At 38.6% G+C, this 60,948-nt stretch overlaps 2 protein-coding genes across 3 annotated transcripts; both read left to right on the top strand.

The window, feature by feature from the left end:
* Window positions 1-3,631: 3,631 nt before the first annotated feature.
* On the top strand, window positions 3,632-6,544 carry LOC124537001. 2 transcript variants are annotated; one of them, XM_047113704.1, is made up of 2 exons: window positions 3,632-3,852; window positions 5,108-6,544. In XM_047113704.1, exons 1-2 carry the CDS (start codon window positions 3,717-3,719, stop codon window positions 5,770-5,772), a joined length of 801 nt encoding a protein of 266 aa, XP_046969660.1. In that variant the 5' UTR covers window positions 3,632-3,716; the 3' UTR covers window positions 5,773-6,544. The 2 variants fall into 2 exon arrangements, with proteins under 2 accessions (XP_046969660.1, XP_046969661.1); XM_047113705.1 differs by lacking the exon at window positions 3,632-3,852 and adding an exon at window positions 4,002-4,114.
* A 10,438-nt stretch (window positions 6,545-16,982) lies between these two features.
* LOC124537085 lies at window positions 16,983-22,036 on the top strand. Its single transcript, XM_047113800.1, has 3 exons — window positions 16,983-17,739; window positions 20,783-20,942; window positions 21,411-22,036. The coding sequence occupies exons 1-3, from the start codon at window positions 17,466-17,468 to the stop codon at window positions 21,877-21,879; spliced, it is 903 nt and encodes a 300-aa protein (XP_046969756.1). The 5' UTR covers window positions 16,983-17,465; the 3' UTR covers window positions 21,880-22,036.
* The last annotated feature ends 38,912 nt before the right edge of the window (window positions 22,037-60,948 follow it).

Genomic DNA, 60,948 nt, shown 5'->3' with positions numbered 1-60,948 from the left:
AGTGACAGTGCACCTAGCACATAAGGAATAAAATGGCATGTCGAGGGTACAAATAATGTCCATAAGGCATAAGCGTGTTTTCGAAGCAGTAGTCGACGTAGCGAAGTGGATCGGGCGCGGTGTTGTACACAATACGGCAGGGAATACAGTGCATTTAGTGATTTGTTTGCGCGCTCGAGGGCGGCCGCCATTACGCCGCACATTTGCCCCAAAACAAATATCATATACGCTCATTACCGGGAGAGGGCGGGGAGGGGGGTGCGATTAAACAAATTTGGCTCGCTTATTATTTGTCGATGTAATTCGTTATCTAGAGAAGTGTCGGCGCGCGCCGCCGCGGGCCGCGACCGGTGTGAGAGTGTTGAGCCCTCAGAACTCGTAGTCGACCACAGTCCACAGCGTTGATTCAGGCACCGATTATAGTACTTATTAGTTTTCTAAGTCGATGCTTTCTATATCGGTGCTACATGGGTATATCATATAATGTATAATAATGCTAATATTATACACGGGGTTTAAGAACTTAGCATTTTGTATCTGTTTCATTTTTTCATTGACTTTTGGTACTTTGGTCCAAGTTAAATTAAACTTGATAATAATTTGAATAATTCCTGCCACATTAGTTATATCTACATCAATCAAAGTTATCAATTCGAGGTTTATTTTATAAAACATTATTATTTATTTATTTGGCACAATGACTATTACAGTTTTAACTATTTTAGCTTTAGACTTAAACTAACCTGATAAAGTGTAGATTCAACTAATTCTGGACAAATACAAAAACGACACCATACCAAATACATATTCAAAGTAGCTCCCAAAAATACGACACGAAAGCGCTTCTCGAGCTGCGGGTGTGCGCTGTGATTTAGGATCCCACCAGCACGGGCGCAGCGCTCGTGCTCGAATCGTTAGCCGATCATACATTTACGATCATAATAACATCGTCGCGAAAGTGATTACTTTCGTAATACGCGTAACACCGCCGGCGTCGCGCCGCCCGCGGCTTCTTAATATCTGATGTTACTTTTATGTTATAGATAAATTTGGAAATTCTTACGTGTTTATGTATTTTTCAAATTAAATTCAAAAGGAATAATAATGTACAATAATGTTAAAATATAAAATAAAATGAAGAAGCTCGCAAGCGTTTAAAAGCTAATAAAACGCTAACAGCATCGCTTTAATGAAAAAGGAAAAAAACGAAATCTTAAAGTAGCTATAAAGTTTTATTTTAGAAGTTCCGACAAAGCAAGTGTCGCAAGAATGAAAAGCTATCAGTGTTTCGCGAGGCCAGGGCTGAGGGCTGAGGGGCTGAGGCCTGAGGGCTGAGAGCTTCTTGATTAAATGACTACAAAGAGCATCAATGGCAATTTGAACATTTCATTTTGATTAAAAAAAAATTAGGAGTTAATATAACATGAGAGGTTTAAAGTTAAATATATTTTAACGAACACCTCTGTAATACGAGTAGAAGCATATTACAGTATTTTGTTTCAGTATAGGAGAATATGTAGAATATTTAAATACTTATGTCAAATGAATTTCAAATATAATAATAATTTGACACATTCTCGTGTACATTATGAGGAGGCAGCCCTTCGCGAGAGGCGCAAATTGTTAGTATTTTCAAGAAATATAAAATGCGGCGCGCTCTCGGAAATGAAACTTCCTCAGGAAGAGCTGTGAATCTCTTTGACATTTTTCGCGCGGCCCTCTCGCTGCGCACTTCTCTCTTATAGTTGAGTGAAGCGCGTTCGGCTTTATTATCCACAAATACACAACCCCGTGGATGCTCTTTTATCGCGCGTCACACGGGTCCACACCGCCCTTTAATTCACTCCTTACTCGATTACAATGTTATACGTATTTTTATTGGGCAATGTTCAGTCGGCGTTTGATCATTTTTTTTTATAAATATTGGACAACATCAAATATAACTCTGATGAAATGGTAGTAGCTAAAGCACTGTGTGTTATGGAAAATCAGAAGTAACGAGTTTACCGCAAACACCCAGACTCAAGACAACATGGAAAACTAAAGAATTTGTTCTACATCGACTCGGGCGGGAATCGAACCAGGGACCTCGGCGTGGCGTACTGAAACTGAAATAGTTTGTGGTTCTGTCATCATTACATAGTGTAGGACAAAGTCGCTGTCACTGTGAGTCCCTTAGTATGTATGTTTAGATCTTTAAAATTACACAACTGATTTAGATACGGATTTCTTTGTAACAGCAGGGCCAAAGCCTACGGGACGTGACGTTGAGTCCATCCCGGTACTTCAATCCGGGTTGTTGAGTGTCCACACATGCCATGCACACGGCAGACTCATGATGCATCCCTCTCGATGTTCTACTTCGCCGTCGAGCACGAAATTAATTATAAACACAAATGTAGCGCGGGTTTGAACCCGAAATCTTCGGATGATATTAACGTGTTTAACTTCTTGACCATCTCAGCTGTGTTCATTGTAGGTATATGTCAAATCCTGCACCCGAATATTCACCCAGTTGCAGCCAACCGCTTGAGCCAACATTCTGCTCAAACTGATTCCAACTCAGGCTGCGAGTAAAGCTAAGCTAATGTTACGAGCGCGGAGTCGAGTCGACTGCAGTCACATGGAGCCATTACTACATATTAACACGAAAAACGCAAAATTGATTGTAATGCTTATAAGATTTATAGGACACACACGTCAAATTGGCGTGTCGCTGTGAGTCGGCTTTCAACATTTTATAACTGAGAAGCGAAGTGGTTTCATCCTAAAATAGTGCGTGGTTACATTTTTATATTTTTAACTGACATCGGTATACATATTTTTCGCCTTTTGTCCCCAAATACAACGTTCTTATTAAATGACAACGGAAGTACCTATTTAATCATATTAATTAATGTAAGTTCTAATTTTTACAGTTAAATGATAAATGAACTCGTAATTGATTGCTTTATCATACTGATAAATAGTGCTGTACGCGTACCTAGTGAGATATAACACTACCGTACACTATACACTAATATGTAGTATAAAACATATCGGCGGTGTAACGTAGTCGCTAACATGCGTTCTACTGATATGGAGTACTCGTAGGGTACTCTTGCTATTTGCGCGAGCGGGTACTGCGAGCGCCGAGCTGAGTATACCTACTCGTATTTTGTTATTGTTTCGAGCGCATTGTGGTCGCGTATTGCAACGTTGTTATATTCTAAAGACATTATTAATAGAATAATTTAGTAATGTAATCAAATAAACAGGACAACAGGAAGCGCCGCCGCGTGACGTTGTGCGCATCGGTTGCAATCAGATCGCAGACCTCAATCGGCCTTTTCGCTAAATGTGATCTAATCGATGAAATGCAATAATTAGAATAACGTCCGCCGTGCGAGCTCCGCTGAGGTCTATTACGTGTGTACTTGTACCGCGCGTCTTTTATTCTCCTCTTCGATTCAAAATAAATTATCCGCGTCCGGTATCGCAAAATGAAATAAAGGACCGCGAAGAAACGTCGTCGGCTGGTATGCGACTCGGCCGGCGGGCGCCGGGCGCCGGGCTGCGGGGTCGAGGCAGAGGCAGTGAGGCGGCGCGCGGCGCGGGTCGGCGGAGGGGCCGGCAGCGGCGGCCGCGTCCGCTCGGGCCCAGCGGCCCCGCTCAGTCCGCGCCCGGAGTCCGCCGCCGCCGCCTCGCCGCCTCGCCGCCTCGCCACGCGCCGCGCCATGGAGATGGAGCACTTCATAGAGACCGTGCGCAAGTACCCCTGCCTGTGGAACACGACCGCCATCGAGTATCGCGACCAGGAGCTGAAGGACGCCGCCTGGGCGGAGGTGATGAAGGAGACGGATCTGTCGTCAGGTGAGAGCGTCGTTCGGTGGCGTGCCTCGCGCAGTGCCGCGCCGGCCGCGTGCGGCGCCCCCTGCCCCCCCGCCGCGCCCCCGCGCCGCCGCCCCGCCGCCCCGCCGCGCCCCGCCCGCCGGCCCCGGCGGCGTCGGCGGCGCGCTCGTGGTGCGCGGTGCGACGCTGCCGGCCGCCGGCTGCATTCATTGTATTCGCGTTGTATCAACTAATTAGATTCGTTGCTTTTTATAGCCGGGCCGCTTTCTAAATAATATGCCGGGTAAATACTTACCTATAGTTTTCATTACGGTAAATAATACTTTCAAGGAATACTCACAAAGAATATAAATTAATGTGATTTGTATCGATAGCACTCGCTCGCACGCGTGTGCCGCGCATGTATAATGGCGTTAATTGATTACAAGCGTATACTTAATTATATTTACAATAAATTTCACATTTGCGAAATTCATTTTAATTTTAGACTTCGAGCTGTAGTTAGTGTAGCCTCGACATTAATTACATTATTATGTCAAAATATTGTTGTGTGTACTGAATTGTCTTGAAATTATAAAATAACAATTCAGTTTTACCGATATATGTACCTAATGTATTTATGTCTTGAATTTGTAATTAATTCTGCTCTGAATCGTCGCTTGATATCGATACGATATATAAACACGTCGTCTAACATATTTTTCCTTTACACAGAACATTTTGAAATTGCATTTCTAATAAGTAAGCTTAATTACTGTCAAGCGCCAAACCTGCTCCGTAGTTCATATGATTAGTTTTATGATAAACCTATTTCTCATGTAAAAGGAATGGCATCTTTAAAAACAGTAAATTTTCTAAAGCAATTACCGTATATAAAACTGAAAACCATGTCCAAATTGTGAAGTGTAATTAATATTTTTTCACTTCAAATAGTGACTCGGGTCAGATTAGCAACAAATAACAAACAAAATAAAAGCGTATTGTATATTGCATTGGCTTGTTAGGTCATTGCATGGTTCGGCGGGCGCGCGTCACCGCTGCATCTCCAGCGGGCAGACATTATGTATTCTGCCGTCTTAATATTTATTGCTATATTTAGAAACGAAAGTGAAATCCTTATCGTCGGACTACGATTGCTGTTTACGTGGATTTCGGTTTTAAATGTAAAAACAGCAACCACGCGCGCTTGACGGACAGAATGATAGATTCATGTGTGTCTCTGCTTATTATGAATATTTATATATTATTTTTAATCGAATCCTTATTTCTTTTTTAGTGAAAGAAGTAAAACTAAAATGGAAGAAGCTCCGCGACAGCTATCGCGACGCGCTGAAGCGACAGAGCGAGATGTTGGCCAAGGACCCCGGGAACCCCGCTAAGAAAGTGTACCCCTGGAAGTACATGGGACTCATGCAGTTCCTGCAGCCGCACATGAGCGTGCGCAAGAAGCCAGCGGAGTCGCCGCAGTACGCGCCGCCGCCGGCGCAGGACTCCTCCGCGCATGCGCACAACGGCGACGCGCATTCCACCGACGACTCCGATTCGGAACCAGAATCGTCGCCCAAGCGCAAAAGCGTCGAGCGCCTCACCGTCATCGACAGGAAGTTGGACTACCTCTGCAAGGCGCAGAGCAAGCGCCAGTTCACCGACGCGCACTACCAGGAGCGCAAGAGGGACCGCCTGCCGCCGGCCGTGCCCGACCCGCTCGACATCTTCTTCAACAGCATGTGCCAGTCGACGAAGCGCTTCCCCTACCCGGTCCAGATCAAGATCAAGAAGACGCTCTTCGACGCCGTGATCGAGGCGGAGGAGGCGCTCATCGCGGAGCAGCAGAGCTACGCCAGCCTGTGGGCGCGAGGGGCCGGCAGCTCGTCCAGCAGCGAGGCCGGCGAGGCGGGCGAGGCGGGCGAGGCCGACGACGAGGACCGGAAGCCCTCCTGAGCCGCCGCCCGCGCCGCGCTCTACCTCTACTACGCACACTATGCCAACTACGCACGCTACGCCTCCGACGCCTATCCCTCGTAGGGTGGCGAGCGGGAGACATTCCGCTTTCGTTTGGACATACTAGTGGGTGCGAGTCTGGTGCGCGACGGCCTCGGTGTTCCGTTTACCGCTAAGCAGTATTGTTGACGTTAAGTTAGGCCCGACTCGGTCGGCTGTACATACGCACTAGTATATAGCATAGGGAAGTAACGAGACCAGATAGTATACGCTTATAACGAAGACGTCCAGTGTGGATAGGTCCTTGACTAGTGGTTTTGTGAGATGTCTAATCACTTATAGTTTAAGTACTGTTAATAGTATGCGCCCCCAAATATTTGGCTGTTGAGGCTCCTTCACTTCCGAGTATAAAACGTATCCTTCCTGTTGACACAGGGTATGAGTTAGCACTGCGCGATGTTTGCACAAACGACAGAAATTCCGAGTTTCTGTCTCTTGACAAAAGCATCCTGTGCGCTTGATTTATAATAAAATGTTTTGATGTGCCGCTGTTCGCAGCGCGTCCGACAGAGGGCGCCGCAGACGCACTGTCGGCGAGTCTGTCCCAGCATCTTCTAGGACATCAATCGACTGATTTACTTTCCTGCGAGTGTAACGGTTAGGTTAAGTTTATATCGTAGCTAAGGGAATACTGGAATGTGTGTAATTTTTATTTTTATACAAACATGACATAGACTTCCAATAAAATATCACAATAAAAACTTCATATAAAATAGAACCTCGTATTATTTTACAAAACCCGATAACGAAAATAGTTTGTAACATGGTAATGTAAATCTTTTTATCTTATTTTATATACCATATCTTCGGAAATAAAGTAATAATTTAAAAACGTCGGCTCTTATTGCATTTAGGAAAAGTTTATTTTTATTATTAAAATGATTGATCACATTGTGTGAATTTGAAAATGTACAAATTACACCACTCGTGTAAAGCTCAAATTTGATTTATACGTTATTACACGTTACACTATATAAAACAAATAAAACTCATAAAATTAGTTTGGCGAGAGAGCGGGAAAGTGAAGTTAAAGTGAAAAAGTAAACTGTCGTATAAACTCAACTCATCTTCAATCGATGTGTCTAGATATCTCACTAGCGGCCCGCCCGTCCCAGCTTCGCACAGCTGCCATACGAATTTGTTTTTTTTATTTATATTTTTTTTCTCAAATGCATTACATTATTTATTTATACTTACAATCTGAGTTTGTTTATCGTTTTTATTTATCTGACGTAGTTAACGCTTAGGGAGAGAGATAATTTTATTTTTTATTTCAATGACTTATTTAATTTATAATACCTATTAAACGGAGTAATGTCAGTCTGGGTAACTTTGGCCTTCAGTAAAACATTGGCCCACACAAAGATACAACCAATCAAACAGGTCAACAGGGCAATGAATCTTTTTGTATTGTGAGTTACGAAGAGTGTCTGTTTCCTGGTAAGGTCATCAAGAGCCTGGGACAGAACCTAAAGATTTCCGTAATGCAAAAAGCTTCAGATGGGTGGAAATGGCCATCTAAACCTGATTTTCTGAATTGTAACAAAAAAGATGTTGTGAAGTATTTAGAAGTATATAGAAAAGGGGATACTACGAAATACATGATGACTTTTTATACATGGAATGGGGAAATTAACCTATAAGTTTCAGCATCTTTCACAACTACTTTCTTATGTTATTTCCTGTTGATTAAGGTATTTGTTTTCTCCTGTTACTAAGATATTGTATTTCTAATTTTAGATTTAGGTTGATTTAAGCACATTTTTTTTTTTTATTAAAAAACCTTGTTTCTCAAGGGTCAGTAAAAAAATACACTTATGTACATTTTTTAGTTAATTTTATGGCAACCCTAACCTTTCTGTTATGTTTTTATTGTCTATGGCGTAAGTTTGCTTCTTCCTAGCTCTAAATTACGAGGTTAAAGTTACCCATAATCCTGAAATTAAAACATACGTAGTGAAATCCAGATCCAGACATACATGGTACAAAGTTACCCAAGTATCCGCAAAACTTTGGCCCAGCCTAAAATCGCAAAATTTTCCTTGCCTGCATTTAACTAAAATCAAAATCGGTTGCAAATTTTACACAGCAATGGTTCAATCCCACTGATATTATATTACTTGGAGAGCAGTATACAAATTAAAACGATTTTTTTTCTACAAAAAGTGTCCTGACTGGGCTAAAGTTACCCCGAGTGACTGTACCTGATGGCTGATTTTAACAATTCAAAATGTATACTCTATGTGAACTTAAACATTCTTGCAAACATTATGATTTATTTGGGTAAGGATTTAAAAATAAGTAGGTATGAATATCATGGTCTAACTTTCGTCGGTATTTTTATAAACTTTTATAAAGTAAAAAGCAGTTTTTGTGACATGTGTAACTATATTATAACAGTTGGACATAAATAGTATCGAGAAGTTTTTGTAGATATTGATATTTTCTTTAATAAGGTAGAATATATTTTTGTTTTATGTATGGCATGCGACGGAAGACATTTTGGGCACTTTTTTACACCTTGGGTTACGTTACTTAAGTTTTAGTAATCCCCAATCTTTTCTAGCAATAAATATAGTCTAAGTTACTCATGGTAAATGTAGCATTCCAATGGTGAAAGCATTTTAAATCGGTACAGTAGATTTTGAGTTTATTTATTACATGCACACACACAAAAATACAATTTTTTCAACTTTATAATAAGTAATAGAAAAGATTACAACGTATGACGTAACCATAATAAAGATTGTTTAGAGGTGTCTATGAGCTCATAGAAAGAAGAATCGGACACGGAAATGTATTGGTACGACGACGGGCCAGTGTTCTTCATCTTCAACACTAATCCAAATATCCTTTCTTTTCTGTTCTATAATATATATTTATTCCTTTATAATACATAGTTTATCTTTAAATACATACTTTATTAATAAGACTCTCTTCGGGATGTTTTTAACAAAGTAGGAATACTCACTGTTGCGTCGCAATCTATTTACAACGATATCATGTATATACACAGTAACATTGATCACTTTGATAATGTGATATCATTGTATGTGCACTAAGAGTAAGGATAAGCCTATAACGCCAAGTTTCCGACTCCGCAAAGTCAATTAATCTTTCTTGAGCAAGGTATCCGTTTCTATAATAAAATTCCGCAGACATTTTTAACTTTGCCATTTCGTAAATTTAAATCGTTTATAATAAAATTAATATAAAAAATACCCTGGTAAAAAAGGCATATTATTCGATACCAGATTTTGTAGACGATAAAAAGCTTGGAATTAATAGCTGTTGACTTCCAGGCAGGATACATTGTATTTTTTAAATGTTGAAAAAGAGTAACTACTGAATTTCTTACCGGTTCTTCTCGATAGAATCTCCTTTCCGAACCGGTGGTAGCTTCACTGACGATTCAAAAGTGCTTGTAAAAGCCTACTTGAATAAAGTTTATTTTAATGTTTTTGAATAGTGTAGGAGTCTTGTTAGAAAATATAACCAAAGGAATGAAGAGGAGAGATCTGAAAGGGGAATTATTTTTTGATCTTAGTGTTTTATTATTGTATTATTATATATTGTATAAAGCCTGTTCCATTAAACAGTCAATGCACGTCTGTATTCTTACCTAATTTTCTGTAAGGTCGTCAGTCGGTTGGTGATACTCGCACAAAGACCGATTCACCGAGGTCATTGGGCAATGTAAATGTAATGTCTTAATGGTTTCAAGATCAGATTTCTCTCGCTATTTGGAACTCACAAAGAAAATATTAGTTAACATGTGAAGGTCAAGTGCGTTTCAGTTGTTTTCACGGCCCTGCAGCCCTCGTAAGCGCAGACGAAGAGGAGGAATTAATTTAGATGATGAAGTTATAATGATCAAATCAATAAACAAACGACTCTTTCTTTATTACCTTCCTTACTTTCAGTGAACAGTGGGCACGATTTTCATTGTTACTATGTTGTTGAAATGATAAATAATTTATTGTTCTTTGTGGGTGTTTTACTTTATAAACTCACTTCGAAAAGGCTTGCACTTGTAACTGTTCTGTAACAAAGGAACTGTTGAGGGATTTTCGAGTATTGAAAGGCAGTCTTAATATTAGTAATAACGAGTCAGGTATGAGGCGGACGGATATACAATAATAGCGAGCGTGGCAGGTAGCCGTAATAATAAATAGGACTCCGTGCTGCGCCCGCGCCGACGTCGCCGCCTTTGACTAGCTCGTATCCTGTTTACGTCACGCGCTCGTAAACTGCGCCTGCGTCACGCAACACGATCAGCTGATCGCGAGGGCTGTTTCTTCACGCCATTACCATCCTTATTACTCAGAACTATGTCAAAGATACAACCGTTAAGAGTTCCCTGTATAGGCACCAGCTGTTTTCTGTCAAAGGAAACATATGTTCGCTTCGGTGGTGTGCGTGGGTGCACAGAAATACCGGGCTTCGCAGAATCAGAACGACACACTTTTTAGTTTCCGGCCCTTCTTCGGTAAAAAAAATGGCAGACTGCATTAGTCGTGACGCGACAAAACCGTCGTCTCCAGGAAATCATACTTCACAACTTAATACTTTTATAAAAACAATGAATGTATTTCACTCAGAGGCTTTAGCAACCAAGATCAGAAAATATAACGCGATCGTCGGGAGACGGAATCAATCGAAGGCATTCATTTTTATGTGCCGATGTTTAATCAGGTCCTGCTTTTGAATTACTTTGTATTGTTCAGCGTCGACGGATGGCAGGAACTGTCGAAGGAGTGAAGGAGGCGAGGGGTGGCGTTGTTTTATTTATATGACGGTAAGTAATAATCAACGGGCGCTCGCAAACGGAAAGACAAAAAATTGGTTGCGAGTTCCTTAATTGCTCCATAAATCAAGATAGAGTTGCACCCGGAGCGACGCGGCCACTATTTTCGGAGGTGATCTTAAATGAGAAAATGGATTAAGGGTTTGTATTAAAATAAGTCCGGAGATTTATTGGACTTCAAAAGAAAGAGATTCTTGTGATTTACTTTTCACTTTTTGTATTCTTTATTACGTCTTCGTTATTTCCATCGATTACTCGGAGACGCCTTAAACCGTTTTGGATAATTTAAGTTGTTTATTTATCTCTGATATGGCGTCCGCGCCGCTTTCACGAAATCCATGATAATTAGAATGACATCGATGTATGCTTTTCACCGATTATGTTAAATTTCATTATAACATAAAAACTAATGTTATAGATAGATAGATAGATAAAAACTTTATTGCACACAAACATTAACAGTAAAAAAAACCAGTAATAACAAATATAAGGAAAAGAAAGTGGTGTACAAGGGCGGTCTTATTGCTATAAGCAATCTCTACCAGACAACCCGTAGTGAAAGAAGCAAAGTCAAAATATATGGGTAGTGCAAATAATAATAAGCGAAACGAAGGTAATCCAAGCAATTATAAAAACCTAACTACATACATACATACATATACATACATATACGAATAAATACATACAAATATACTAAATACATATACTTATAATATATACAAAATGAATTTAAGACATACATATAATGCACTATAAATTTAAAGATCATCAACTTTACGTAAATAATAATTGAATAAACGATTTTTAAAGGAGTTTATAGATTCTGACTGGCTTGGCAGATTTAGCTGTGAAGGAATTGCTATAATAGTTGGAATGACAAGTCGGTAACTTAAGGCGATTGTCATTCCGTGAACGGAGACCAAGGCTATGTGTTTGGTCTGAGCCGAGAAAACAGAAAGACGCTTTTAAATAGGAAGGAGAAAGAGGATTGTAAAGGATAGTGTAAAGAAGAAGGAGAATGTGAAAGTTACGACGGAGTCTTATAGGAATCCACTTAAGTTGTAGACGGAAGGAAGAGACATGATCATATTTTCGTAAACCGAAAATAAATCTTATGCACAGGTTTTGCAATCGCTCTAGTTTGTCGAGTTGAATTTCGGTTAAATCCAAGTAGCATTGATCTGCATAATCTAGTATTGGCAAGAGAAGAGCATTGGCTAAGGATTTCTTAATATTTATGGAGAGAAGGTTTTTCCATTTTCGTAACCGCCCTATTGCAGCAAACAATTTACGACTTACCTCTGCAATTTGTGGAGTCCAAGAAAGGGAATTATCTATTAGAATGCCTAAGTTTTTAACAGATGGGGTGATGTTTAAAGGAGTCAAATAAAATAGGAGGTAAGGCGTTTATATCCACCTTCGCAAGTTAGTTTTCTTTGCACAGTATCACAGATAGATGTTTTTTCTTACTAATTTGAGATATTTATTATATATATTGGCTATAACTAGTTTGAGTTTTAGTTCGTCTCATAAAGTTGTGCGTATAGATCGTCCAGTTTTCGATAATTTTTGTTCCAATAATTGTACACACACTTAAATATAATAAGTATATAAAATAAAAACTACCGTTTACATTTTATAATCTCATAACAATCGTTAAAAAAATCGAGACGTACCGCATCGCTAATCCTTATAAAAGTGTCCAATCTATGAACTTGATTCTACCACTCTTCTATATAATAAATGAAGTACATAATTACTTTACTAAAGACATTTTAAGATATGAGAAAATAATGTATTCTGGTTTTATTATATCATTATCGTATAAAATAAATTCGTTGTAAGTGTGCTCCCTTACAAATTTGCAAAATTTTACTAATTTTGTGTGTTCTATCTTACGGCCAGGATTGATTCGTGCTGATAATAATATTAAATGTATAAAATATTCACAATATTAATATTCATTATTATAAATTTGTCCCTGAATGTTGAGCTTACAATCTAAGCTTAATGCAATTAAAATAATTAATTCTTGTTTTCACAGCCGGAAAGGCAGTTGCTTGAGTTAGAAAGCGTTGTCCCCTTTGTATAAATTAGAGGATTTCTATTATTGAAGGATAGGTTTTCCATTATCCTGATACATAGTCGGTTAATCAAGACGAAATAATCATAACGGTACTCGTTGACGGGGACACTCATATCGTCAAAAGATATAAATAAATATCATATATATGAGCTTCAATCGTCAAATGGTAGTCGGCCTGAAGCAGTCACAATTTTCACAACACATGCCACAAAATAGTTTGCATAGAATGGATAACATATGTACGTCGCGTACATATCGGCGCCCATTTTTCAGAGGCGGCCTATCGCTGTGCGCCGCACACGGCACCCATGAAAAATGTTATCGACTTTTTCTCGTCTCCATCAGTGAATTACTCTGAGGGTTTCAAGCCAGGCGTGAGAGCGCGCTGCAAGTCATCGCGAGATCATTACTCGCATGTAAAGTCGGCTGTCGAATGTCGACAGCGCCCTCGCAGTAATCACCGGCCGTAGTAGGCATCACCAACCCCGTTTGCCGTCCTTAAGCTGAATACCCTTTGTCGGTAAACAATTAACGAGGTAATATAATGTTGACTTAGCTACTGGTTTCATATTATCAATAAAAATTTGTGCATACAAAGTGCAATTAGAAAAGCTAGTGACTAAACTATCATCATGTGTTATTTTGTTTTGAGTTTGTTGAGTCAACGGTCTTTTTAGGGATAACCCTTGTCTCCAACCTGCAGTGGGGCACCCTTTTGTATGCCCTAGCAAGGAAACTAAGTAGTGTCATTTATGCAATAAAAATAATTAGAAAACTCACGGACATAAGTACTGCTAGACTAGTTTGTTTTAGTAATTTTCACAGTCTTATGTCATATGGAATGTTGTTATGGGATAATGCAGCAGACATTGAAGTTGTTTTTATTCTATAGAAAAGAGCTATCAGATCTATTTACAATATTCGCTCTAGGACATCATTACGCGAGAAATTCAAAGATATTGGTGTATTAACAGCTGCTTCACAATATATTTATGATAATATAATGTTTATACAAAAGAATATAAATAAAATATATCATCAATGCTGTATGATATACATACTATTAATACAAGAAATAAGAATAAACTTGTAACCCCCAGTTTCCGTTTGCATACGGTAAATATATAATGGTATACGCATCTATAATAAGATACCGGAAAATATAATAAATTTACCATTCTCAAAATTTAATAAGATTTTTAAGACTAAATTAATAAATAAATCATATTATTCATTAAAAGAGTTACTATTTAGAAAGAAACGCTTGGAGTTAGGCTCGGGTTCCATCATAGGACACTAATGACTGTAAATTGCACATTTACAACAACATAGTATATCTGTTTATTTAGAAAGAGCAACTATGCCAGTTTCTTGCCGTTTCTTCTCGCTAGAAGCTGCTTTCCGAAACGGTGGTAGTATTTAATTGTTGACGATTCAAAAACGCTTCATTGTGAAGTTTACTTGAATAAATTTGAATTAATTTGATATTTGTGAGAAACACTTTTATGCGGCCGACACACAGAGAGGAGAGCTGATCAGGAGAGCGAAACATTGATGGATTTACAAATTTGCCGCCCCTACTCACTTTTAAAATTCAATACGTTTGTTTAGTTCAAATCACAATTTATTCTGAAATTGAACATTTATGATTTGTTTTCTATCGTCCTCATTACATCGTTTTTTTCCCAGTATTAGTATGATTATGAACTAGGTGATATTTCTGTCAGTGCAACCCCTTATGTAGTGACGAGTATACGGATTACGGACGTAATGTGTATACATAATTATAATGTTTTTTTCACTACTGTAAAATAAAGACAATTTGAGCGAAATCTGCCGCCCCTCTATATCTGCCGCCCTAGGCTCCAGCGTACTTAGCCTATTGGTAAATCCGCCACTGGAGCGAAAGTTCCCGTGAGTGAGTCGGCGGTACTGCGGCCCGTCGCTCTGTATTCGCGGTGTCGTTTGTCACCCGTTGCCTTTTTGTTATGAATGTTCTCGCCTCCTGTCGGCCTGAGGTGACGGCGGGGCCGGTGCGAAGTAGCAACGATTTTTCATTTCGTAATTATGTCGGCCGTATAAATACAATTAGTATTATTCAACAAACGCCGTCGAACGGCGATTGTGAAATTATTTATCGATTATGCGTTTGCATTGTTGCATTGTCGTGTCGGGTGCGGGTGAGATTCGACCTAGCGGCTCGTTAGCCCCGTAGGTGCGACACGGTGCCGGCGTGACATGTGCTCTCGGCACAATAGCGTCGCTCGTCAACAGCACGCGCGGGCTGGCGGAAGGGTTATTCTCTCGTGCTGCGCATTGTGCTCACGCAAACGGCTGCAGCGTGCAGATGTTACTTGCAGTAGCACTTATTTGCCACCACCGTTCGAAGCGATACTTATGCCACTCAACGAAACGCCTATGCTCTCATTATTCTTATACATTGTGACTCGTTTCTTTGTGTTTTGAATTTAATACGTTTCTTCTAGTAATAAACTCGAAATTAGGAATAATGAACGACACTCTCATAATCCGAGAAGGGTAATCCTCTGGCCGGGAGAGCGAGTGTGTGACATATGCATAATGAGTGCGCGGCGCGGGCTCCCCGGTCGCGCGTTCGAGGGGCAATTAAAACGAGCCATTTGTATGCCACCAGGGGACATCCCGCGCTCTAAAATTATGCCCCAAATTCAAATTTGCCAATCCCGAGGATGAGCGCCGCGCTCGTAAAAATGATGCCAATTTACGATAAAAAGCTGATTCCTGCATTCCGGGCGGAATCTCAAGATCGCATCGCGTCACTTTTACTACGTCCCTCCCGGCCCCGCGCTCCTCACACCCGCCACCCTCCGAGTTAACTCGGTGCCTTTTATGGAAGTGCGAATTTATCGCCTAAGTTTTGAGAATGTTGTAAAGTTAAGAGCTTTTTAAAAACTGCCGTAAAACGGCCATAACGCGCGACTCGGAGCGGATATTAATAAAATTATAAGGGAGCTCGCGACAGGTATCTATTCAATTAATCTGCGAGGGTCCGCCGGATGACGAATGCGTAAAGCGTGGCCTGCGGCGCCGCGCGTTCGTGTAACGAGTGAGCATGTCCTTCACTTCTGCTAGCCAACCTGCCGTAGCGTACACTGGAATGACTCGAGACGCAGAGTTGAGGGATAGGTATCCCTTCAACGAACCTCGTCGATGCAACTGATTGCTACAAAACATACTTTGTAACCGTTTACTTTGTAACACCAAGAACTCGTTTTGATTTAATTTCTTAATTATTTATAATATCCGAAGGTCCTGCGCCTGCGACGTGGGCGCATGTGAACACGCAGCTTCCGTATCCGTGGGTTAATATTATTATTTCGGGAAACATCTCTCCGGGCGGCGCGCCGTAATTTAGTTTTACGGCTCCATAAGGCATACCGTTCACGGCGACACTAAAAAAGAATTGCACTAAATCCTAGGCTTTCCCGTAACTCACTGCGGAGGGAATAAACATGCTCGAAGTGCGTCGTCAACTTTATCCCCTACAAAAACAATAGACGTCGAATTTAGGGAGATTATATATATTATATATATGTATGTATAAATAATTTAAGCTTACATTTATATAGCGAAATTTTGATATAGTAGCTCTTGTTTAAATAATAATTATTTTTAAGTAACTATAGTAAAGTAGGTATCTCCTTCTAGACAGATATTCTGCCCCCACGCTAATATACTGATTTGAAGGATGAGTGAGTCCGTGAAACTCCAGGGGGCGTGTACGCCAGAACAGAATGTTTTAATATAGTATTATAGTAATACTATAGTGTTACTCGACTTACCTATATGACAAAAATAAAATATCAATGAGGATAATCTATTAAATATAAAAACGTGTGTTTGTGTGCTGCGTTGTTTGTCAAGTCAGGCTCGAGCGGCTCCGGCACTCGCATGCCGCGAGCCACGGCTACGGAGATATCGATTCTGTGACGCCTAATAATAGCTCAAAGCTATCAGAGTTAACGCGTCGACCGACTGTCGAGATCCTTCATAGTTATTATTAATTTCATAATCGGGCGGTTTCTTATCAATTAAAAAAATTACAATATAAGAGATTACAATTTGTATATAATAATTAGGTCTTTTTGTAAATTTCACGACATAAAAATATTATGAATATTTATAAAATGATCTGAATGACGATAAGATAATACTTCTTGCTGTGAATTTCTAGATAAAAATAGGTCATTCGATAATAAGACTGCATCGTATAACATATGGAGATAAAGTTGCTCGTATCTGAGCAGCGACTATCTGTTAAAAATACGTAACACGACGTTTATAAAACAACTACTGAAAATAAAAAGCGGTGAAAAAATGAGTCTGCTTTACTCGTCCGAGGCGAATCGATAGCCGACGATGTGGAATTTATAAAAGTGGCTGCCCGAAGCCGGACGGAGCGTCTGCGCTCTTGCTTTTTCACGTGTCTCCGTGACTGCGCCGCTCTCTCTCGCGCGCGCCGGCCGCGTGCGAGCGGGACGACCATGTGTGTCCGCTTGCTTCTCGCTGCGCGTGTCTGTTTGCCGTTATGCGCGTCGCCGTGTTTGTTCCGCGCTCTCGTTGCGAAGTGACGTGTCTCTAATCGCGATAAATACTATCTAAAGTTTTCGTCGACTATTTCGAGCGCGGTAAATGACTTTCGTGCGCCGCCATCGCGTCTCGCTCATGGCCTGAACGTTGCAAGGTGCTCCGAACTGTAACATGGAGAGGGAGAAGCGTCAAAGAGTAAGGATGCCACAGATGGTCGTGAGCGGGGAGGAGGGCGGCGGGTGCGTGAAGGTGAAGGCCGAGGTCGCGGGCGCGGGGGCGGCGGTGGGGCGCATGGTGGACTCGAGCCAGGCCGACGACCGCAAGCTCATCCGCCTGGTGCGCGAGCGGAGGCTGCTGTACGCGCGCAACAACATGCCCGTGGCCAGCTACTACACGCAGGTGAAGAACCTGTGGGACGACGTCGCCGCGCTGATGGGCTGGAGCGGTAATCACTCGTGCCTTGCTGTGCTGTGCTATGCTATGCTAACGCCTCGCTGCCAACTCGCGTTGTACCACGATAAAAACAAGTCGCGTTGTTTTGAATTCCGATAAAATAACAATGCAATTATATGTGCACATTACGCTTACGATAACATTAAAGTTAATGAGGCGTCCGCTTGCATTAAATCGCGTCGCGTACGTCGGCGTTACGGGTTTGATTCTTTCACCATTTGGGTATTTTTTTAATAAAAAAAAATATAGCATTACTGTAACGTAAGCTATAATTTAGGAGTTTATAAATTATATAACACAGTTTTATATCGAAGAATGTGAAAATAGTACGTTAAGCCCAGTTCAAGTTTTGAGCTTAAAGTAATTATACGAAGTACGCTATCCTGCTCTTGTCATGCAATTCATCCTAGTTCATATGGAAATAGCGGCTCACCGCCGCGAGCCCGCCACGGCCGGACGTGCATGTCATATAACGGTTGCATGAGAGTTGTGTTATATCCACAAACTTCCACAGACATATATAATGTTGCACACTTATGCTACTTGTATCTACTTTAATGTAATTGAAAGCTTAGATAATCTTGGACGGTGCAACGTTTTAAAGCAGGTGAACGAGAATTTGAAACTTAAGTTTTAATCATGATTTATTATGATGTAAAACTTATGTAAACCTTACAACGTTTCGGAATTATAGATCGTACTAAAAGACAAAAAACCGGCACCCGTCAACCGGACCAAGATCGTTACTTTTCCATACGGACTATTATACTTTATTGTTATTACTATATTATTAATTATTCGATACTAAATTTGTATATATGTCATGAAAAATTTATGCATATATACTGCTATACGTTTGATTTACTGGTTTAATATTAATACATCTTACTATTAATTTTACTTAATCGAACTGTGGCCCGGTATTTCTATAGTCAAAACTACCTTTACTACGAATAGACAACCTTCTACAGTGCATCACTGAATGCGAGCCGAAATAGATCAGTGGTTAGAACGGTTGAATCTTAACCGATGATTACGGGTTCAAACCTACTGAATATGCATTTGCTTAATGGGTGTTTATAATTCATCTCGAGCTTGGCGGTGGAGGAAAACATCGTGAGGAAATCTGTGTCGAATTTTATCGAAATTGTGCCACATGTTTATTCCACCAACCCGCATCGGAACAGCGTGTTGGAATTTGTTCCAAACCTTCTCTTCAAAGGGAGAGGAGGTCTTAGCCCAACAGTGGGAAATTTACGGGCTGTTGTTCTTCTTGTTGTTGTTATTAAATTAGTAAGACTATTTTAATTATATTCTTATATCGTGGGTGGGTGGTGACTTCATGGTTTAATATAAATATCGTAGTAGTATAAGAGTACTAACATTATTAATATCAGCAAAATTATATCGCTCGACTTGATTACCCAATAAGCCATTACAGTGGGCAAGTGTGCGCTATACCTTTGTAATATTCCTTTGGTTGCCCTGATATGACAGCCAACTCAAGTTCAATATAAGCGTTCTATGAGAATAATCTCTAGTCATCATAAGACGCGAGCGTCAAATGTCAGAATGTGATAAGCGACATTGACTATAATAATTACAATTGTATAGGATACACGGGTCAAAATAGTATAGCGCATCACCGTAAGTGGGCACAGTGGGCTACAGAATCTCACGCTAGGTCTGCACTGGCTGTACTGGAATTGAGACTTACTCGGAAGAAAAACTCAGTGGATTTAATTTTTTATTAGGTTATTCAAGGGGCTGAGACCTTTGAAGCCTAATGGCTGATACAGCACATACCGACGAATTAAAGTCTGGTCTAAGAACGAGATCTAATATTTATAAAAAAGTGTTTACGAATTTTTTTTTATAACTCCTATATTAGGATCAATAACTTTTTAATTTCCTCGATACTGATTGGTTTTGTTTGTTCCACTGACATACCACTTGCATTAAAACTACATGAATGTAATCACAACTAATGCTCGTTATCAAACGGTTGCTCTCTCGAGTCCGTTCGCGTGGACTTGGAGTAATCTCCACACTCAAAGTCCACTCAAGTCTCTCTGTTGACGTAAGAGCTGCAGTACACGGCGGTGACTCTCGCGTGAAAATGAATAATTGAATAGACACAAACTTTATAATTTATTGTCAGTTTTCGTACAAAATAAATATTTAAATAAAAATATCCAGCTCGACGATAGTCATCATTTTTCAGAACGATTGTTCAAATAGAACAGTTTTAAATTTCAATAAATAGATTTGACCCATACATAACCTCTAGGCAATATTCGATATAGGATCATTATACACCAAAAGTAATTCCGTTATTATGACATATGTACTTAGTATTTGCGCACAATTTTCAATAAAACTAATAAATTGTTGACACTTATGCCGAAACTGGAATGTCAGCAAAGGATTTTTCAAAAACCGAAGTAACATCTAGATCGGAGCTGCGATAGATCACTTGGCATTGAATTCACTTTTATTGCATTGAGATAAGGTGTCACATTATACTTTACGATTCTCACTAAGATAGGTAGGTATGACAAAGTAGGCATAATATCGTTAAAGAACGAGACGTGAGATTATCATTATGATATTGCGTCCAGTTACTTAAATTCTATTAATTAATCGTCGACGAGGAGTTCGCACTTCCTGTATCAATTATTATAATATGTGTAGTGTACCGTTAGAGTCGAGATGGCCCAGTAGTTAGAACGCGTGCATCTTAACCGATGATTGCGGGTTCGAACCCAGGTAAGCACCGCTGATTCATGTGCTTAATTTGTCTTTATAATTCATCTCGTGCTCAGCGGTGAAGGAAAACATCGTGAGGAAACCTGCATGTGACAAATTTCATAGAAATTCTGCCACATGTGCATTCCACCAACGGGAGAGGAGGCCTTTAGCCCAGCAGTGGGAATTTACAGGCTGTTGTTGTTGTATACCGTTTGTAAATAAGTTATATATCTGTTGGTAAAAATCAAATATAATTATCACAATGCGTGTATTATGTTTGGCAGTGGCCGACGTGCGAAGGAAATGGTCACACATCAGAAACTCGTACTCCCGCCACCTGCGGAACGAGATGCACGGCGCCTGCACCAGCAAGGGGCGCATGGTGTCGCGCTGGTACCTCGCGGACGAGCTGGAGTTCCTGCGTGAGCACATGGCGACCGATATGTGAGACCGATGCTTGGAATCTGACCACAATTTGTAGACCAGTTAGTAGTGTCCCAGTCGCAAACACAGTGAAATGTTTTCATTTAACACTGGTAGCGCTGGGCGCTGTCATTTGCCTTAAATGTATCTTTATAAATACTCAATCACACTAGAAGCGCTTAACGGATTTGAATGAAATTTTGTATTGAGAGAAAAATAACATGGGTTACTTTAATTAATTTAAAGGGATATTTCCTAGTTTTGTTACAATTGTATCGTAATCGTTTAATAAAAAATTCAGCTTCTTATATTATTCTTATAAATATATACGAATCTATTTTTACCGAGTAAAATTAAAACTATTTACATTATAAGAAGGTTCTTTTAATTAATAGTAAAAACAGTTTACATATTTATGACCCTTAAGTTTCAAGTCGTGTTTATGTATAATTTACAACGGATATATTATTTAAAACGGTTCTATTTCAGGAGATCTACGCCTTACACGGCGTACGCGCCGACGTTACTGGAGATGGACCTCAACGAGTCGACGACTTCGGAATCAGTCGACGTGAAACCGTTCATCCACAGTCCGTGGTTCGCGCTGAACACCGCGTCGCAGTCGCCGGGCTTGGAGCACAAACCGCCCGCGACGCATAACGAAGACAGCTCCGGCTCAACGGCATTCTCCCCGGATGAAAACACGTCCTTCTTTCAATTCTTCCGCGGCATCCACAGCGATTACCTAGAATTACCTGCAAAGAAGCAGAGACGATTTAAAAGAAAATGTTTAAATTTTCTACACGAACTACTCGACGAGGAAGACAGCGACCAGCAGATACAGGACTATTCGCACCAAACCAATGTGCTGAATTTGTCCAATTCGGGCCACGCGATTGGAGACGACAAAGACGTCAAGCCCGTGGTCGAGGACGGCTACATCCTCCCCAACAACTGATGACGTCAGACATTACATTGTTGATACGACCCGGTGCTCTCGCGTGAGAAAGATCCACTGGCATGGCTTATGCAAGTTCCTAAAATTATTGTTAGTCAATAACTAATTAAATATATGTTAAGAGATCTTATAAGAAATAAATCTATTTTTTATGTTTCGTGTTATTTTTGTCTCAGGCAAGACACCTTGTCTCCTTTTTCAGCTCACAAAACAAACATAATTATTAAATTGAAGCTCAACTGGTATTAAAAGTTCAATTGACGTAAAGCTTATGATTAAGTGTATATTTAAGGGTCTTATTGAAATATAACTTGCAGTCTCATCTCTTTATATTACCAAGGAATTAACTAATTGATCTCTAAAAAAAGTTTTGAAAGAGTTACCTCGACGAGTTTGCAGAAAATATTTAAATGTTAAGTCGATTATCTGCGCGGCCCGGCCGACGTCCCGTAACCCAACGCGACGAGTGTCCGCGAGACGAGGGGACGACGACTGTGCTCAGAGCGAAGGCGCACTTGAGGATACGCTCAATGTTAGAGTTGTCAAAATAAAACCAAATTCAAAATGGCGACCATAGCTTTTTCACGTGCATAATAAAACTATAACACTGTTGGCATAGAATCCACTGAAAACATTGAATACATAGGGAAAGCTGTTTGTTACAAACACTAATGTATTAGGGGTCCAATCTTCAATTGTTACTTTACTATTTTCTCTAGATTAAAATTGACACATTGACAAGTTTTTATATAATATGTTGATTGTGTGATGTTAAAATGGCGATTTTAATTCATAGATTAACATTAACAGGTAATTAAGAAGTCTTTCTCATATACAATTATTATTTATTATTTTTATTTTTTTGCACCAATACTTAAAACTAGATATGTATCAAACAAAAGCATGAATGCAACAGGCGGCCTTATCGCTAAAGCAGCAATCTCTTTCAGCGACTTTTGGGCAGAGGACTGTTTGTAAAACAAGTTCGAGAAGGGTTGCGATTACTTTGATGCAATATAAATATTTATTTCCTACTACTTATTAATAATTTATTACTGATTGATTGACTGACATCAAATGATAAAAAATAGAATTCAATTTAGAAACGTGAGTGCGGTTATAGAATTTAAAAAATAACATCTTTGAGGGCGGTTAAATAGGGGATGGATATTAGAACGTTGCTCGAAACTCATATACTCATACTTGAAGTTGAAAACATTAATGTTTAGGATTCTTATGAATAAATAAACGTCGGTCGTTGCGTTTGGAACTTTAACTCTAAATGTTCAAGAAAATAAAAGAGGGAAGCTGCCAAACGTTCGTTATTTTTATAGTAATGATGGTTTTAGGACAATCTGTTTTATCAAAATGTTACGAGACAGCAAAGTTCACGAGATATTTAGTTTACTAACACACAAAATAAAAATGGGGTTTTTATTTGGTAACGTCAACGTCAATTCCCCAACGCGTTGAAAACACAGCTCTGTAAACTATTAAAATGATTCACTACGCACCCTTGGCACACATGGTTACCGATTCGCAACAGTAGGCCTTATGTGAGTGGTATAAGAATGAGTTTCGCACACGATGCTGCGTCGGTTTGGTTCCATCGCGAGATGTTAGAGGAGTCGTGAATGCGTCTGACAAGTTTGCGCAGAGGAGGGCTCGGAGTGGTGTCGAATGTCGATACACAACTTACGATTGATAACAATAATGTACACAGTAAACGCGAACCACTTCTATTTATCTGTAAAATATTTATGCGAATATATAACTGTGATACCTCTATTTATATCAAAGTTGTTTTGAAAATAAAGTACGAAATGTTTACGATTTTGTTAATCAAATAATGCGACTGTTCTTTATCGCGTATCTCTATGGGATCTCAATATAATTTCAATTCAAACTATACAAATATAGTTTCAGAGATTGTTTTTGGGATTTAATTGTTTATCTATCGGTAATTATTGATTAAATCGTGTAAGTAATGTTGATTTCGACAGAATTAGCAAAACCGACAAGATAAGTTAGTAGTCACATTCGCCGTCGGGCGCTGGTACATATGGCTTTATGAGTACTTTTTCCATCACCAATTACAAATTGAATTATTTTTGCTGCGTCGGATGTAAGAGTTATCTGTGAGTTATGTTTCCAACAATTATTGATTAATGTTATGTTTGTATTAATAGCTATTTTACTGAAATTGTTTTGTTTAATTTTACGATTGAACATTACTAACTGTTCTCTGTGATCGGCGTACGAAAGAATTACTAACCTCGTATCAGGTAACAGAAGTGACTAGGTAGCAAACTATTACAGTTTTAAAACTATTCTGCTTACTCGGATTTGAACTGGTTCAGACGCACGGTTTCGTTCGGTCGGATCGGTCCCCCATATTCAATTTGACGGGAAATGAATGCAGTTGTCCGTATACGTGTATTTCACTCACCGTGTCGCAGATTTCACGTTCATCGATCGGCGACGGAAGGGGGTCATGAACAGCAGCCTAGATGGCCTAGAGGCTTCTTAACCGGAGAATGCGGGTTCGAACCCATGCTAGTACTGCTGAGTTTTTATGTGCTTAATTAGTGTGTATAATAATTTATCTTGTGCTGCGTGCGTGTATCCAGCGTGTGATGGATGAAGTCCGCCACATGTGTATCGACCAACCCGCGTGGAGCAGCGTGGTAGAATTATCTCCAAACCTTTCCTGAAACAGTTATGCAGGAATACAGCGACAAAATAACGCTGCGAACACTAATCTACGCTAACAGCGTTTTGTCAGCCGTATGTAGTAATTTGGTTAAGACTACGAGAACACATACATAGGGCAAGAATATAGATTCAATTCAGCACAATAGATTAATAGGTTTCAGTTAGATTCGTGTTCGTCTAAATTATCTAAAATGTAACGATGATTATTAAAACTGTCGGATAAAATCATGCGCACTACGCGCTGGATGCATACGTTTCTATGTTATTTTTATTTTGCAAACCCATCTGTCGGCACGAGTTGCTAGTCTAATCAAGTAGGCAAATATGAAAATATAATCAGACAAGTAATCGTTTTAAACATTACAGTTCTCATTAATAACTTTAGTGTTAGATTAAAATACGAGACATCTCGATACCTGATCTGAAAGTGAATGTGTCTGCCGCTTGCGCTAACATCCCATAATATAATCCCATATAGCATAAAAACGTGAACTCAACGAAGGTAATAATTGGACACAAACGGTAATAAGTTAGAACAATGACTCATCTTTCTGCCTCGGCAGTCGGATAAGACTGCACAGAGGCGTGTTCCGAAGACATATACTAATGGAGGCGAGAACTTAGAACGGGAAGTCGTCCATCACTGAGGAATATTACCGAATGCGCGCCCCCTCCCTCCCGCCGAGGATTTATGGGGAGTTCTGCTTCGTCTCAGGGAACTACTTATAGGTATTGCTTGAGATATCATTAGGGATGGGAATTGTTTCGGAGTAACGAGAGTGAAATGTTCTCATCGATAGCGCTAAGGTAGACAGCTCACACACCAGTCGCGTCGTCTTTAGAAATTTGAGTCTATTTAAACGCTTTAAAAAAATAAAAAAACCTTTATATTATTTTCATTTATTTTTCATTTATTAAAACTAAACTACGAAACTAAAAAAAAACTTAAATAATGTTTTGTCCACTAAAAAGTATGTTTTTGATTAATTTACTTTATGATTCCTTATTTCACTGAACTTTCTTTCTATTTTCTAATATTTTATAATATTTACAAGTTATTTACAACTTTGGTTAAATTCTTTAAATACCTACGATATATTTCACTATTCAGTTTTATAATAGTTTCTAGCGAATCAAATAGTTTATCGTAGTGATAAGAGATGTCGCTACTAGTTGCGAAAGAAATGATCACATCTTACAAGTGTTTAAATAAACGTATCTATCGATATCCTGATATACCTACGTCTACATATATGATATTACTAAATAAGTCTAAATGATTTTTAGATGACCAGTGAACAAATATAGAGAATGTAATACGAATTGACAGCGGTGCGACACGACTATAACTACTACAAATTTAACCATTGTAATGCCGTAAATGTATTCGCCTTTGTTGCTAAACTGCCATATTCCACACGCTCCAATCATCTTTTGTTTTACAATCGGTTAGAAATGCGTTAAAATGCAGGCAAGCGATTTACTTGAATCAAGTGTTAAATCATTTTAGTTTTGTTAATTGTGTCTAGCTAAGCTCCAACACTCATCGGTTTGATTGATGATCTGTAATTAATAATCAGTGATACTGTTTGGAATAAATCGAACCGTGACGTCATACGAGCTGCTCCCAGAAAACATTGTCGAGGCCGTTTCGTCCCCGGGGCAACAGAACTCACTTATTCCGGCGAAATGCTGGCCACACTTTTTATACGCGTGTACATTACATAAATATGCACCTTAAAAGCTGAACATAAAGGAGCTTTTAGACTGCACTCGCTCATTTGCGATAATAATAAGCGAAGGTCGGTGCGAGCAGGTTGTCCCGATAAATCAAGAAGAATCCTTTCTCAATAGTATCTCTGAAGGGACCGCTGTACGTGACGGACGTCTCTCGGACACCGACGCGGCTCACGGCACGGCCTGATTGATTTCCTTTCGGAACCGAGACGCTTTACGTTTGATTATCTCGTACGAAGTCAACTCTACTATCTTCGTTCTACTCCTCATCTTATTTTACCTTATGAGCGTATGTAGGGCTATACTATTTAACAAATAGGTACATTATGAGCATATATGTATAATGCATGCGTTCGATCAAACATATTTCTGTTGATTCTATTTTATTAAGTATGTCTGGGTGGGTAGCATCTACTTGTAATATATTCTATTGTCAAGCAAGTTTTACATGTGTTGCGTTCCGGTTAAAAGGCTAAGTGAGGCAGTGTAACAAGCATAAGGAACTCAACGACTTCGCTCCTAAGGCTGGTGGCACATTGGCGAAGTAAGGAATGCTTAAAAAGACTTATAGCGTTAATGCCTATGGGCGGCGGTGACCTACGATCAGGGTGCCCGTTCGCTCGTCCGCCTCGCTATGAATATCCTGAGCTGAGCTACTGGGTTATTACGGCATATAGTTTTCTAAGTTTCTTTGTTTTAATCGTTTGTTCATGTTCGTCGTTTGTTTATTGTGTGTTTCATTTATATTTAAAGGGGGTCGTATCAAACCTTATAACTTTAATTTGTTACGGTTAAATTTTCTCGTTCTGCAGTAAAAATTTAAGAGAAACAAGAAGAATTTCTTTGATATCCGTATTTTATTACACACCAACGTCTCTTGTCCAAAATATGTGTGTGTGTTTTAAGATATTTAGGATTTCCGTAAATTTGTTTGATTTGTCAATTCAAATGTAATCAATTCAAGTGAGATCTGTCAATCAATCTGAGTAAGATACAATTACAATTTAATTAGTAGCGCGGGCCGCGGGGCGGTGGGGGTGTTGTTTGGGGGGCTGAGCCTTCTGATAAAAAGTCTTATATTCTCTTTATAACGCGATTAGTTTTTCCTAAGACGAAAACACGTTACACGATGCTATAATCATGTTAAGAGTGCTCACTAAGGCTAAGAGGTCTCTCGTAATATGTAATAAATAAGAAATAATGTTCCGCCCCGACGAGTCGGCTTACTCTATATTATTAATATTATTTGAAACATTTTTGTTGTTATGTTACTGTTACATGTATATGTAATGTACTGATAATTACATAATTAGGTCTCATGTTCATTTAACGACGAGTAGTAGCAGGTACATGTACGTTTTCACAAAATTGTTCTCGATATCTTTGCAAACCCATGGAAATTGTTTTACTTTTTAGGAAGTTATAACCAAATAGTAATTTTTTTGTTATTTTAAACATAACGAGCAATACCTTTTAAAAAGTAACTTCCAACCCTATTTTCCCCTCCAGTTAAGCGTAAAGCTGATGCGCGGTGGGTGGGTGCGCCAATAGCCCAAGGGGTAAGGATCGAACCTGCGACTTTGTTCGCGAGGCGGCCACATACGAAGTTAAGTGGAGGGTAACGTAACGCATTACGAACTAATTTAGAAGCCTATGATTTAAAAACGAAAATTTGACATCAATCCGAGATGGGACTCTGTCTCTTTTAAAAAGAAACATCGGCCTTCAATTTTGACACTAGGGACGGTCGTAATGAGTGTTAACTTGGTCTCCCTGAAGGCTCGGCTCTGCTTTAAATTTCAAGAAAACATTATCGTGCTCACATCTCGGCCATGTCGCTGCGACTGACGCAGCGCCGAGAGGACGACGACGTTACAGCGACACCGGCCGAGCGCAATAGCACTCGACAACGTGTCTCCGTTGCTACGCGGGGACGCGTGCGGGATCAGATAGCACACGACGCCTTGAATCGATCAACCGATTGGATCGATAAAATTATTCTTTGAGCATATCAACAGTGAACTATGCTTATAAAGCAAAAAATTACATCATCAAAAAATTTACATATATGTACATTCGTTTGAGAAGTATCTAAGTTCGTGTAAAAAGGCAAATTGCATTTTTTTCTCTGAGGGGACATTGAAATTCGAGTTTTGAATTAAATTAAAACCTTTGAATAATAGAAGCGCCGCTAACGTCTTCACATATCAAAAAAATTCACCAGTCCGAAAATGTACTCGACAGGATTTCTCTCTTAGATACATATTGTGGAAAACGAGTTCGAAAAGTTTTATAATGCGATAATATTATTTTAAATGCCTTGACGCTATCGTTTTATTTCCAAGGTACGCTTGGTTAAAGAATTTGATAGATTACAAGATTTTGTTATATGATTTAGCACACAAGCTTTATTTGACGATATTTTGGCGACTTGGCGGTTTCTGGGATCCTGTTGTAAAAGAGTAACCAAACGCATTGACCCAGAAAAGAGTTACCAGCTCTTTGTAATCGGGTAATAGAAGTAACAAGGTTGTGATTGCGAGGACAAACATAATGAAATAGTTAAGTAACGCTCCGCGCAGTCTGATATAATCGCACTCGTACGTAAGCAGGCGAGGCGGGTCAGCGAGTCGTTGATCGCGCATCTCGAGCTGTGACGAGACCTCGCTCCACATGCGGGTCAGGCGCCCGAAGCCGCAACAAGGCCTTGCACTGCGGCCGACAACTTTCCTGTTTTCCCAGGACGCGGGATCTTAGTGCCGATAAGCGACTACTGAGATTAAATAACCGACTTATTTGACTTATACAATCTCTCTTTTGGTAAATTAGAAAAATATGATTTACATATATAACTATTGAAGCGTTTTTTCAAATTTTTACATGTTAATAAATCAACGAAAATATATATTTGAGGACTTTTTGACTTCTAGCCGTGTTCACTCGAGAAATATGGCCACCCCACCTTAAATGTCAGAGGCTGTTCTTCATCTCCGATTATATTAAGCAAAATTGGTATCGAACTTGGTTACTTATCAATGTTTTTTCAACTTGTCTTTATAATAAATCTACTATTTACTTTATATTATACGAACAACAACGCTAAGTACAAAATCCTAGATGACAATTTATTTTCTAAAAGAATAAAACCTTAAAATAATTGTTAAATATAAGTTTATCACTAATTGTTTAAGGATGAGTTCTCATATCACGAACGTCATCGTCTGACGTCATAAAAATCGGCGACGAAAGTTATTTCAGAAGCAGAACAATTTCAATTTAGATTGAGCACGTTTACTCAATAATAACATTATCGTCAACGGTACATTGACGTCAATACAAGCTTAGTTCTTTGTTCCAAATTACTTAAATACCCATAAAGAACATGCTATCTACTTGAAGTCAATATTGACGGCTTTTATCGCAAGATGTACAAAAATAAAGGAAAACGGGGCTTCAGATAAAATAGGACACAATATAATAACGTTATTAAACTTAAATATTGAAAACGTTTCTCTGAAGCGATCCAGGCCTCTCTGAAAGTCGGGCGCGTCCTTGGAGCGGCTGGCAATATTGATGTCCTTATAACAATTTCTATTAAAAGGTATTCATCCGGCGGCGAAAAAAGCCCGGCGTTTGAATTCCAGTTTTGTTTTCATCACATTTACATGTAAATCACTTTAATTGTGTTTAATAATCGTAAACGAGGAAGTTTCTTTATATGTGAGTTTCATAAAGTATCTTTTTGTCGTTAAATAGCTTAAAGTAAATTTAAAGTCATTAAGCATTTAAATTAAAGCTACACTCAGAACGAAATGAGCGAGTGAGGCTCGAGTTACGAAAGCGATAGACATAAAAGTAATAACGTAAGTTGTAACGGCCTCTCAGCTCTTAAATCCGAAGCGACTCCGGGTGTTAACGGCTATCTCGCCGGGAACGTTTCGAACGAAAACATTAACAGGAATTAGAGGGGATCGCGCTTTAAATGTTTTAACGAGAAAGCCGACTTCGCCGCGCCTTCCACGAACCCCTCCGAGCAGTGCGCGAGTCCGCCTGCGACGCGCGACGCCGCGGCTCAAGGCGAGTGTCGCTGTCTGTTCACATCTCGTGCACCGTAAAAAGATCTATAATTATTTGCACTAACGCTATCCCATTAGCTATCGTCAGGACACGTTACCGATTTATGATCTTTATGAATTGACGTAATGATCATTTCGATATCATATTACCTTTTTAGTTACATATATATTTTTTGTAAGTATGTATTCATAGCTTTTTTGTATATACTCTTTATGTATATTATTGCGCACGTCCTTATGTTGCTACAATTTTATAATCTCGCTTAAATAATACCCTGTGCGTCAACGTTGTGTTCATGACTTATTTAAAGACAGTTTTGAGATTTCTATTCTGGTTTCGGTCCAGTATACACACGTACACTTATTTATGTGTACATTGTGTTAGCGCGTTATTAAATATACTTCGAACCACAAACTATATTCAAAACCATATCCCGATCTCCAGTATATCCATCAGCTTGTTTGTAAACACATCAAATGGAAACTACCGACGGGTTTTAATTAAACTCGCTCGCTAGCTCGTGGCCCGAGTCAACATTAAATATTCTCTATATTTAGGCAAATGCAAAGATTATTTAATAGCGATGGGGAGCCCGAATCCGAATCGGCGACGTCGACTCGTAAATTAATAACAACCAGCTGACGTATTTTTAAATATACAAATTTGAGTTCGCTTTTTTCCTTTTACACATTACGTTTTCCCTTGCACCTTCGGTATGAGATTAAACAAGAACTGACCGGCCGCCGGGAGCGGCCGCCGCGCCGTATCTCCTGGCAACGACGTCCAACCGCCGCGCCCTCGCCGGCCGCATTTCGTATTTAGGAGCTCAATTTTATTTCCCCTGTAACTCCCTCTACGTAACGTTTACAGCTATTTTAAATGTTATTTAACCGAGCAAACGAGCTCCAGGAATTAAGTACCGGTGATAATTATAACGAGCTAATAAGGTCGGAATACAAAGCGAAATTAGTTTTAGACGAGCGAACCCTTTGTTCCAGCGCGCGTTCGCGTGCCCTCATTGTTACGAAACCTGTTTTTTGAGATAATCTCGTTTGTATTGTATCTAACTGAGCACTTTCGGGGATTACAATAAGTGGTTTTCATTACGATGATTTCATTAAAACAACGTCCTTTACGAATTGTTACATATTATCATGTGACGATTAGAGAGACAAATTCAGTAGCTACCAGCTGAGACGTCTCACTGATTATAATTATTGATATTTTAGAAAAAAGGAAGATTAAGATACTTAGAGAAACCATGACACAGTTGGAGTTGCTTTGTCACCTCGTAATGTTACTGCCGTGTACAACAGATCAAACTCGAGATGAAAAGTTTATGCTGTTTAAAGTAGTTCCAACTTTACTATGTGTTGTTGCATACAACTAATGTTGTTAGAATGTTACTTATGGTAAGACAATTTAGTGTTACAGGAACATTAATCGTTCCCTCAGTCAGGAAACATATTTAACAGTTAGTGATTTTTAAATTTCAAGTTAATTTCTTGAGCTACAATAGGCAATGATCACACTTCAATTGATCGCCTGCTCTACACACTGTTACAAACCTATTTGTCAACTATTTTAATCTTATATATATTGAATAGAGAATATTAAAAAATCACTATTATGGTCCTGATTAATAAAGATCTAACAATCCTAAATAAAATACTTAAGCCTTGATAAGAACCGGCGAAAGATCCGGCAGAACTCGGGAGCGGGATTACTTTCAACAGCTTAAGTTTGCAATTAACATAATTATATTTTTATTTGAACTCGCTTAGTGGTGAAACAGATTATCAGGAATTGGGTCAAGGGACTCAAAGCTGAGGGGATGTGTTGAGAAGATAACAATTGCAGATAGGACCCGATGACCGCCACTCGAGATAACGCGCAATCCTTAACCTCGAACGCGGGTATTTGTGACAATGTAATCGATCTTTATATTCTTGCACCGTTGCTAATTCGACTCGAGTGTCGTATAAATAATTCTGTATCGCGCGACGAGTTAGGTAATGGAAGGTTTCACCGTGAGAAAAGTCCACAACGCTGCAGTAAGTAATTGTAGGCGTATAAATACAAATGATGTCACGGCCCAGCTCCCAGAGGGCGGGCCGGTGCCTCGCTCGGCGACAGGCAGTCTGCACACGTTACCTACGCCGTCGCATGTTGCCATTGCGAGACGTTGGTTCATCCAATTTACTAAATAAATAGCAGAACTATAAATATTATGTTGAAACATTTGATTGTGTATCAGTCGAGGTTGAAAATAATATTTATTCGAATTCGTTTTCGGTTCGGAAAAGCCAACTCCGAGACTCTGTAATACATAACGTAAACTTAATTATTTGGCCGGATATCTCGGAGCATTCTATTAGATCAGGTAAATATAAAGCAATAAATAAAAAGGCCGTTGAAAGACGCGACGTTCCACTTTTATAATAAATTGTAAAAATATATCCTTCAAAAGATCTTCAAAGAAATTTCTCCCGAAGTTCTAAGAATTCTTAAATATAAAGGGAAAAATTTCAACCTGGCAACATCGAGCCGCCTCGAGAGGGAGTGGGTCGGGGCGCGAGGTGACACCGGCGACCGCGGCCGCGCAGCGCTAACTGCCAACAAAGGCTACAGTGTAAAAGGCCTTTTTACAGCTTTCGACTTCACTCCACAGCATCGGGCGTGGCGGAGCGTTGTTAAATTTTCTTTTGTCGGATTCAATATAGAAATCATATTTTGCTCGAAGGTTTCCGTTTGCTGTTCCTTTTGTACTTGTTGCCTTATGTAACTAGTCGACCGCTGTTTTATTATTTCCTTTGACATTCCAGTCACAACATACAAGTGGCTTATGTTTATTAGCTTTTGGTCTGGGCGCGCACTATCGAATAGGTGTCTCCGTCGTGTCATATCGCGGCCCGTATTGTACGATCACTACACCGTATGGAGCAGACCACTTGTCTGGGAGCGAATACCCGTTTTCACATTCGCACGTTAACGAGATTAGGTAACTTGTAGATCTACGTTACAAAATATTTAGGTTAGTTAACATTAAAGAAAAATCGCGAAAACAGAAGTTTACGTCCTGTTAGGAACAATAGTTATTGTAAATTGTAATGCCATAATCAGCTCATCAGCGTAAGCAGCTGTGAAGTCTCTGCAGTGATGAGCACTTACTGAATTCGAAGAATTATTGCTTCCTCGACTAGTAACACGCGACTAGTATTGATACACCTGCGAAAGGTGAGAAATATTAGAAATATTTCATTTCTACGTAATTCGATCATTTTGTAATTTGATATTTTCAGCAAAAATATTCAGAGAGTGAAAATGAAGTTGAATCAGATGTAAATTGTCGATCAAGTAAATCAGATTGTCAGCAGTTCCAGATCGTAATGAAATATAAATAACATCATCTCGGCGGCGAAAAGAATTTCAGAAAATACCGCTGAATATCGCCTCCGCCGCGGAATATTCGATTGGGACGCGTCAGCTGCGTGGCGACGGTAACCATTTCGACGCCGTAACATTATAAGCATTACACGAGCACGCCGGTCGCCCGACGAGCAGTGAGCGCTGAAAGCCTAGACTCTAGACCACTTGTCCAAATATTATCCTTTACGTCACACGTCACGTCAATCACTCATCGAGTACTCTACAGTCTGTAGTTAAACTTTAAGTACCTACGCGGTAACAAGTGTTCGAATTAAGTAAGAGATAGATTACTTACATAATCAATTTTTACTGCATTGTTTTAAATTATTTTTTATAAAAAATAATATTTATTGATCTCTATTATGAGTGGGTATTCGGGAAAATCAAAATGTATCTCTAAGCTCTTTTATCATCTTCATAATCTTGAATAGCATTGAAAACTTATTTGACAAACTTTTGTACATTCGAAGTGCTATTTGTATAATGGCGACTTATTGTCGCCCTTAACTTCGCTTACGTTTTAGGGATTGATCGTCAGAGTTTATGTTTAAAAAAATTAGTATCATAAGTACTTCCTAGGGGTTCAGAGGCATAGACAGACTGACCGAGTCACTTTAAAATTTATGATAATAGTATAAATATTTTATGGTTAACCATTAAAAGTATAGATTGTTAGCAATAATTATAGTAATCTTCTAATGAATTGAACGTGGTGATTACGATTAATTCATACATAGTATATACATACATACATTATAGTGGTTAGATTTTTTTATGAAATAGAACATCGTTGACGATTCAGAAAAATATTCCGAACGCCCCGATACAGGTGTACCCTGGGAATCCGAGCGTCGAAACGTATAAATAGATAGACTGAGTTTTCCAATTAATTGTTCGATATTAGTTTTTACGTTGTCGCGAACTGTGGCCGGATTTACATATGCATTACTCTCGTACACTATTTATATTGTGTCTTACCTGCTATCGGCTGTACCTGCGCAGTATATTTTATCGCCTAGACGTGACTCTCAGATGATCTATCTGTCATTTCTTTACTATCTCAAAATAAACTTGAAACTATATTATTTTTTGAACTGTGCTCTCAGAGATGAATCTTTTAAATGCAAATGTAAAGGTGAATCCGATTCGGATTCCCGACTCTATCAAATAGTACCGGCAAGAAATTCAGTAGTTTTTTTTTTATATACATACACAGCACATACATTTTAAACTCGCCAGGTCCAACTCACGTTGTGGTCGGTGACGCAGCCAACCGTCGTATCGTTTTACTTGTTCGCAGATTGTGACTGACCATTAGGGTCACTTAATTACGTTCACGTAATAATTCTTAGCTAAGATTTTGATATGGTAACATTTGGATACTAAAATTTAAAATAAGGCAATAAGCCTTAGATTAATTTTTGTCTATACTAATTAATGACACATTTTTGCGGAAATATACTAATCAATCGTAAATCTAACTCATAAAACTAGAGAGTTGACGTTCTATACGGGAATCTCATTTCATTGTATTAAATAAGTTAACTTCAAATTGCCATTAGTGCATAACGCTTATTACATAATACCAGAATACAATTATGTTCACTTCGTACTTCGCCATATTTAGATAAAAAATACCGAGTTGCTGACTGAGCCGCACCCTACGAGTGACTTACGATTGATCCTTTATCGAGAAACTTCAAGAGACTATTTGAATCAAATATATTTTGATTTCGGTTTTTTTTGCTAGACGAGTTGCTAATTTAATCCTTTATCTTTATATTACGTTCGTTATCTATATCTTAACGATCCATTTCGTAGACGATTTTGATATTCCCGTCGCTAGGCAGGGCGAACCTAGTACTACGTATGGCCTTGTACTTATTAATGTTTACGCATATGTAAGAAGCTTCTCGTATTTGAGAAAATGAAAGGAATATTTTAAACATAAATGATTTTCTTACACCTTTAGTTATAATTTTAGCATAATTTAATAATATCAAATCAAATCACAATATACTTTATTCAAGTAGGCGTTTACAAACGCTTTTGGATTTAACGACTATATCAAGTGAAGCTTCCACCGGTTCGGAATGTAGATTCTATCGAGAAGAACGAGCAAAAATTTCAGTACTGACTAGTAGTTAATTTTTTTCAACATTTGAAAAAACAAAGTCAAGTTAGTTAAATACAATTGTCTATGTATGTATGTAATATATCCTGTCTAGAAGTCAGCCAGTATTAATTCCACGTTTTTTTATCGTCTTTGTATACTTGTATTGAATAATATGCCTTCTTCAAAAATATATTTTTTTATAAATGATTTGAATTTACCAAACGGCTAAGTTAAAAATGTTTATGGAATTTTCATATCCCAAGAAGAATTCATTGACTTTGCGGAGTCAGAATATTTACTTACATCAAGTATATATTTTATTTCAAATGGCCTTTAGTTGTTCCAACGGGCACAAAATCTGATCGACTCGATTTTAAGACACAGGTAATATCTAGTCCTCCTTAGTATTAAAACGTTCCCAAATTGTCTGCAACATTGTTACAGCAATCTATCTAGATCGCGCGGTTTAATCTAGTGGACGCGTATGGAGTGGTTCCTGTACTAAAATTATTATCCCCTTGGGAGAGAGGCAACACCGGAACTATTTCATATCGTCACCAATCAAATGATGCAAAATGTCCAATGGACGTAAACTAGGCATCCGCACTACTCAGATGAGTGTTTGTAAAATATCTTTTATTTTACGGCCTGGATGCCGAGGGCCAAACTTACGTTGAACATGCTTAACTTATTCAAATACTTCGCGTCCAATGTTTTAAAGCAGTACTATATGATTTCATGTGCTTAATTATTGTTTATAATTCATTATGCATTCATATCGTGCGGCGCTGCAAACCTCGAGTGCTGTATGAATCTCAACCTCAGTGTATCGATCGATAAATTTTTGTTAAGGCTGTATACAATCTGTTATTTAATGGGTATTTATCTATATATTATAATATATTAGATATTATTCACAAGTATGATCATAGAGAAGCAGGATCTTATGGTTATCTTATGGTTTTTTCGAGAAAACGTGTCGAGAAAACTTTGGATAAGATTTAAAAAACACTAATTCACGATGTGTCTTATGGTACATAGCCTAGCGTTTGTAGCTTACACTGCGTATGGTCATTTCCTAAAGTAAATCGGAAGGTGTATTATTCGTGATATCAAACATAGAGGTTGGAATTAATGGACTATTCGCCATGAATCTCTGGCGCAGTCTCGCGACGCCGACCGCGGTAAATCATGGCCTCACTTCGGTCCGCTGATTTATAACCTAAAATGTGTGCTCTTGTGCATTTGCTGTGTGAAGACGCAAAGGGATTTCAGATTGTGTCACTGATTTTACGAAATATGGTATCATATCTTCTGTATTGCTGTTATTGGCAAATAAATATTATTATTATTATTATAGTAAATAAGATTGCCGTCTCACTTGAGATAAAACTAAAGAAAACATTAAAATACATAAATATTGTATTCAAGAACACCTGTCAAGCTCCTTTGAATAATGTAATGTACCTTTGCATAGTGAAATAGATTATGATATTATTGTCAGGCTAGAAACTCAGTAGTTACTTACTCTTTGTAATAGTTTAGTTGCTTAGATGTGTTAATTAATATATATATTTACGTGCATAAAATTATGTCGCTTTAGCAGTTTTACTTTTGAAGTCGTTTTGTCACAATACAACTTAATATTTTTTATCAGAAACGACTATTATTTGCCGGCTTACTAAACAACAAAATGTAACCAGACAAGGCTATTTGATATGAGCAGGTCTCCCACATGAGCGAAAAATGTAAGAGGCGAGGAGAGGTCTCGGAGCTGTGAAGAGGCCGGCGAGTGCAGCGACAGGAAGGCGGTGTAACGTATCCGCGACTCGTTTGGTGCGATTGTGTCGCAGGAAGCGCTCGCGCCGGAGCGCGCGCGGCGCGGCACAAGTGCACTCGTCGCCCTGCAACACACGTCATCTCGACGCTACTTGTGGCCAATTCGAAACAAGGCCTAAGTCGACGTTTAAATCACAAAATGTGTTATTGCTATTGAGAAATATTGAAAGAAAAGAAAATAGCAGCAAATTATAGAAGCGGTAAATAATGAACAAGTAGGGGGCAAGAGCTGTTATAAGTATTTTAGAGCTCAATCCACATTGCTCCGATGCCGCTGGTAGATATGTAATGTAGGTATCCTCTCGATGTTTCTCTTTAGCATCGAGCTTGCGTTTGAGCTTGCTTGCTAAATTACAAACACAAATGAAGCCCATCAAAGCTCATTGCTGCTCGCTCGGGCTTCAAATCTTTCTTTAAGATTGGCGTGCTCTTCGGGAGATCTCAGCTCATTAATATCATATCATCAATTTTAATAACATAAAGGGCCATATTTATATGTTTCAATGATTGTCTATCTGCCATACATACATTATCAAACGGGCGTGGCGTCTGTCAGAACTAACAATATTATTATACTTAACGAGCAGTTACATCCGTCGTGGGACCGTCCTGTTTTCCATCGGTAATGGTTTTATATCGACATTATAATTGTATTGTATTTATTGTCGGACGGCAGGACGAATGTGATATCTGATGATACGACTCAGTGGTCGCACCATCACTGTACTCGTAACTGCTTAATTAGCCTTTGTTGACTAAGTGCAAATCATTATTTGCAATTCTTCTTGAGTAAATAGGTGAACCACGATATGGTATAGGTTACCAGGACACCGCAAAGTTTTTCTTCGGCCTTTCTAAAACATACTTTGATCATTTATTGTATGTGTATGTACACAAAATCGGTGATACCTACCCCGGGGGTATACAAGAAGTCTTTTACCATTCATATTATCAGTATTTTATTTGAATTTACTTATGACCTTCAAAAATGTTACTGTAGGCGTAAATCATAACCGCATGGAATGGTGGCTAGAATGTAAGTAGCGCTCCATCGTTGAATCAAAATTCGGACTATATATAAGATTATACAATAAAAGTTTGCCAACGACTTATACCGAACAGACTTCCGACTAAAGCACAAATACAAATTAGAACTCGAAACAGGAAAGTATCGCTCGCTGCGAGAGTTCACCACTCGTTCAGTTGGGAATGTTGCGGCGCTAAGGAAGATCACACGCTCGCGGCAGTTATTTGCAGAGCTGCGAATAGCTCTGCAAATAACTCTTACATTGTAGTCGAGTGCTGTCTGCGCGCTCGCATCCGACACGCGAGCATCTCTGCGGCCGTGACTTTGTAGCGAGCGTTTAGATAATCATCACCTTTGGATGCAAGTGAATCGTTTGTTGGATTCAGCTGAAACTTTGTTTCGTAGTTACTGAACGGAATTACGCGCTAACCGTCACCGTTGGATCGTATAGAACGAAGACGATGTTTCTTTCCATCAGCTGTTAATATCGCTGAATGTTACTGGTGGTACAACTAACGTGAAGTCGGACATTAATATGGTCATACTAAACATAATACATTACTTATTTTGATAATTCAATATTGTTTTCCTATGATTATCCAATATTTCGCTAAATTACTTGGAAATAAATCAATTCGTATTAACCTAAGCATCTTATATATTCGCGTTTTTATTAAAACACTTTATTAATAAAAATAATTTATGAATTTAGGCAGACGCGGGGCTCGGTGTGCGGTGTGCGGGGTGCGGCGAGTGTTATTATATCGTACAATATGAATTGACTACATTCCGGCAACAATATTAATCGCAAGCAAATTTAATAACTCCGCGCCGCTGACAAATGTTCCTCTGGAAATATGACGACGCTGGTGCCGCGTTTGAGCTACTCGCGCGGGCACTGGCGGTGGGCGAGTTACTCGTGAGTGACGCAAATAAATAAAGATTATTAGCGATTAATTTAAAACTTTAAAAACGGAGATATATTCACACTTATTACTATTTTAATTAATATATAAAATCATATGCTCAATGAATCGTCAAGTTAAATAAACTCGTTCCGGAGTAAAGGCAGCACAAGTAAGAAAAACACAAAAACCCAGCGCTCTTCCTGGAAATTAAAATGAAACAACATCATAAATAACTCCACGGACTCCCCGCCTCCTCTCGATTCGACACCGGGAGGAAACTCAACGAAAACTTCGTTACGCATCTAATTTCCACCGACGGACGGACGCGTCGCTCGTGTCCACGCTGAGAATTTATTTTAGAGCGAGTTACCGCCGACCGGCCTTCCAGTTTTTCATTACCGACCCGAGCCGAGCGCTGTTACTGTAAAGTGTAGCCATTTGGCGCTGGGATAAACTGCCTACAGGAGCAGTTTCGGTCAGCAACGATGTCCGAACTGACAAGTTAAACATTTAGCTGACGCTTAGTTAAAAGTAGCGCCAAATGAACGATCAATAGTTGGAGACATTATTAACAACTTTATAATAATAACTTTTGGTCTATGATTTAACTATAAAAACAATGGAACCGTTATGTTTGCCACCTTTATTTTAGACTGTGCCAACACATAGTTAATATTTATTGACGGATGTGTAGCAGCTAATTATGTCACGTACGATGTCATTTTATTATCTTAAGCGCGGCTGACAAATATGCAATATGCAATTAATTAAAACGAACCATCTCGAATCATTAAGATAGATTAGCAGCCTCCTGTCACTACGTGACCGCCGAGAACCACTTAAATAATCAACAACTCCATAACATGTATATCACAATAATTTCATCATCGCTGGGGACCGTATGAAACCTAAAAAGGTTATATTCCTTAAAAAAATGCCATATAATTTCATATAATTTAGCTGACCATGTACGAGTATAACTAATCGTGTGGGGTAACTTAGACTGCGAAGTTGTGTCAGGTAGATACACTACAGGGCACATCGTGAGCTGAGGAGAAGGGGTTTAGTTAGGGGGGAGGTGTTCGCAAATGTCGTTTATAGCCCGTAATTGGATGAGACGGTTCGCGGAGTTATGGAGTTACGCCAAACTGAATTACGGTGACGCCGCTACAGCCGGACTGACAGCTTCTGCCTGAACACTGAACACTGCACACGATGGCGCGTGTATACTGATGTTAAAGCTGTGGAAATATTCAAAATTACAATAATTTACATATATTACGGAATATTACATGGAATGATATTATTCCACCTTCACCAAACCTAAGTAGGACCCTAAGCCGAGGTAAGTAAATAAAAAGAAAATACGGTAAAAGGGTGTCGTTTTAAAAAAAGGTTGATTGGATGAAAACAATTTATTTACGTAAATACTGTTTGTTGTATATAATGTATTTCTTATAAAGAATACTAAATAAATAATTTGAGCATAGAAATGTACGTTTGTTCCACTTTAAGACCAGCTAGCCACCTGCGACCCAGGTAATATGATTACTATGCGAGTGAGCGTGTGTGGCACTTAGCCTAAAAACTGTTTTATATTTTGAGTTTCAATTCAAGGAAACGAGAATAATTTGTATGAATACCAAACGAGCGACAATTTCACGAATTAGGTTAAAATAAAGTTACACGTTAACACTTGTTATATATATCACTGCAATATTTCTAATACAAAACTTATAACGTGTACTTTAGAGTTCAATAATTGTTAAACTAATGTCAGCTCTACCGAGGATTTCAACAAATGTTATGATTACTCTGTAATTTAAGCTAAGCTTATTCCCTGAGATGGCCAGTTGTTTACTATTTCCGCTTCGTATTGCAACCATAATGTTCTCATTAAAAAGGCCTACCGCTAAAAATAGTTTAAAACAGTTGAAATAAATTATAACGAATGCGTTATGCTTACTTGAGCATATTAAATATAATACTAGAAGCCAAATTTTTTTAAATTCATATTTTGATCTGTTACGTCTGAGTTAGATACGCTTCGTCGGCATCAATATTTTTTATAAATTAAATTACTAGTTATCGCCTGTAGCTTCGCTTTTGTTTTAGGGTTTGGTCGTCAGTTTTTCAGCATAATAGGAGCTTCATACAAAATTTAATTACATTCATTGGTTCGTTGGTGAGAGACAGACAGATACTTTACCATTAATAATATTAGTAATATAAAATGTATATGTTTGGTTAATGGCCCACCTCATACATGTGCTAGAGTATTTCGACTGCCAACTTTGATATGGGTCCTGTCAGTATATCTCACTTGGCGTAAATTCTATTCCAGTCAAAAATAGCAGCCACCTTGAATTATAAATAACAAATAATTAATTTAACTGATGTATATCATTTAAGAAGGCAAACAGTTCCAGTTATGTGACACAGTATCTGTATTATACACGATTCATTTGGATTAATATCAATAATTATACAATCTACAAACCGGACAATAGGACCAGTAGAAATCATTAAATATAGCTGAGTATTCATGAGTTTAACTCGTGTTTGTGATTCCTATCACCCGTGATAATTTTACCCATTACCTACTACACGTGAAGGATGAAATTCTGCCACCCGCATATATATCGGTTCAAGCTTTGTACTCGAGATGAAAGGTGGTCTTGTAATTGTTGTGGGACATTTGTGGACTCTAAGTTGTTGTAGGTACTAGGCAGCTGTCGTAGATTTGAGTTAGGTCTGCTTAAAGTTTGCCTGAAGGAACGGTACTTTCAGGTTACGGAATCTGAAAGTGTGCTGGGGGCTCAGCAGCGCTCCGGTCCCGCAGACTCGTGACGGATGCTTCAGGAAATTGTCGGCGCCTCGCGTCGGCCGCCAGCTCCGAGCGCATCACTCATTTTTCTCTCGCTATGGATTGACACTCTGCTCCCCCCCCTGCCCTCTGACCTCGCCTCCCACCTCCACCTGATTAGTGTTGAAAAAGATGTAACTCGACAGCTCTGTAATCTCTTATTATCATTTTAAGTATTATTATAAAATGGAAGCCTTCAATGTACATATAAAGTATTTTATGCTTTAAAAACGTTTTACTATTAGACTTGTGATCGTAAAATATTGACTCGTATAGTAATATAATAAAACTGAAAAGATATTGTTATATTATATGAATATTAAGCTGACTATTAGTTTGTAAACGTCATGTGATATGTCCAAAGTTAAAGAATATAAATCGTTCATCCTTGAAGTATTTCCAACTTTAATCAGTAGCTTCAATATATCGGAGAGATAGGCTTGTTTACACGTTGCTGGGTCGGAAAAACAAAAGGTTTCAAGTTTATAGGATTTGAGTTACGTCAGGCCGGTCTCATCAAAATTTTACGATGAGATGAGAGAATAAATAACGCAGGAATAATATTAGCATTTTTAAAGTGTATTTATTCGAGCTCGAGGCGAGGAGGAGCGGGCGCGACCGGCAGTGAGGGAACGCTGTAACCGATACTACGGTTATGTTGGCGTCCAGGGTTGAGACTCGCCCTGGCTTTGAAACACATCCACAGCGCTCTAGAGCCGCCCGCTGCATTATTGTGTAACGACTTCAGTTTCTTTCTAGTTTTGTGATTCTTTTTAATTGTCGATTTAATAAAACAAAAACACTCGTATAGATTTGATACCGAGAAATCTTTGCGTTTCGACTGAGACTTACGAAGGGCTTTGTTGTTTAATTTAATAGTAAAAATCCGCATTCGGATAAAAAGTTAATTAAATATTCTTTGGGAAACACGACAAAGAGAAGAGAGAGGAATATCTTCCACCTCACTCACTCTCACGGATCTACTTTAAAATTGATATGTTTTGGCTTAAATCACATTTTGAATTTCCATTTTTTTCTACACATTCCATCACGGGTGCTATAAAAAGAAGTTGTGAATTATTTGTAGTCCACATTGGTAACATTAACGTAGTTTTTTAGAACCTGAAACCGTTAATTACTTGTCTATTGTATTAATTTATTTGTTTAAGTTTACTTCATTTTATGATCGATCTAAGGTTATAAAGGAATATAAGTAATATGGTCTTTAAAGGCGGTTATTTAAACAAATACGCACAAATTCTTGGAACTAACATTTTTTTTGGGTTTGAGGAATAACATTGGAAGAAAACTATGGTTGTTACTGATGTCACTTATTGGAATTGGTATTTATCCTGTGTACCTTTTTCATAGCTGTAATTTGGTGCAACAAAGGAACTCATCGAAGACTTAATTTGAAACAATCGACATATTTTGAAACCAGTAGTTCGTAAACTTTTGTTTATTAAGTCGGATGAGTTTCGCGATATCTGTTGCTAGTTCATCTATATCGCTCGCAGTATCTCCGGCGGGGTCGGTAATAGCTCGTAATAGCCCCTCGCGTCATTATGATCGCGCCATTACATCGAGAGTGCGCTGTCGTTAGCGCCCCGTGCTATTGTCGCAAGGTCCCCCGGCGCTATTATACTCGTGCATATCTTTTCGCACATACAAGCCGAGCCCGCAACTGGCGAGGACTCGTTTGAGGCAACATATTGATATTTAAATTAGCAAACACAGGGGTGTTACTTTCTCCATCGGATTAATATGTTAATATGGTATCGGTACAAGTAATAGTTGCAATGGACCTTCGATTCGGTAAACAGTTCTCTCCTGATACTACACTCTAGTCATATGACGTAATAGTTATTAGCTCCAGAGTCAATGTTATTAAGTTGGTAACTTCATTACTTTTAAAGCAATGAAACAGAAGGACTCAAAAATTTATTTGAAAATTTGTAAACATAATATTTTTACACAAGTCCTCTACAGTGCGGTCGTTTCACATGCAATATAACGGTTTCCGCTCTCTGTAAGTATCAGTATCTAAATAAAGCATGACAAACACTCATTTCTTTGAAACTTGGAAAGTCTTAATGAAGTCATGGGGGCGCTGGGCGAGCAGTGAGCAGAGAGCAGTGAGCAGAGAGCAGTGAGCAGCGCCTAAATCAATAAAAGTGAAACACAAATACGTACAGATTCATAAGAGTTTCCTTTTAATTTGTTTAGTTTGTGTTGAGAGCCGCCCCTCGCCGCCCCCGCGCACCCCGCGCCTCTCACGGCGCAGGGTGATGGTCGGTTATTATTATTACTCGATTATTTTACTTATTCGTACTTGTTACAATAATACGCTAAACAAATAGAAATATATTTCCAGATAACTGATACTTGATTCCTTGCCGTGGGTTCGGACTTTAGACCCCACTTGTGTTATTGTTATCGAATATGTGCATGAAGATGAAGAATTTACAGAAATTAAACACACTTCGCAGTGCTTACCCGGGCTCGAACCCGGTTTCTTCGATCAAGGTTGATGTAGTTCACCAACAGGCCATGCCAGCTGACTACAGGTATAAATAAATGATTAATTTGTATATAAGTATGTATGTATAGTAATGTCGTTTTGCGTGGCGCCCTGTTGCGTCCGCACTCCGCGCTCAATCGGCGGACATTACTGTCACTCTGGTCGCTTCCTGTTTGACTTTCGCTTCAATTTCCTATTACTCGAACGAGGTTTGCTTAAAAATTACAATGGGTCCGCTTTTTAGGGCGAAAGATAATAAAATGTTTAACAATGAAAAATATTTGTCGAAGTTATAATATTACGAGCAAACGTAATGTATACGTCAGGGTTCTTAGTCGAAGAAGTTCGTATTACTGATTTGGTCTCCTTAAGAAAATTTTAAAATTACAGATAGAAATACGACGTAAACATATACGTACTGAAATGGAATGTAGGAAAACTAAGGAAGTATTTTTCAAAGTTCACCTCTTAGGGGGTCAATGAGCGACGCGAGTGTATATGAAAAATCGGTTTTTAGATTTATGTTAAACAGATGTATTTATTTTAAATTAATCCCATGAAAACGAAAAGATCAGATTGGGGCTGAAATTAGGTGGGGAAAATAAGTTATTATGGAGATCAAATCAAGCACATGAAACACCATTTTCCCTTATTTACATTGTCTCACAACAATGCAAAGAGGACCCACACGGCATTGCCCAAAGCCCTGCCAACCAAAAAATATAGCATATATAGTATATTATATGCATACGTAATATATATGGAGATTGATTTATTTACTTCCTTGTCATTTTATCTCTTATTGGCAATGGCAGAATGCAATGAACACTAACAAACACAGTCGTGTTCGGAGAACTATAATCTACTTTTTATCGTGTTCACAGTGTTCTTCCTATAATAACACTGACTCACAATCCTGCTAACCGAAGTAATTAATGAAATGAAATAATGGGAGTAAAACACTCGCCCCGATTGATTTGTGCGAAATCACACTTTATCGATATCAAAATATTCTCTTACCCTTTTTTGGTTTAAACTAATACTAATTTTTACTATAATTGTTGTAAATCTGTCAACCTTTCAAGGGAAGTCAAATAATGAAATTCTCCTGATGTTGTGTAACTATAAAGGTGAAATTGTATTGGTATCGGTCTATTTCTACTACCGTACGGTTCGCGTGTTCGCGTCCCGATTGCAACGCAAAAGTTTCGGGACTATTTTAAAACAATTCACAAATAACCTGCTCTTATTGCAGCGACAGAGAGCTGAAATTAAATTATAAAGAATCGCCAGCGAAAAGCCTTTGACATCGCACTTTAAAAAATTAGATCCATCCACCGAGCGATGTTCGGTTACAGTAATTTAAGCTTTACTTTAATAATATAGAGTTTATTTTCGCTTGTACCGCTCTTGTGCTTAATTTATAAAAGCCTCAATATTATCTTTATAAAATCATGAATGTTTTACAATTTCGACTTTATTCGTGACGATTTAGAGTACAATTTTGCATGTCTCGTGTACTAGTTGATTTAGCGTTATTGTTTTTGTGATGGCAAAATAATGTAGAAATAATATCCATCTGCAGTGAGCTTGTGTTGATCTAATGAGCTGTGTTATGTAACCGCCTGTACCGGTGTGTACGTGTGTTTGTGTGTTACGAGTCGGGAAGGCTGTAATGACTGTTGCTAAGCAACGACACAGCAAGCAATATTGATTTATTTGCTTATTTTTTGTTATTATTTTCTGTTTGCTTTAATAAAATTTTAAAAGATAATTAATTTTTTGATTAAATTTATAAAGTTATCTCGTAGAAGATGAATTCAAAGTCTCCGCTTGTTGTTTGCAGATCGGTTTATTACTTTGTATATTGTAATCTTTTAACGGCCGTACTTTAATTAAGTATCACAATGTTATTTAACATTAATATATATTTTAAAATTTAAATATTTTCATTTTCATCATTTGTTACGATGTCTTAATTTGTATTGAAACTGTATTAATCAATTGTGTAATGCTTAAAATTTCGACATTTCTGTTTACCAAATAGCTCGCGATAAAGATGAACAATATATACCGAAAAACAAATAGAACAGTTATCATCAAAACAATCACAATATAAGAGAAGCGCGGCGGAGAAAACGGCGCACGTAACGCAATAACAAACCATCAAAGACCAGCGGAAGTCAATAACTCCGCACGGAAGTTTCAACATCGCTAATACGTGCGTGAAATCATATAATTTGCTACATCGAGTAAATACGGTTTGTTCAGCCGCATCGTGGGGGGACGGCCGGGTGGGTCGTGGTGGTGGTATCCATCAAATTAGCGAGCAAATCATCTCGCCGACTGCGAACTTGCCGAAACTGACGTCGTGTTGGGGATAGGGATGTGCTCGGGTGAGGCGGCGAGCAAACTTCAATAAGCGAGACTCGCTAACGTCACTCGGAGTAATGCGGGCTGCGTTAGTATAAGCCGTCTTTTGCTTTCAATAAGTCATCGGGAAAAATAAATCGTAAGTGGGAGGCAGTGAGATCAAAAGCCGAAAGTCTCCAAAGCGACTTTGAAAATGTCATAGTTTACTCGCTATCTGTTGATCCATTCATTAAAATAAAGAGTTGTACTGAACTAAAAATATAAATACAATTTGAAATATACTTTGTAATGACAATTATTAAATTGAGGAGCAATTAAACTCGTCGACTCTAAGTCTGTTCGACTGTGCATTAAAAAGCTGAAAAGCCGCCTCACCGATAGGTCTATTAAATGGTCCTAAAATTATTTACCAGCGATACATTTTCCATCACTAGCGTCAGTATTAAACGAAAAATGGTGAGGTCGGAGCTCGGCAGACGTCAATTACTGGGAAACATTGCGCGCCCGGGGGCCGGGCCGGGCCGGGAACGCAAAGCCGCCTCCAGCTAGAACAATAGCTGCTGACTGCACTTTCAAAATAATTGATTTCTTCCAAAGAAAATGTTTGCACCCGCATGTGTGGGAAATGAGTGATTCCTGGTGTTGAATGGGCATTAAAGTAATGTCGATTGTAAAATATAATGTGTCGTGCCCTAGCAAATGTTATAATGAATTGGGATTTAATTAAACAGCTTGGAGTACCTCTAAAAGCTCTGGTTTGGTAAGGTTTTGATATGCCAATCATCGAACCTTTAATGGCCTGCATTGTCTGATATGTATTTTTTTATGTATTTATAATAATTATAACAAGATCGACAGTCCCATTGAACTAACATCTGCTTATTATTCCTGAAACGTTCGTCAAAGTCAGATTTACCAATCTTGACAAATACTTCATCATCTGATACCGTCCAAAAATTACAATTTAAATTAAAGTTTGATTCTGTAATTTTATGATTATTATGTTGATCTACGTTTCTGATTATGGAGGTAAACTTTATTTTACCGCAACCCCTTTTTTCCCGTTATAAATATTTTGCTGCCGCTGCTGTTTTTTAAAGCTTTGATAATCATTATTTTATTTATGCTTTATTAAATTAAATCATAATATTTTATGCACCAATTTTATGAGAGCCATTTTAATTTATTTCTAACGGTCGCGTCTTCATTATTTAAATAACTTTAATCGACATTTTATAACATTGCATGTGTGTCGCGTGTCAAAGAAATCTCGTGCAGTAGATAGTGCGCGCCGCTGCAGGGTACCAGGCAATCATAAAAGCCAACAGTGTGTACGGCTCCGGCGCGCGGCGTCACAATGGCCATTGTTCTAATGGCGCGCCCCGAGCTAGCCTCTAACTGGCACTTCGCCGTTGCTATCTGCACGACCTACTACTGAATACTGAATACACGTCTACTCGCATATTTACCTTTTATTTTATCATGCAATTCATTGTACATGTTTTAAACTTAAAATATTACGGGAATATTAAACGTAGCTTATAATACCGGGTTTTGTTTGAGTGCTTATGTACTAATATCTGGAACAATATTATTGCACCTAGGGAATATTTGGTAATCTTGGCTATGTACATAGCGCTAATAAAAAGTGTAAGAAGGTAGAATCAGAATGAATTTATTGCATACGACGTATTCGTTGTACATACATTCATATACCATAAATGGGTACATAGATATATATGTACATTTGTATATATTCGGTACACACGGACGGGCGGGAGCGACGACGGAAGCACGTATTAGCAGTTGTTGATAGATTGTGTGCGCTTTCGACGATATACTGCGTCGCTATTCCATTCTATTGTTGGAGAACACTTATGGAGAGCTCAGGACTAAAAATCGTCTTCTCTTTATAATATTCGAGTATAGATAATGTCAAACTATTTGAGATGTCATTGAAATTCTATGTTGTAATAAATGAAATGGTAGAAATATAATAATTTTGAAATAGACAAGTTGAAATGTGATATTAAGATAATTTCTTCCATTTCACTGATCCAGTTATCCGAATGGAGTACTGTTAAATTAAACTCTGTTGCAGTGCCGGCTACCGGCGAGGGGACTGCGAGCGACGGCGGGCGCGGCGATGGCGATGGCGTGCCGCGAACAATTTGTGTGTAAAACGCTGTCAAACAATTTCCTACTCGAGCAGCGAGCTGCAATCAGCCGTGACAACGTCAATTTAGCGCCATTATACACTCTGCAATCGCGACGGAGAACTTCCCATGAGCGTTACGTCCACACCATACATACAACAATTCATTAACGACTTCCCGTCGCTTCAATTTATTTAATATCTTCATTCGCCCGATTCGAAATCGCAGCAGTTAAGCAGAGTAAATACGGCCGTCGGAATGATTTCGGGCGAAGCGGTCCCATTTCCAATTTGTGTTAACAGCCGCTAAGTGTACACCGCGGGAGCCGTTACGCGACGGTGTGCGGCGAGTTTTTAGCGCGGCGGTGCTGATGGCCGATGGCCGCAGCATTCGGCTCGTAAAACTTAATGTGCTGCAGCGCACGACCCGGCCCGGATCGATACTGCAACTGGTTACGGCGCTGACTTCCGGGAATATCCGTTTCCAACTATATTTGATGTCCAAGGCGGCTGCACTCGCTTATATTACTTATTCAAAATTAAAAGCAACGTGTTTGTCCTTTGCATTCGATATTTGCTGACCGTTTGTTTTGGAAGTCACGAGACGAATTCATTCTATAATATTTCTGTTATGATATGTCTGGAAGGAAGAGAGAAGGACGGTAGGGTCGGCGCTGTCGTGACTTTAAAAGCTATGGTTATGAGATTTTTGAAACCCGAGGTAATTTAATTTGTTTTTATGTAACATATATACACAGATTGTGAAGACGGAGTCTTCTCCTTCGTAGAATCTATATTCGTACGTCACCGGTATACTACAATATAAATTACGATTCGTGTATGTCTCTTGCAATAAAGTATTGCTTATATCGCATTTGATTCGATATATTTACAGTCACAGTGGACTGTGTCGCAGTTCTGCACAAGAGCGGTCGGTGGTCTATACAGGGAACATGTACGAGAACGTCTATTTTTATCTCGGCTGACCGACTATCTGCTTTAAGTGTGTCGTTAAAACTAATCGTTGGCATATATAAGATATGGACACTTTCTTTGAATGAATTGTATAATCTTTTTGCATCAGATTGTCTCTTTCGTTCGTCCGTAGTCAAAAGGAGATGCATATATTGTTGTTTACGAGCGTGACTACAATTTGCACGAGCGTCACTCTTGGGCGACTGAAATACCTACTGCAACGCAAACCGCTGAGGACAGACTGCGTGTCGCCATTTTGTGTAGCATGCTGGAACGTTACAGGTTTAGTTACAATATTGTTTCTTCTGAATATCATATATTTATATGTTTGTAAATATAGCCTTATATATTTTCTAAAATAATCTTATATATAGAATCAATTTGTAAAGAAATAGGCTTTACTTACAATAATTAATATAGTCAGATTATATACCATTATCGTCCATATTTGAGAAAAGAAAATACAATGAATCTATATAATATTTTATTTCTAAATTTACATTTTGATTACTTCGTCACAAGCTTCCAACAAATAACATTGACAACGAGGAAAAAGACTACTGAGCTGTTTTTTCTTTTGCCAATTTATAACGTTGTATTGGAAAGTGATGTCATGTTCAATAAACATACACCTCAATAAATCCGAGCGCTCGTATTATGTAAGCGAGCAGAAACACTTCCACGACACAATTTCGAAGCAACAATAGCACACCGCAAGTGTTACTTACATTTATGGCAAGACAAACCCGTGTTCCTATAAATTGTCTCTCGCCTCGTTCGACTTCCCATGGGCGCGCGTGGCGAGTGCGCCCGTAACACGCGCCATATTTAGCGGCTATCTAGCATTACCATAAGAGCGAGCTTTCCCCGAGTGAAACTCAACACGGCGCTGGAATTAAATTATTCTTGTGTTACGTGCCAGTCTCGCTTCCTAGTTGCGAGTGTTAGTCTCCGGTGTGAGGCGACTGCGACGGCAGCGCAGGCCTGCGCTCCGTGAATGCAATTAGCCCTGGCGATGGCGTGCTCGAGGAAAGTACAAGTACAACCCGAGATACGAATTCGTTCTCTCCATCTACTCTGTAAATTTACTTTTTCTACAAGTCCATATCCATATTTTTTTACCGAGGGCTTATAAAATTGAAAATAAGTAATATTAGTGAATTTGAATTTGAGTATTAGAATTAATTGTAGCAGCATTTCTACGATAAGAGAAAAAGAAAGAAAGACGCTTTCTCTGTCCCATATCCATACATGCTTAAATCTTTAAAACTACGGACCGGATTTTGATGTGTTTTTTTTAATAGATAGAGTGATTCGAGAGGAAGGTTTTTGTATATAATACATGGACAATATGGTATAGAAACGCTGCTAATTTTAGAAGAAGAATTCTGTAGTATATTTAGTGTCAGTTTGCAGCCGTGCGAAGCCGGGGCGGGTCGCTAGTCTTTAATATAAAAATGAACCCGGCATTTCATAGTTAGTAGATAGATACAGATAAAAACATTCGCGCAATAAATGCTAGCTTGTTAATATCATGATGTGCCACCGGTGGAGGTCCCTCATTGGGTGTATTGTATAACGACGGTTGCATCCTATTACATGTTGCAATTTGCAGCGAGTTGGACCGATCGCTTCATTCAAGGTCTGTTGTCATCTGTAGCAATATATTTTTCTCTTACGGTTTTTTTAAGAAGAGATAGAATAAGTCAGGAGTGGAGCGGTTAATGTCTGCGTGGTCAGTGGGCAGCGTCGAGTGGGCCCTTCAGAACACGTGCGCTGGTGCGGCGCTACGAGGCATTGGCCACGATAGCCTGCGGTTTATAACACACTCGATCACTATCTTCCTTGTTTATACAGACTTCAGTTAAGTTTTCCTTACTGAGCTGTATTTGGAAAGTAAAAAGTTTTATTCATTGTCAATGAACAGTTATAGTTTTCAGAGAACTTATGATTTAATTTTAAACCTCAATACTATAGACGCTCACGTCTCAGGGATTGGTCGTCACGTGTTAGTTATCAAACAAAGCTCCTGTCCTGTCTTAGAGTTCAATCTTGCTTCATACTAAATTCTATAAATTTTCAGAAGTTTGCCAGTAAAGGCGTAACAGGCCGACAGTCAGAATTACTTTGGTAATCATAATATATGTATGTAAGTACATAGTATCATCATAAGTCTTATATGTACATATTATGAGATATATAAACAAGACCCTACTCAGCATAGCCTTCTCTTACTACTTTTAACTAGATAGATTTTATGAACATATTTAGTATACTAACATATATAAATAGCGTATGAGCGTATATAAATAAGAATATCTGATTTTAAAAAAAAAAACGATTGATTTTACTAAATAATTAAGACAGCAATAATTTAGAATATTGTTTGAATAATCCGACAAAAGACTAAAATTATTGAATGTATATGAGAACAGTTTAAAAAAAAGATGTTTTTAGAGGTAACTGCGATTTTTTTCTATCCAAACATTACTGACCAAATTAATTGCATCATGTTTTCAAAACACCAAATAGCTTGCATGTAACTTGAAGATTATCATATATTTTTTTCATTTGGATAACTGCATTGGATTAAATACTTTTTGGCATTATAAAACTTGCATTTAGCTCATATAGTCCCCTTAGGGCGAAAATATTTTTAACTTTCTCAAATAAAATAAATAACATCTTAAGTTAAAACTCATGTATTTTAAATATTTAATTCGTAAAAAATATAAACACATGTTAATAAACGGAAGTCTTGAGTTTTAAATATTGGTTTTTAATTGTAAATACATATTTTAATATTCCTGTGTGGTGAAAGAGAGTTCCTTCTGAGTTTATTATATACAGATTAATTACTTGTATCTTGGATGCTTTATGTTACGCAGGCACCTTATATTTATCATTTTATTTTTAAAATAAACTTTTTAAAATAAAGTTTATTTGAATGCAGTGATCGAATATTTTGATTTGAATACTAAAAGGACTAAATTGAGCAATACTACATAATCACATCGGCGCAATTACATCCATTACACACAACGCATGTCATGAAGCCACTTGCGTATTACGAGTTCATTGACTTTACAGCCGTTTTAATCTGAACCTCATGCGTTTAGATCATAACCAAAGTGCTCATACAATATAACCTTTATTCTGACCACCTTAGGAGCTATATCATTTGTCACTGCAAACTTATTACATTAAGATTATACAGATAATCGTGGTACTCAATTTTGCACTCTATGTTTGAGTGCATAAGAGCTATGCCTGTCGTGTCATCCTCGGTAAGCGTTGCAGCAGTGAGGTTGAACGATACGTTATTTGTAATCAGCTGGTGACCGGTGTCGTATGTCTCGCTCGTGTCGCAATAAATTACGGTAATTGATGAATTAATGTAAAAATAATTAATCTCTTAACTGAGGATTTCATATAAAATTAATATATTTCGAATAACATCGAACAATCTTTCGTTTATTTGACTTTAATTTTAATAAATGAATATATAAATGTTTAATGAAATTCTTGAATTATAATTAAGTTTGAAGCTCATTTCAGCAGGCTGCTCTAAGCCGGGTTGATAATCATGTTTCAGATTTTCTGTAGTAGGTACCCAGACAGGGCTTGAACCAGCGACCGTCGGTATCTGTAAATACTTTTAGCGATTGTATTGTCGCGTAGCTGCGGACCCTGGTATTGTCTAGTGCTGAGTAGCTTATAGTGCGCGATGTCTTATTGTATCGGCTCTTTCCGGTCGAGCCAGATTGCCGACCCATCGGACTATTAACGTGAGGGATAGAGAGGGCATCTGTGATAGCGAAGTTCGTTTTTAAAATATACAGATAATCATAATTCCAAAGACATGACAAAGTGCAGAATAGAAGTGTCTGCGTTGAGATAGCCGACAAGAAGCATCTCAGTAAGTGGTACCCGAAAAACAGGGACGATGGCGAGGAGTGCAATGGATACATTACATTTGCCCAATGTTTTATTACTAATTTTGAATGAAGAGTTCGGTGAGGAGCGACTGCAGCAGCGGCAGGCGAGGCGGGGGCGGGGGGACGAGCGGCAAGACGGCAACAAAATTGAAATGTGAACGCCTCATGAATTATTGAAGTTGGCGGCGTTTAGCGACATTACCGAGATATTGCCTCTATTTATTTATACGAGCTTCGGCCTAAGACTAAGGAGGTCCTGGAAATGTCATGAGTTTTTAATGTAGCCGATTGTTACACAATGTTAGGCGGTACATTTGCTTCTCTCACTTCGCGCGCAAGTGACAGCTACTTGGCCGTAACATCCATAACTAAAGTAAGTATGATGCTTATATCATATAGATATCTCAAATCACGTAATAAGAGAGGTATGACGTATTAGACCAGAAGGCTTCAGTTGCGAACATTTTTAAGATGTGGAAGTTGCCGTTGGCCTAGTAACTATCAGTCGGTGTGGTGAAGGGCAAAGTTGTTAATCAATGTTCCTCTCAGCATCTCGACGGCCTTGAAGAGATTACAGAAGGAACACGCTTATGTTACAGATAATAACTAGTCAGTATGGAAGACTTAGAACATGCTTGCCATTTCCGGGGGTCTGGCTGCTCCGGCGGGCGCTGCGTGACGCGCTGCAGTTCGGGCGGGTAATTAGAGTAACGGGGAAGCGATTCGGGATATCGCCCGCAATAAACTTAATGTTGTCGAGCTCTGCCAGCCGCCGCACTCCTCATCACCTCGGATCGTTTGCCTTTATGGCGCTTGATTGTTTTGATCGCGACGCTTCCGTTGGATTCATTCGTGTGTTAAATTTAACGGTCGTTATAGTTTTACATGTCTCACGATACATCGTTATATTGTAGCTATTCTAATTCAATCGATACCATTTTGATGGCATGTAATGTATGCAGAAGATTTGACAATGGTGATATTCTCAAAATCTAGGAATAAAAAAACCGAATTGACAGCCTCCTTATTAAAATTAGAACACAACTTAAAGAACTAGCACTATTGCCATTTGTGAAATTAGTACATATTTTCTTAGAGTAATTTAGTGACGTACCTATACGCAAGGTCCCGTGACATCGTAGGGGGCGTGTTGGTCCCGACCCCCGCCCCGCGCCGGCCCCCGGCTCCGCGGCGCCGCTACCCGCTGTGTCGCCGCTCAATCAACTTGTTACTTGTTTTCAGAAAACAACATCGTTTGCCGTCAGCTTTCTACGAAATGACCATCAGATACACGAAATTAGGTCGCGTGCCTCGTGTCTTCGCTGGAGACGGAGGACCCATACGTTACGCTTTATGGCCGCTGACAATAAAATGTTGTTAAATGTAACTCAATTCGATATTTGTCGATATTAAATAAACATTCAGATAAAATAGGTCAGTATTCTTTCACGACGTACGACATTTGAAAATATATCTAAATATAAAATAAAATTGGTTGGATGCGATCATGTCCACGTTTTACATGATTCATTCAAATTTATTCAGGAAGATGTAAAAATTTAGTAATTTTCGTTGAAAAATCTATCTTATAATGTTGTATATAAGATATAGTTCAGTTAACGTAGATTGTGACAGTAGCGATAATGTGACAATTATCTCTTGAGACATGTCGAGCATGCCTCGATAAATATCGCCAGAGTAACCGGAACGTGCGAGCAGGAGGAAAGTACAAGTGAAAAAAAAAATAATAGTCAGAAATATTTAATAAATAACATAACGTTTTAACTATGACGATGTGAACGGTGCATTATCACAGATACACAATTGGTTTACAGTAAATAATTTAGTTTTGAATGCTCAAAAAACAAAATGTGTAGTTTTTACCCTACCTAATGTTAGCAAGCAAAATTATAATATATCTTTAAATGGTGACCGTCTTGAAGTAGCTGATACTACGGTGTTTTTAGGAATAGAATTGGATTCCAGACTTCAGTGGACCTCTCATTTATCATCCCTAACAGGAAGACTCAGCTCCGCAACATACGCGGTTAGAAAAGTTAGACAACTAACTGATATTGATACCGCTCGTTTAGTTTATTTTGGTTATTTTCACAGTATTATGTCATATGGCATATTACTTTGGGGTAACGCTGCAGATATTGAATCTGTCTTTATTTTACAAAAGAGAGCAATTCGGTTTATTTATAATCTTGGAGCTAGAGACTCTCTTCGGGATGTTTTTAACAGAGTAGGAATACTTACTGTTGCGTCGCAATATATTTACAACAATATCATGTATATTCACAGTAACATTGATCACTTTGATAAAATCAGTGATAATCATTGTATATGCACTAGAAGTAAGGATAAACTTATAACGCCAAGTTTCCGACTCCGCAAAGTCAATGGATCCTTCTTGGGGCAAGGTATCCGTTTCTATAATAAAATTCCGCAGAAATTTTTAACTTTGCCGTTTAGTAAATTCAAATCTTTTGTTAAAAATACATTGGTAGAAAAAGCATACTATTCGATACAAGATTTTGTAGATGATAAAAAAGCGTGGAGTTAATACCTGTTGACTTCCAAGCAGGATACATTAATTGAAATAATTGTATTTAATTAACATGACGTTGTATTTTTTAAATGTTAAAAAAGAGTAACTACTGAGTTTCTTGCCGGTTCTTCTCGGTAGAATCTACTGTCCGAACCGGTGGTAGCTTCACTTAATTGTAAAATGACGATTCAAAAGTGCTTATAAAAGCCTACTTGAATAAAGTTTATTTTGATTTTGATTTTGATTTGAACAACAAAAATATTTCACGGTAAGTTTCACGGGACCAAAACTAAACGGGTAGTGATAGCCTTCCAAACAAAGAAATATTTTTTTAAATCGGTTTGTAAAAAAGCGAGCTATGTTAAAAAAATATCATCTAATTTTTCTTTTGGTTATAAATATTTTAAAATAAGCAAAGATTGGTGTCATTGGGTCATACGCCGTGAATTATTCGCACCCTTTTTTAATTCCACAACGCGAATCATTAGTGCATGTGAATTGAGAGCGCAGAGCGGCACAAGTTCCAGATGGCCCAGGTTGTCCCTAGGTTCGCTAACTGCACACGACATGCGCCCTTTGTGCAAATAGGGACCGATCGTGCCAACGGCGCGGAGCAAACAGTATTTGATTAGTACCAACTGTCTCGTTTAGCCCTTATATGATTTACAGAACGCCTGTGTATTGATTGCGTGAAATGGACAGAACGCACTTCAAGGACACTTGGGGTTTTTCCTCATGTATAATCTGTATGAAACACAAACTCAAAATTGTATTTTATATTAAAATATATTGTAGGGCCAATCTAATTAGACATTTGGTATTTATTGTCACATTTTAAATATTGCCAAGTAGAGGTTCGAAAATTAATACCAATTTAACCTAACCTCTTTCGGAAGCGGTATTAGCGCTCTGTGAAGTGTACATACAACAGAAAGAATGACGTAGGAATGATCTTATTATCGCCTCAATGATCCAGTGATCGGCCGCTCTTGCGGAGCCAGCTTCGTGTCCCGAGTCGAGCCAATCAAAAGTTTTTGGGGTTTTCTATTCAGAAATCCCTCAGTTGCAGTTTGAAGTTAGGGTCCTTGAAGGTCCTCGCCTGAACTCCTCCTTATTTCCTTACGGCTGTATCGGGTGCTGTCCAATCGTATTACGAGAGCGGCTGTGTCTGTGTTCGAGTGCACACTTTGCCATTGTTCCATTCGCTTTAAACGAAAATAAACAACTAAACGCAAACGAAACCGAGCTCAGTGAAACTCGAAATTTTCCATTTAGACAGAAATACCGGAAGCGACGTTGTGAAGCGAAGCGCAAGTGTTTTGAATATTACTCTTGGCGTTTCACAAACAAAATATAAGGAAGACGCGGCGCGGGGAGGCTTTTTATGACAATGCGGGAAATGCCTACAGCTCGCGTAATTAGCGAAATCACGGACGAGACGTCGGACGGGCGCGCCCGCAAGGCTCGCCTTAGTGCACACGAACGCAAATTAGACTACAACTCATATACTATTTTATTTTTGACTGAACACGCCAACTTGTCACGATGTATTTCTTTTGAAGCACTGAGGAAAATGAATCCACACAATAGAATAAACTAAGAAATTTCCTTATGGAAAATTCTAACTTATACGATATAAGCTTAGAAACTATCGATCCGCCTTTTGGCCAGTTTGGCTGTGAAGTCGTTGGACGAGGATGAGGAGAAATCATATATTCATAGCGCCGGGATGACCAAGTGGTTAGAAAGCATACATCTTAACCGAGGATTACGGGTTCAAAATCAGGCAAGCACCACTGAATTTTCATGTACTTAATTTCTGTTTATAATTCATCTCGTACTCGTCCGTTATGGAAAACTACTTATGTCTAATTCCAAATTCTGCCACATGTGTTCACCACCATTAGAGCAGCGTAATGGAATATGCTGCAAACCTTCTAGGATACATAGGCCATAGCTCAGCAGTGGGAATTTTTGCTGTTCAACTGTTAATAAACGTCCTTTACGCAATATACACTTCTTCAAAAGTACAGAATTAAATACAAAAGATTGGAACAAAATCAGAGGAACGTATTTCAAAGGCGCAGCATTCATATTCGGCTATGGCTAATATGGCAATTATTAATAGCTACCCAATAATAGTATTGTTATTGGCTATATTGCGATTGTGTTGATTAAGTCTGGGGATAGATGAGTGTCACCCTCGTAGTGTCACACAAGGTGTCGTAATAACCTCGGCCGACGAAGTATTCATTATCATAATATAAATATTCTGTATCACACACGGCCTCGTTACAGATTTATATATACATACGTGTATAGAGGCAGTACCCGCGCCGACGCCGAGTCATCCGCTCGGAGCGGCGTGGTGCTACAAAGAGCATTGTGCAGGAACAAAGCGGCCGCCCGCCGTCAGGTCATCACCAGCCGATTATACCCCTTAATGACCCTATTCAGAACACTGCCGATGCATCATAAGCTTTCGTATGTCGATACTACTTTTACATTACCGATACTATTTTATAGACTAGTTTAATATTTAGAAAAGACAACATAACATGTTTCCTAAGTTTGATGGCGTATTGCTAATGCTACGAATGGTTATTGTTTCTTACAGAGCAGTCATAGTAGTAGTATTCTCTTGGTTTGTCTGGCTATGTAAATGAGCTGAGGTGCTATTATTATGAACATGCGTTATTTTTTAACACAAAGGTTAAATTACTTGTTTTTTGTGTTAGTGCTTAAGTTACTATCAACATTTACCTATAACCCAAAACACATTGAGCTTTGCTCGCTTAAAAATACATTTCGTAACTATTGAAGTCGCTGATCAAAATTTAATTACTGTTACATTCGGTGAGTCAGCGCGGAGTACCTGCAGAGGTAATCAAGTTCGCGTAAAGCCTGCGAATATTATGAAATTTAATGTTTATTGCTCGAAACCCGACTAAATGAACCATTAGAATAAACGATTATACATCTGTTCAAATTACAAGGCGGCCTGTGTGGGCTCGAAATGTTAAAACGCCTCATTAATTGGTATTGATTACGATAAGTACCTTTATATTACGTATTGTTGATGATGTATGAACTATAAGAATAAAACAGAAAGTGTGATAATATGTTATTTCTCTTTAATGACTACGATACACAAACACGTTTATGTATTTTTTAAATAGAATCTACGCTCCGACATGACGATACAAAAGTTCTTTTAGGAGACTACTTGAATTATGAATTCTTTGGTTTTGGTCGTTAAGACGAGTCGATTGGTTCACCGGTATAGACGTTGGTGTGCAGCAGCGCTATCTAGCTGGTGTGTGTGTAGTATAAAGACATCTCCGTGAAAACACACAAAGGTATGTCAACCTCCATGACTACAGGTCAATAGGCGACAATGATCGACAGCGCCGAAGATTAATTATTAACCTCACACAAATATGCCTATCAATATAGTTTTTATATATAGGTACGTCTGTACCTACGTACAGTACAGTACGTTATGTAGTTGTGTTTGCCATAAGTATTTCCATACAAAATCCGAATCGTTATGGCATTTAAAGTGTACGTATATTGAAATCACTGCCTACAAATAAAAAAATATGACTTATAAGTTTGGTTTAATTAAGAAGTCATTCAGTATTCGACGCTTCCTTTTTTTATGTATATTTTTTACAGAATATTACATCGCCCCATTTTATTCAATTCTCTTTTAAGTCGTACTCTCAAATTAGTCTCATAAAAGTGTACTTACGGCCTCGAATATTACTTTATTAGATAATTTGGATAAAAACAAGGTTCGCGTGTCACTGTCTTCCATTACCTGATGCGCCTCAAAC

This window comes from Vanessa cardui, chromosome 17 (genome assembly GCF_905220365.1).
Source record: "Vanessa cardui chromosome 17, ilVanCard2.1, whole genome shotgun sequence".
Lineage (NCBI taxonomy): Eukaryota > Metazoa > Arthropoda > Insecta > Lepidoptera > Nymphalidae > Vanessa > Vanessa cardui.
This window is presented reverse-complemented; position numbering and strand designations above follow the sequence as displayed.

Coding starts and splice junctions, on each gene's coding strand:
- LOC124537001 (XM_047113704.1), top strand. CDS start 3,717: ATGGAGATGGAGCACTTCATAGAGACCGTGCGCAAGTACCCCTGCCTG. Junction 3,853..5,107: donor GGAGACGGATCTGTCGTCAG/GTGAGAGCGTCG, acceptor TTTCTTTTTTAG/TGAAAGAAGTAAAACTAAAA.
- LOC124537085 (XM_047113800.1), top strand. CDS start 17,466: ATGGAGAGGGAGAAGCGTCAAAGAGTAAGGATGCCACAGATGGTCGTG. Junction 17,740..20,782: donor CGCGCTGATGGGCTGGAGCG/GTAATCACTCGT, acceptor TATGTTTGGCAG/TGGCCGACGTGCGAAGGAAA. Junction 20,943..21,410: donor GAGCACATGGCGACCGATAT/GTGAGACCGATG, acceptor GTTCTATTTCAG/GAGATCTACGCCTTACACGG.